Here is a 72,089-nt window from a genome sequence, read left to right on the forward strand (position 1 = left end):
GGTTCTATTACACGACTACTTGAAGCTCTACTACGACTTCTGGAAGAATTACAGCCAACTTCGACAAGTAAATCAAAGCTCTTCTGACCTTTACAGTAGCAACGAGATACAAAACACTGAAGCAGAATATCAGAATCAACTCGCACAAACTTGCTTCCATCATTAAAGGAAAATCTAACATGATGCGGTAATAAACGAGTCCACTTTTGGCAAATGGCTGTCTTCAAAGACTCCAAAGTTGTGTTGACATCAACGGGATGTGCTAAGAATTCACTGAAGTAGTGAATTACAGCTAGTGCACTACCAACAAGCATTTTCACCCTGCAGAACACAGAGAGAAAAAATCAAACATATCTATCCTGCATATTGCTTCACAAAAATTCTTACTCAAAATTAAAAGATCAAATCAACAACAACAAACAATCTACATTAACCATAATCAGATGAGAAATCAACAGGATATCAAAATCAATAACAGATAACAGATCAAAAATAAGAATGGAAAAACAAATCAAATAAAAAATCCAACAGAACAGAAGCAAAACCTAGTAAATTGGTATATCAACATCGGAACATGAAAACGAAACAAAAAAATTGAATCAAAAAGATCTACATTGATGCTAACAAATTCAAAACCTAGAAAAAATAAACAAAAATTCAAAAACAAGCTTAAAAGATCTAAAAAACGATTCGAAAAACTAAATTAAGCTTCGAAAACCTAAAATAATAGATCCTAATCTTACCGAAACTAAAACATAGAATCAAATCAAGATTAAACAAAAATCAGAATCAAGATTGGAATGAAAACGAACCTGAAGCTTTGCTGAGTAAATTGAATCTCGGTAATCAAGGACAAGTGAGGCTAAAGCTTGCTGAGTAAATTGAATCTCGGTAATCAAGGACAATTCTCGATAATCAATCTCTCGATCAGAACAAGTGAGGCTAAAGCTTGAATTATCTTTTGTGAGTAAATCGAATATCTCAATCAGCTCCTTCTCAGCTATCGATAGTTCAATGTCTCAGCTCTCGCTCGTATTCTATCTCCTTCTCAATCTCTCAGAAACTGAATCTCTGAATCTAAATCTTTGCGCCTAAATCTCTGAAACTGAAACTGAGGCTAAATTGGGAAATAAAAAAGAAAATAAACGAATTTTGAAAACTCTGGGCCTGCGAGTAATTTGTTGGCCGGTTTTGGATGCGCCCGTGAGATTTTGTGGGGGTGGGTTTCACAGTAGGGAAATATGTAAGAATGGGTCTCCCTGTAGTTTTCACTTTTGAGTTTTGTGAGCGTTTTGGTGAGGACACAACGTATAATTAGTTTAAAATTTTCTTAATTTAACGTGTTTGGAATTGGAAGTCGAACACCTACCATATTAGGATTCTTTTTTCCAAATTAATACTTATAAAAAGAAAGAACATATTTTATGAAAAGAATAAAAGGAAAAAATATATTTGTGTAAAAAGAAAAAGGAAAAAAAATAAAGGAAAAAAACATATTTGATGCTTTAATCCTGTATAAACTAATGGGTTGAATTTGATCTATAAGAATTGTTGATTTCATGATTCTTTTTTTATTATTAGAGATGTAATGCAGCTGAATGGATAGTTTTTGCAAAAATACTAGAATTAGGAATCAAGTATAGTCATGTCTAGAATATGAGAGGTGGAGACATCAAATGAATATCCTCATGTGTAGTCCAGAATTATGACTACTCTCCACTATATATTGTTTGCAAAATATGAGTTATGACTACTTTCCCAGGTCTAGTTTTCAAGTGCCATCTAGTTGTTTCAATTCCTTGCCGGAGTTCTGCACCGTGATTTCTTACTTTATGAACGTGGAATGATGAAAATAATATATACTGCTTAAACATAATATAACAATACCCATAGTTTCTGGCTTTCACAAACTCCTGACTTTATGCTGTTCTGATTGGCCCAATATCTAATAATCTCCTACAGAGTTATTTAGTAGCATATCAGCGTAACTGAGTTATGGATGTCTTAGCACACTGCAATGTGAATGCTTAAACCTTACGTTTTCCATCTTAACTTCAAGCTGACACTTTGGAAGGTCGGAATGTCGGATTTTTTGTTCTTTGTATACCAGATTATATCACATTGTTTTTTTTTGAAGGAGGCATCTCGTTCCATCTTTCTTGCAAATTTCGTGAGAATCAATATGCGTTCATTGTTTGTATTGCTGTTCTTTCATTCCCAGCATCATCGTGATCGAAGCAGGTTCTCCTGTTATCCCGTGAAGTTGTGTTTGCAAGCTTCTTGGCAGGCTCCCGCTTTATACATGTTATCTTAAAGCAATATTGCAAGTACAAGGGAAAATTTCATGAATTTTTGTTGTAGATAACTAAATTTAAAATTAGAACTAGAAAATTCTAAAATGACTAGAATTAGAATTAAGAAATTGTAAAATACGCCGGTGCACTAATGTTCTCGGAGTAGGAAGTACATAGTTGTGGAGCAATGGCTACTTTCAATTGTCAAATGAGTTTCATTCATATATGAGGATGGCAAGCATAGTCATGTCTAGAGACATCAAGTGAATATCGTCTGGTAAGTCCAGATTTTTGACTACTCTCCATTATCTACACCCCTGTCCTGAGAGATTTTGAAGTCTTCAAGTTTTCAAGTGCCACTTAGCACTCTTTCTGCATAATCCATATTATTCGCTAATTATGATTACTTTCCCACATCAAGTTTACAAGTGCTATCTAGTACTTTTTTTTAATTACTGGATCAACAAGTGAATTTGGTCTAGTGTGGTCTAGTAGTTTCAGTTCCGTGTCCGAGTTCCGCGCCATTTTTTGTTACTATATTGAACATGGAATGATGAAAAACAGTATATACTGCTTTAACATAATATTTCAACAGCCATAGCTTCAGCAATTCCTGCCTTCCCGATATCTAAAAATCGCCGTAAGAGTTATTGAGCAGCGTAATCGAGTTAAGAATGTCTTAGCACACTGCAATGCTAATGCTTAAACATTACATTTTTCATTTTAACTTCTAGCTGTCTTTCTTGCGAATTCGTGATGGTTCACAGCTGAGAACCGAAATGTTTTCAATGTTTGTATTGCTTTTCTTTCATTCCACTATTGCAATTGAAGCAGGTTCTCCTGTCATCCTGTGAAGTTGTGTTTGCAACTTTTTTGGCAGGCTCCCGCTTTATACATATTGTAGCTAACCTATGTCATCTTGTAATAAAAACTTTGATAATGTACAATGCTATAAAGATCTGCCTTTTGCTTTTGTGTACTCGCATTCATGGTTGTGTACACTTCTAACAAGTGCTCAATTTTGTAGATAAAAACTAAGCATTTCTGAAAAAAATACAGTAAAGGAGGAAGATTAATGAGGAAATGGCTTCTGCTTCCGTGTTCAGAGTTTAGGATAAGGTGTCAAGTATATCTGGCTCATAAGATGAAGCTGATAAAGATCCTTCCCAGGCAATGAGATGCACAGGATGATACCGGAAAGTTTGGAAAGGAAGTTTTTTATCCGTCTTCAGAAAGTTGTCTCTGACTACTGTTTGAAAGTTTTGCTTGAAAAAAAAAAGATTGAAAATCTCTTGGTGACATAAAATTGGTCATGAGTTCAGTGATGGGCATCCATTATGCTTGGAAGGCCTAGGAATTTGAACTTCAATTTTTGGAAGGCCTTATTGCAAACACCAGATATGTACAGGATTGAAATAAACAGACACTAGAGAGAAACAATGCTTCAAGGCAGAATCAATGTAGTTAATATCGGATATCGGTTTATCTCGGCCAGGACCGATACACTGGTACGACTTTATATCGGGGATATTATCGTTCAAATATCGGTATAATATCGGTTCCAAATTTAGAGACTATAATTTTATAGCTACCATCAATTTTATCAAAAAAACACAAGAGTAACTTCAATAACTTTAAAGTTCACTTCCTAAAATGATAAATAAACAAGTTCTAACTAGAAACAGGAGAGTAACTTCAACAACTTAAAAGTTTACTGCCTAAAATGGTAATTAAACAAGTTAAAAGTTCAAACCAAAAACAGGAGAGTAACTTCAACAACTTTAAAGTTTACTACCTAAAATGGTAATTAAACAAGGATATTACAGTCTTATTCAAAATCATACGAGCCATTATTGATATCATTATCTTCAGTAACTCCATTAGCTCCATCAAGTAGTCCATAATCTGTGTTTAGCATCAATTGATCAGTATCATATCCATCATACTCAGAGTCGGTTGGGTAAGTAGACTTACTTCAAGAACTACATGCACCTCTACTACTAACTGGCCGACTTTCTTCACCAAGAATATCTTGCAAATCATCCAAAGTGACATTATCACCTTCTACCGCCAAGTCTTCCAAGTTCTGTGGATCCAACCATTCATCATTTTCATCATGCTCATCAAGAAAAATAGGATCACGAAATATCCCCGATATATCGGCCGATACGGTTAATATCGGACGATATTATCGCCAAGATATCGTATCGCCGATACAATGCTTATCCTACCGCTCCAAGACCGATATCTGAAATATCCCCTAGCCGATACGGCCGATATTGACTACACTGGGAAGAACTCTTCCAAATGAGTCGGACTGATGAAATTCTAGCGAAAAACCCACTTGAGAAAAGCCCATATTGCCTAAATTTTGATGTACTCTTCTTGAGACTAGATCATATGTCGGATACAAAGATCTGACACAACCATATCCTCACTCACTCTCTCCTCTCACTTGGGTGGGTCTACACGCTTGATGTACCATCTGCTGGCAGGTTTTTTCTCCAATGGGATGTTCGCCAACGTCACCCAACCGATAAGTCATTTCAGGCTATGTAGTACGAAAAGAGTCAGGGTCTACACGCTTGATGTACCATCTGCTGGCAGGTTTGGTAACTCTCCAATCCATCAACAACGTTAGCACAGACAAACAAATTGGTCATTCCTGGTACATTAAAAATATCAATGCTTTTGCTTTTCAGCTTCCCACAGCCGTAGTCATTTATTGTAAAAAATGAACTGATGAGATAAAAAGGGACCTTGCTACAGCCAGGACAACAGAGCTTTTCCAATCTTGGGACACTGATGTGGCACAATCTTAATGGTGAAGAGAGAAATGACTCTAGCATCGGGATTGGTAATGGGGTGAAAATGAGAATGATCAAAGGTCTGGATTGATTGTCCTGGATCTGAACTATGTTAGTTGTCAAAGTTATGGAGTTTTCCGATAAAAACCTACCCAACCCCTGTAAATATCTCTTCTCGAATCTCCGTATCCATTCTACTTCTCCTTCTCTCTACTGCTCTGATTCTGTAACTCCATTAGCTGAGATCATGTCTTCTCTACCTCTCAAAAGAAAGATCTCCTTTTCCCCTTCAACACCTACTGGTTCTTCTCCAACTGATCAACAAGCCTCCTCATTGAGCAGCATATCACCTGGTACCTACACTCACTGTCTCTACGTTTCTGATGAATTTGAGACTACTCAACGAGAAGTCTTCAAAACATTTCCTGATCATAAACCACATTTCAAAACTCTAGAGAACTACTGTCCTAGCATTCGTGATGCAATGAAGGTAGCTTTAGAGTTGGAATTTGTTCATCTGGTTACTACTTTCTCTCAAGCTGTGGATCCAGTTGAGTTCCCAGATGACAACTTTGGAGGAGATGGGTTATGATGTGAAGAAGCTGTGGCAAAAGTTTGATGAGATGAGGACTATTGCAGTTGATGAAGTTGGTAACAGGAAATACAAAGAAGAACTTAAAGAAAAGAAGAAATGTTTGGATGTTAAAGCTGATATCTCTAGGGAGAGGTTGGAGAAGTTGAGAAAAGAGATGATGATGTTAGAAGCTATGTTGAACAGCCAAGATGAACAAAGTGAAGAGATTCAATCCAAGGTCAGGAAATGCACTTTGAAGGAGAAAGAGAACTTGGTGAGTTTCAAAACAGCTGCAGCTAAACCATGGTAAGTAGTAGTACTAGTAGCTAAAGGGAGGACTAGTTCTTGAACTTTAAGAGTAATAGTAGTTGGTAATAGGAGATTAGCAGCTTGAATCTCTGTTGTGAAAACACTTATTTCCTTTGAATGGAATCTAGTTTTTATTTTGTATCTGTAATTTGTATGTGATATAGCAGTAGACTAATCAACATGGCTCATCATCCATTCTAAAATCCAAACCGGTGACTACCCTTTTTGTTGTCCCCCTTTTCACTTTGATTCTCATTTGAGTATGAGGTCATTTTGTTCTGTTAACATTCTTCAATCAATTTTTGTAAAGATTTGGGTGTTTTTGATACTCCTATTAGCAATGATGTTACATGATAATCACATTGAAATTGGTTTCAAACAATACAGCGGGATATCCATTTTTCATCACAAACTTGTGGTGTTTTAAGTAGCCCATTTTGTTCACATTGACATTCATTACTTGAAACCCTTTGCTTTGTGATTATGAACTTAAATAAATAACTAGTTATTAGATTTGTTCATAGATTTGAGGTGATTTCCTCCCATCAACAATGTTGTTACATCATGATCATAAATTTGTTCACATTGACATTGGTCTCTTATTTTTTCTCAGCAAATAAATTTTTTACTGTTAATAGCCAAAATTGTTGATCTTTACTACCAAAATTTAGTCCAAAGGACAGTGAGTACTCCATGGGAGTCATTTTACAAACTTTATGGAATGTAAAATATGTATGATCAGGAACTTCCATGCTCACAAGAAAATTAGGCTTGGTACATGAGTCATCTTCAAGAATGAGTTGGTAGGAGGAGACTAGGAGCTTAAATCTCTGTTGTAAAATCACTTATTCCCTTTGAATGAAATTTAAGTTTGTTCTATCTTTCTCTATGTATGTGATAAAACCCAAGAACAGTAGAGTAGACTAATCAACATGGCTCATCCATTCTGAAATCCAAACTAGTAACTACCATTTTCTTTGTCCCCTTTTCACTTTGATTCTCATTTGCGTATCTGGTCCATTTATTTTGTTAAGATTTGGTTTCTACAATGCTGCATCTTAGATTCTTTTTTAGTTGATTTCCTCCTATTAGCAATGATGTTAAAGGATGATCACAAATTTGTTCACATTGACATTGATTAAAACCCTTTGCTTTGTGTTTTAAACTTACATAAATAACTAGTTATTAGATTTGTTAATAACTGTGAAAGGACAAATAGTCTCACATCGCTATAATCAGCTTAATTAACTTAAAATATAATATGGAAGGACCACTCCACTCATTTCCAATTGGTTTTGAGTTGGATGTCCGCAGGCTTTAACATGGTATCAGAGTTAGGTCCCATACGCGGGGTGTAGGCCGAATTAGTAGCCGTCGTGACCCGAGTGGGCACATGTACACCCGTGACCGAATGACTGGTCACTCGTATGACCTATACGTGGGATGGACCGTGACCGATGTCACCTTCACACCCAAGACCCACACGTGCGTAGGTCCACGTGTTAGGCCGAGTGACTGGCCTTACACGTGAGGGAGGGTGTGAAAGGACAAATAGTCTCACATCCCTAGTTTCCGCATAATGAACTTAAAATATAATATGGAAGGGCCGCTCCACTTATTTCCAATTTCTTTTGTTTGGACAAAATGTAAAACCAAATTTTGAATTTCCTTGTTAATTTTTGGACACACACCTCTAATGGCATTTCAAGTGGATGCTAGTTAACCACATTGTTTCTCTGAATTCAGTAGTACACAAGCATGTGTTGTTATCTGTGAGTAAGTAATATTTTTCAGTCATTCAAAATTTGAATTTGCAATTACCAGAATTGTGTTGCTGTTACTGACTATGATTTGTCTTGAGGCTTGAGCATTACCATTTTAAGCTTTCATCCTGGATATGAGCCAGAAGGCAAATTTTGAATACAGATAGAAAGTACTATAAATACCCATTTTTAACAACATCAAGTCCCCATCACCATCCATGTGAACCCTGAGTCTAACCATCCAAGGACATAGAAAAGATAGGCTTTAGGGTTTGAAATTTCGCATAGCCACTACCATTCGAGGCTTTTTCCTGCAAAAGGTGTCTTTTCAGCTCAATCATTCTAGGCTCTATCAAACAAACAATACAGAACAATGTACGAAATCTGAATTTTTAGACTCTAGCTACTACAGATAAAACAAAACAAATAAAAAACACCATTTCCCAACACACCTAGCTGGCTCTCTGCCTGAACCCGAAGCTAATAGACACTGCATTTTAATGGAAGCTTGTTGTATCTCTGAATATTCCACTGGTGGAAAATGGAAGTTAAACCACTGCCAGGACATGATGTAATATCACAAAAAACGACTGTGTTCATCAGCTCTAATTTAGAAGTGGTTTTTTCAAAAACGATTGTGTCTCACAAACGTGGAATTCTTTAAAAACACTTCTTCTCCTGGAAGTTACACTGTGGTACTGATGAACGCAGTAGTTTATTTCGATTATATTTAATAAAAAAAAGGATTTGATTCAGCTGATTCAGCTGAATCTAAACTGGAATCAGAAGTAACAGCAAAACTAAATTAAAAAGGAAATCAAATAAAAATTTATATTGAAAGATAGATTCAATGTACAAATTCAACCACTTAAAATCACCCAAATTTAAAATGTGAAAATTTCAATACTAAGAACAATGTTAAACCTGAGTCTCTTTGACAAACCTAACAACCAAAAAATTCAACAATTTATCTCATAGACTCATACATAGTTTAGCATTTAACCCGCAAGACTTTGCCATCTATACCAAGTAATATGATAGAATTAAAAAAAAAGATAGGTACCCAAGAGACTTGTGAAATTGGATAATGGTGTGAAGTTCCACTCTGCAGCTAACCACCACGACTCTATGTAGCTTGTCTTGCACCAAGCTTTGACTGTTGTAGCTGTAGTTATTCTTCACCAATGGCTACAACTACTCTTGTCCCTTTCTGGTTGATTCCATATAACATGCTTTGCATTATAATTCTTTGAGTGATCATTGAAAATAACCATCAACCAGACATTAGGCTACAGATCAAGATGCAGTTAGGTTGGATAACAGTTTAAAGCTGGGAGAAATTGATGTTGAAATTGACATGTAAAATGTCTGCAAGAGCGTGGCTTTGTTACATAAGAGACAGTAAGCATCCTTCCAGAGCTTACAAGCAGCAAGATATATTCAGAGATGAGTGAAGTATGTAAGCTACTATCTATTTTTATAAACATCATACACAAGTCGAGAATGAGTTAAGTATGTAAGCTAATACCTATTTTTTTTGGAGTGCTAAGTTTTATAATCAGAACTACAAGACTGTAGTATTTCTAGCTGCACCAAATCCATTGTTGTATCTGTTATATCTCCACCAATCAAAGAATGTCATTCACTGTGTTAATTTCAAAAAGACAACATTAGCACACCACTACTCGAACTTGGCTGAAAATGCAAATAACTCGTGCAATCCATTTCAAATCAAACTCTGAAGACGAGTCCTCCCATGGTCGATCAAATGACCTGTCCACACAAATGTAACATGAGTAGTTGATACTTCAAAAGAAAGCATTTATTATGGTCCAGACGTCTAGGACATCCTCTCTTCTATTGCATAAAGTTTAGAATACTCAAATTCTTACTTCTTTTGGGATTTCCTGCTGCTTTTCATAAAAATCAGACCCAAGTATTTTGTTCTAGCAAGAGTATTTTCACAAAATTGAAAGGGAAAACAGAAATTAAGAATAGGAAGGATTTTTGTACCATCTCCAAGCAAAATTAGCTTCAGTCGGAAAACTAATATCTGCACACATCGATTCCAAGTATCTACCCTGGTCACCAATCAAAGAAACTGCTCCTCCTAATTCAATATACATACATAAAAAAGAATTAGTGTCCTAAAAATATATCAGCCAAGACCCTAATTAGTAACTATCCTTAAATGTTAAATTTCATAAAAAGTTGAAATACAGATTATTATTTTTACCAACACTTTCAGAGTCATCAGGTAGGAGTAATAAACTTAAAGCCGAAACAACTGGTTGGATTACTTTGTCATTCATTCCAAGGAATTGATGAAGATACAAAATTGTCACTGCTAACCCCACAATGTTACTATGATCATCTTCTCACCCTTCAACATGATCATCGTCAATTCCCTTGTCATGTGTTTCCCTTAGGTTGTCCAATAGCGACTTAAGACTTTCTTCCTTTGTATACTCCTTTATACTTTTCGTTCTACTTTCCGGAGCGAAGGTATCGATTTTTCATGAAGTTCTAGATATCCTTCTTAGAATCATAGAAGCTTTCAAAAATTGATGTAATTGTGATAGTGGTAAATAAAGTATCGTTCGCTCGGACTTGTTGAGATTGATTTCAGACTTAAAAATAGAAAATATATATAAGAGTGTCACAATATCGAGAGGTACTAGAACTTAAGATTTCGCCACTAATCACATTCAATTGGTTAATATAATGATTCATAACAATTCTAGCTCTTTTGTTGACTCTTTCCTTTGCCAAAAGTATATTTTGTAAAATATTAATTGTAGATCACAAGCATGATGCATCAAAAGCTCTAGGTCTAAGCATACATCATTAAACGAAGTCACAACTAATTAATAAAAATCATACATCGATTAAAACAAACAATGCAAAAGTCATAAAGAATCGATTATAGTTACCAATCAATTGTGAAACATGGCTTCCTCCATTGTCCCAGTGATGGGGTTTAGCTCATAATGGTGAAAACACGCTCAAAATAATAATCCATGGCTCAATAGGTGTTTTATTGGGGAAAAATAATATTATAGCGGATTTGCAACAGCTGTGAAGGCGTTACAGAACCCGCTGTTACAATTGGAGAACTGTTACAAAGTAAAGATGACAGTCTTATTAAGGTTGTAATGTATTCTTCTTCTTCTTCTCCAACTTCGTTCGTACAGCTCACTCTGCAACTCTGATTTTTCCGGCTCTGTAGCCTCTGCTCGGTCCGCAAACTCCAGACCCCCTTCTGTTACTCAAAGCCAGGATATATATACACCACAATACCAATAAATCCCGAAAATATCTTCTCCTTTCCTCCACGGCAAGTCACCGGAGTTATAGTTTCTTCACGCCTCTTCTGAGTATAATCCAACGTCCCTAGAATCTCTATAGTTGTAAACTCTTCCCAGTATAGGATACGATCGAACGGAGTCTATTCTTTCCCTTGTCCCTACTTTCCAAATATTCAACCAAGTTCCCGTAAACAATTCCTCTCCCTGTTTTATCTCCAAAGTGACGCAGCTTTTTGATTTAAACCAAACTCTTCAAGATATACTCGAATCGCAGGGAAGATATTCTTTCCCTTTTCTGCCACGTAACTTCTATAACTAACTCCAAAATCCCGTAGCTTGCTTCTTCCCTGTAATAGCGATAGACTTCTTTTTTTTACGAATCTTAACCTACGACCATCCCTGTTTTGATGAACCAGGGTAGTACCATATCATTCCCATAAAGAAATACACAATAATCTCGGTCGAGTCCAACTTCAGAAGTTCACGCAGAAACCAAACAAATTCCCGCCATTTTCCATGCGTATGAAAGTTAGGGGTGGAGTGCCCATAACCAAAGCATGGGTTTAAATAGTAAGTGGGTGTCCCTTAGTAATTAAGGTGCCCCTTATCCAAAATGTGAGTCCGAATAGCAAGTGTCCTCTTGGTGCCTTTAACAACTTTTCGAGCCGAATTTCTCCGCACAAGTGTATTTCTCCAAAAACACCTACAAAGATATAAAAAAACATAATAAATACAAAATCGAGCACTAACGATACATGCAATTGAGATCATATTAGACACATAAATGCGTCTATCAAATACCCCCAAACTTATTGTTTGCTAGTCCTCGAGAAAATCAAATAAATAAAATCCTAACTCACTGTCGTAGGCATCGTCGGTTACATTTAGCGTATGCAACAAGACTTTAAACCCCTAGGTGTCCCTAGCGGCCGAGTTGTAGTCTTGGGAGGGCTTACAAGAGATATACCCACAAAACCTTTACTCCAGACCCTAGCTATCTACGCAGAACCTTGGAAGGCACTAAAGAATCTCCTTGGTTGGCATACTTATTGACTACATGAGGAAGTACCCTGATGCGAAATTCCAATTGTTGTACACGAGTTTGCACTCAAGCATACTAAAATTCATATAAAGTGACAGAGCTCTACTCAGATAGTTTCTGGACATCATAACCAGAGTCAACCAATCACATGGATAGATTAAGAAGATGAATGTAGAGAAAAACGTATATGATGTTGACTAAGGTGAACCTATCCTAATGGACTGAGATACTGGTCTGGACTAATATCAACACACTGGGATATACAAGGGAACCAGTGGTCGATAATCCTAACTCTAGGTCAACTCAGCTGGCATATACAAGGGTACCAGTGGTCGACTTTATTGTATTTATTCTGGTTGGTCTGGTGGTCTGGTTTTTTTTTTTTCTTCATCTCAGTCACTCTATTTCACCCTAGCAATGGTATAAAAAACAAAAAGAAGTGATCAGGATTCTTTCGATGTTTCCATCACGAGATATGGCGAAAGTACCGTTTTTTTTTTCTAACACCTGAGCTCTGTGCTTTTATGAATAGACTCTTCTAGATGTTTCCATCTAATCAGATTGGTTCCTCAACTCCTACAACCAAAATGCTTCCATCCACTTAGATTGGTTAGTGCCATCCTTAATAGGCATAAATTTCTAGGCTCTGGAGTTTATTTATTGCAACTAAAAAGTTTCTCCCATACCCCCAAACTTAAATCTAACATTGTCCTCAATGTTCTAAAGATAAAATTAAAAGCATGTACAAGGAGAAACTGTTACCATTTGAAGCAAAAGAGTTAAGGAAAGATATTACCGTGTTACTTGCATGAGATTGGGTTACCTCCCAAGAAGTGCTAAGTTTAATGTCTTCAGCCAGACTAAAGGATTAGTCACCTTATGAAATCATAAAGCAATAGCCGAAATATATGTGGGTCATCAAAACCAAATAAAGCTACCACCAATAAAACAAATCTGCAACCTGCCAAGAAAATGAACAAATAAAGCATACCCTTGTCTAGTATCCTGTTTAAGACAACTACATCTAGCTGTGGTTCAGGTTCTATAAAGGGGTCTAAATAAAATATTTTCATGGGATGCACCTCCTCATAAGTAAGATCCGAAATATCAGGTTGTAAAGTCTGCAAAAACTCAAATGATAATTTATAAGCACATAATAATAACCTGAATAATTGAGGATCCTTATAGTCAATCATCTTTGACTTACACTACTAACCACAATAAGAGTGGTGGTCTTCCTTAAACAAATGTGTCGACCCTAATTTCCTAAAGTAATTAGGTTTAGTCTCAAAACTTAATAACTGACACATTTCAAATTCAAATGTTCCCACAATTGGAAGAAAAATATTTGGTGGGAAAACAAAATCAATCTAGGTATCGTAGCCTGGATAAACCACATCAACCAGAGGTGGGTTTCTAACAACTGAACTTCCTTATGGACATCACTAGGTTCAGGAAAACGTGTATGAAGATAACCTTGTAAAATGGTTGAGGCACATATGTCAAGTCCCAAGTGAGGGACATTTCTAAGAGTTAAAGCACATGGAGAATGATAATCACCCCCAAACTTAGAGTTTTCAGTGTCTCTAGAAAGACTAGTTACAACTTCCCTAATTTCAAGGTCATCTGATTCCTGAAAATGGTCAATTGATTCTTCTAAGTCGGGTTCATCCTCACTCATCTCTATGAGTTCATTTTCTTTCTCTAAGACTAATGTTTCTAAATAGCTAGACTCTAAAAAAATATCCTCAGAAGAAACTCGTTCCTCTAAACCATTATCGGCTTCGTAATCAAAAGGAAATACCACATCATCTAAAGAAATGGTATCTCTAGTCAAATCCTCGTCCTTTTTAATAGGTGGATAATCATTAAAATTATCGGGAGTTGAACCAGAAATAACACTATCATCATAAAGTTCATTTGGAGTAATAAATTCCTGATCACTAATGTCGAATTCTTCATCAACACTATCCTCATCATAATCATCATTATAATAACATGAAAATGGTTGAACCTCATCTAAACATGTAGTGTTACCAATTTTAACCTCGTCATTATGCAAATAACTATCCTCATTTTCAAGGGTATTGTTGGAAACACTAAGATTATTTCGAGCAGTACCGTTCTGGGCCTCTAACAAAATATTTTCAATCGACTCACATGACTTCCTTATGGTATCGTGACTCGACTCACATGACTTCCTTATAGTATCGTGTAAAGAAGGTTCACTCATGGGTGCATTTTGTTTATTCATTTCTAACACAAACCTATTTGTATTCTCAGTTAATTGTTTGAGAGACTCTTCCAGAGGAATTACAGGTTCATATGGATCATAATAGGGACTAGTTTTCAACATTTTCATTATATTGTCCAAAGACGAGGAACTAGAACTATAATACTCTGTATTCTCTTGCTCGTATGATCGGTGCATGTGTGGATAGTAATTAGGCACACCATGGTTGAGCCATAAGTTTGATGTTCCCAACCACTATTCACACTACGGTCAAAGTAATGTCCATTTTGATAATCAGTCGGATATTCGTTGTATTGGCTATTGTAATACCAGTTCGACATTCTATTGCAGGGGTGTGAGTTGTCACACAAAATTAAACCCACTGACATGGGATTCGTGGGTGGTGTAGGATCATAATATCGCAGCAGTAATGTCTCAACACCACAGCGTCGCAGAACAATTTCAGAAACGATATAATAAATGACGTCAGCCAAAATCATGAGAAAGATGTGATGGTCCTGCGAACATTAAAGAGTTTGCGAGATTAACATTTGTAAGTTTGAGAAAATGTCGCAAGCCATATCCGAAAATAAAGGATCGCAAGCCATATCCGAAAATAAAGGACAGATTAGCTGTCATCCATTATGTAATTCCCTATAAATAGCCGTTCAGTTGTAAAGGAAAAGAGAGAGATCTTTTCTGAGTGAAAAGCAAGTAAATAGGAGAGACAAAATCTAGAGCAGTGGTTATTCTTGATTCCTTTATCTTTTCTTGTAAGATTGTTCAAAGATTCATCAATAAAATTAAGATTGTTAATCTAAAATGAGTTGAATGTTAATGAAATCTTATGAGAGGTGTAGTGTAGGATTTCCTGCAACTACATAATGGCGCTAGAAACAATGAGAGATTGAAGATTATTCTAGAAAAAATTGAAGATTAATATTGATATTTGTGAAGACTTAGAGTAATTGGTTAAGAATTTTATATAATCTCTTGCAATTCGTTAACGTTGAAGAAATGGCTAGAAGAAGAAATACATCAGAACAACCAACTACTGTTAGAAGAAGCAAGAGAATTGCTGGAAGGGAAAGAAGTGAAATGGGAGAATCTACTAGAATGAGAAATAATGGAGAAAATCAAATTCAACCACCAATTCAACAAACACTAGTACAAGGAAGGAATACAGATTATGATAGGATGAGTATACACACTTGGCAATCAAATTCAGCAGAAGAAGTAGATGAAGAGCAGCAAACCAGAAACAATAGACAAGTAGAGAGAAATCAAAAAGAAGATGAAGGAATAATTCATGGAGATGAGGAAATTGGAGCGTTAGAAAAGTTGAGACGAAGAATACATGAAGAAAGAAGAGCTGAGGCAGAAGAACGTGCAAATATAACAAGGCAAAATCACGAATTGAGGATGGAAAATATGAGACTACAGAGTAGAAGATCGAGAAGTACTACAAAATCATATTCAAGATCGACTAGAAGAGAGATGAGGCGAAACTCACCCACAATTAATGCTGGAAATAATATTCGAGAAGTAATATCAAATCCTAATAAAGAACATCGGAAAGATAGAGAAAGGACTGATGATCGTTACGTTCCACAAAATGAAACTTTTGATGATAGGCAAAATGATAGAAATCAAGAGAATGGACAACATCGGGGACGAAATAATCAAGATGACGAAGGGAATCGAGAGGAAGGAAGGAGAATTTTACATAAGAGAGAAGCTCAAAGAAATCAACAAACGATTGAAGAAGAAATTTAAAGACTTTATGCTGAACAAGCACGTTTAATTTGCGAACGTGAAAGATTGAGAGCGGAAATGGAAGAACAAGAGCTTCAGGAGACAATTCTCCAGAACAATCACGACAATCGAGAAAGAAGGCGTACACAAAACCGGAATAACGGTAATATCAATGAAGAGTATGATAGAGTTCAGAGGATGTCTGAAAGACAGTGAATGAAATTTATAAGAAATGAACAAAATCATGGAGGGGAAAATGAGAGACATCATCATATGCGAATTCAAGATAGAGATGAGGAAGAGAATCGCAGAAGAAGACGAGATGAGGATGATGAAGAAGAAATGAAAAATTTCGTGAGAGAAGAAAGACATGGACGTAGAAGAAGGGAGGCGAAATCAAAAAGACCAATGGATCAAAATTCAGGTGTAAATAGACAAATCTTAAAAGAATTAGAAGAAATGAGAGGAATGCTAAACAATAGAGGAGAAGTAGGAAGAAGACAATTAGATGAAGCTATATAAGAAGCTGCGAAAACTCCATTTACAAGGGAAGTACAACTAGGAGGAATACCTCCGAAATGCAATTTGCCCGCATTAACCAGCATTTTTGATGGAACAACTTGTGCAATTCAACACATTAAAACCTACGTGAGGTGCATGTTGCAATGGGAAAATCATGATGTCGTATTATGAAAGTATTTTGCATCCATCTTAACAGTGGAGGCGTTAAAATGGTTCGAAGCTATACCAAAGAATACATTAACATCATTCAATCATTTGCACACTACATTCCTGGGGGGCATATATAAGTAATAATTCTTCGCGACCCGGTATTGAAGACGTGTTTGGATTAAAACAAAGGATTGGCGAAAGTTTGAAGTACCTAACTAAAAGATGAAGGACTATGTGTAGCGAAATGGCTGGCCGTGTGGATGAGAGATATCTTATCTTATCATTTATCAATGCTATGTTTGCAACCAACCTATTGTATATCCAAATTTTCAGAGTCAAGAATACGATCACAATGACCGAATTGCGAGAACTTCAGGAAGAATATATTGCTCTAGAGGAAAGGAAAAATGAAATGGAATCATACCCAGTTGCGAACACCAGTTCACAAACAGCGAATGCAAGATTATTACCCAAACTAATAAACACAGTGGCGAGCACTTCGCAAGTACAACAAGAGAAGGTGACGGGAAAAAATCAACAGAAACTGGTGGCTATGGGAAGCCGATATCAAGAGGAGTATGAAAGAGAAAGAAATTTCTACAATCGTGGTGGAAATAACAAGATTCAAAGGCTCGATCAGCCGCAAGAAACTTATGGAGGTCAAAAACAAAACTATAATAGAGGACGGGGAGGTCACAAGGTAGTATGGGAAGAAATCAAGATGCCACCTCTAAATACAAGTGTGGAGAAAATATGTGAAGCTATAATTTTGATGGAGAATATACCAACACCATGGAACATGGGAACGGCACCACCTCCAAACCACAGAAGTCATGAGTTCTATTCTTATCATCATTTTCATGGACATACTACAAATGATTGCAGAAATGTAAAAAGAATTATTCTGAGAATGATAGATCAAGGAAAACTAAACCACTTTTTGGTAGGGAACTCACAATCTCAACCATTTCCACCACCACCAGAGCATCACAAAGTAAACACGATGAAAAAGAAGGAAACATTCTTCATAGAAGTTGGTGCAAAAGCAAAGAATCTATTCTGTCACTCTATCGTACATTCATACAAGACGATTGAAGATTTTCATGACAATGTTTTGAGTAGAATGTTCGAAAGAGATAATGATGGAAGAGAAATCATGAATATTGCGAAAATCTCGCCACTAGAGGAATGGCAGAAACATATTATTTATTATTCATTCAGATTGGAATTTGCGTCCACTAATAACGAAACGGAATATGAAGCTGTGATACATGCCTTAAAATTCGCAATAGAAATGAAACTAGAAAATGCCAGGATCACTAGTGATTCGCAGCTATTTATTCGCCAAATAAAGGGAGAATATACTACAAATGAACCATCCTTGAAGAAATACAAGAAGCTCGTTGAAGAATTGTCAGCAAAAATCCCAAAAATAAAATGGAGGAACATTTCAAGAAAGGATAACAGACTCGCAGACGCTTTTGCTTTCATCTCAAGTATGATGACAGATCCAACTGCGAGATGCATAAAAATACAAACACTCCTGTCACCATCAATCAATAAAAAAAAAGAAGAAGTAGACGTGATGATAATAGACGGTGAAGAAGAAGAATAAACGAACAATATCGCAGATTGGAGAACGGAACTTCATGCATATTTGGCGAAAGGAGAAACACCGAGAAATAGATTAGAAACACACAAGTTAAAAAGCCGCGCAACGAATTATGAATTAAGAGATGGGCTGCTATACCGAAGATCCTTTAATGGACCATCACTCAGATGTTTAAAATGAGAGGAAGGAGAAAAAGTGCTAAAAATGTTACATAGTGGGGATGCTGGCAATCATAGCGGAGGAAGATCTTCGGCACATAGAGCAAAAATTCAAGGCTATTACTGGCCATACATGCACGAAGATGCAAAACAAATATCAAGGCGTTGCGAAGATTGTCAGCGACATGGAAAGAAAATACATGCACCCGGAGCACCATTGTCATCTTCAACCAGTGTGTGCCCTTTTGGAAAGTGGGGCTTAGATATTGTGGGGCCATTTTAACCAGGTTCTGGACAAAGAAGATACTTAATAGTCGCAACAGATTATTTCACAAAATGGACAGAAGTGAAGGAAGTACAGTATATTCGCGACAAAGATATCTTTACATTCATATTCGAAAATATTATTTGCAGATTCGGAATTCCTGCGCAGTTGGTATCTGATAATGGGAAACAGTTTGAAGGACAGAACATAGAAATGTTACTTAATGCATTTAAGATAAAATGTGGAAAGTCTACTCCTTTGTATCCACAAGCTAATGGGCAGGTAGAAGCAACAAACAAAACAGTCGCAGATATATTAAAGAAGAAATTGGAAGGACATCACAGAGCATGGTGCGAACAAGTACATAATGCAGTATGGGCATATAATACAACTAGAAGAGAAGCTACTGGAATGTCACCTTTTTGTTTAACATACGGAGTTGAAGCGGTGTTACCAACAAAAGTTGTTATTCCGACAACAAAGAGATAAGCTTGGGAGAAAAATCTTAGTGCGGGTTTGATCTTAAACAAACTTGATGAATTAGAAGAAATAAGAGAAAAAGATTTACAACATATGGAGAATTATCAGCGAAGGTTAGCCCGAGAATATAATAAACGTGTCAAAATACGCGAATTTCAACCAGGAGATTTAGTTTTGCGAGAGACACCAATATATCAGCGAGAAAATGGTGGAAAATTAGCGAAAAAATGGGATGGACCTTACATCATTAAGGAGATAGTTGGAACATGAGCTTATAGATTAATGGATCCAGAAGGTAGGGATGTTGGTCATAGACTTGACAGACCATGGAACAGGTTGTACTTAAAAAAGATATTATCCGTAAGAAGCTTTGAGAAGTTATGGATTCTGAAAGAATAATTGCAAGATTATTTATATCAAAACAAGATCATGATGTGCGAAACTTTCGCAGAGATAATCACAGAACAATGACATAAAAGAAAGGGGCGAACCTTTATGGCATACACCCTAGTTCGCGAATAAAATTTCGCAAGAGGAAAATGTAAGACCTAAAGTACGTCATATAAGGGGGTACCTGTTGCATGGCTCAGGGAAAAGCTACACCGCCACCGGAACCTGAGTCATGGATATTTGGGGTCAATAAAGCCCATCCGGGAGAGGCACCTTGGATTCTCAGCTTAAGCATATGACTTAGGTTGGGAGACTAAGGTAATAAGGATTCTCCCAAGGAGTGCAGATCTGATCAAGGCGCCGAGGTACACGGTTGAGTCAAGAGTGCCAGGGGCGTTTGAAGCGCACCTTGCCATTCTTGACAAGTCTTGGCGTATACTGCACTCGGCCTGAAGAAAACCCCACTTAGGGTGCAGTTTCGTAACCATAATCCCTATAGGTAAAAGGGATAAGAGGATGCGAAAACAACTGTTTGTTGTTAAGACCGGATGGGAGGATCTAACCTTGTATGGTAGAAGTACGCCTCCTTGAAGGGGCAACCAGGGGGGAGATAAGGGTGGCACCCTCCATTAGGGAGATGATAAGTGTCTTAAGACGCAAATGTCATGAGGCTTTTTATTCGCAAGGGTATTAAGTCTTGTCATATTTGTGCAACAATCCTGAAGAGGCAATAATACAAAAGAAAAAGATAAGACGAGATCAATGGGTTTTCGCATGAAAGTGTTAAGACGTCCTGCGATTTCGTCGCAAGACGGCAATGTCGTGGGGCTTTATTTTTGCAAGAATATTTAGGCATGTCATATTGTCGCAACATTCCTGAAGAGGCCATAATACAAAAGAAAAAGTTAAGGCAAGATCAATGGGTTTTTTCATGAAAATGCAAGGACGTCCTGCGATTTTGTCGCAATGACAAGAGGTGGCATAATAAGACCTTTAATTAGGAAGGAAAAATAAGACCACATGACAAAACAAAATATTTATAGGCATTCATAACAAATTCTTTTTTCTCAAGAAAGATAATGAGAGGCAAGTATGAGAATCAATAAACAAGAAGCATTATCTTTCTCACCAGCAAAATACTAAAAGGGAAAGTTGATTCCAAAGTTGGTCGAATTATATTATTCGCAAAAAGTAATAACGATAAGACAATTCAAGAAGATAGAACTATATAAGAAGCTCATGCTTCAATATTAATTCCAGTAGAAGGAGATAATAGACGTTCTTCGCCAATGTTCTCATTATCGCAAGCTTCTCCTTCATTTCGATTCTGATCTTCGCCTTGAATAGCACCTTGATTATCGCCAGCAATTAATTCTTTATAAGAGATTTCTTTTTCATTCTCATTTTGATTAACACCAGCAGATGCTTCCTAATAAGGAATTTCTTCTTCATCTTCCAAGAGAGTATCCTCTGCACCATTTTCTTAATCATAATCACTATCAGCAGGACGAGGAACTTCATCATCATCTACTTCCAAAGGTTCGATTGATGTAGGAGGAAGAGATTTAGACAATAAGATATCATTTACAAGAACTTCATCTCGTAGATGAACTTGACGAAGAAGTGCTCTCTGATGATTCCTATCTTGAATATCCTTAAAATAAGCAAGATAATCAAGTCTTCTTTCTGCTCGGTCGCGAGAACCAGTAAGGACAGAAACAAGTAATGCATTTTCTTTGCGAATTTTGGCATACTTAGCCTCCAAAGCAGAAATGGAGGAATGAAGGTTCTTCTCAGACTCGAAAGGTAAAATACAAAGTTTCAATAAGATGAAAAACTCAAAAAGATATGACAAAGAAAAGATACTTAAGGCAGCCAAACTATTATGACTACCTTCCTTTTGCGAAATAAGATGTTGAATCAAATTCAGACAACTATTCTCCCAACGGCCCATCGCATCATCAAATTTATCTCCAACTAAACCTTTAAGTCGAGACTGAAGAATTTTCTCTTTAGAAATAAGAAAGGCATTTTTCTTCGCAAGAGAAGAATAAGATTCTTCTAATTTGGAATATTGTTCTTTGAGTTGATTCTCCTTTACACTTAAAGTTATTCTACCTTGAATGAGTGTATCTCTTTCAGCAATAGATGACTCTGTTACTTCTTTAAGTTCATTTCTCAAAGAGCGAAGAGATTTTTCTTGGTCATCACATACTTTTTGAAGAATGCTAAGTTGTTGCGAAGATATAGCCATCTTGTTTAAACAAGATCGCTTCTCTTGAGATAAGGTTTTATTTTCATCTGATAAAGTTTTCATCCCTAAATTAGCTTTATTTAAAGAATAAAAAAGGCGAGATATTTCATTACTTAATAAATCTTGCCTCTGAACTAATTGGGTATTTTCATTGGTAAGATTATTTATATGATCAAGAGAATATGAATAAAGGTTATCTAATTGGTTATATTGATCCATCAAAATCTCTTTATCAACACGGGCTTCTTCAACAGCAGATTCAAATTGATATCTTTCCATTGTTCGTTTCTGGTTTAAGGCTTAACATGCGAAAAAGGGATTTCAAGGATAATTAAATATGGGAAGGAAAGAACCATTAGAAAGGCAAATTGAAGACACAGATAAGAAAATCATACCTCTCAATTCATCATTCTTCTTGCAAAGGTTGTCACGATCCAACAAAACATTCTGAAGCTTTTGATTTTCGAGGCGAAGAGCATTACACTCTTTTTCCAAAGCTGTTTGCGAAGCAGCTCTGTCAGAACCGAAATACTTAGTCAGAATTTCGCAAATACTAGACTTAACAGGATTAATAGAAGACTTCTTGCCATCATCCAGGACTTCGGACAAAACTTTGAAAGCAATATTTATTCCTTCCACTGTTTCTTTCGAAAAGGGAAGAGGCTCAGGTAGAGAATTGGCAATGATAGAAGGTTGAGAAACATTATTAATATGAAGATAAGAAGTCTCATTCATAGAAGGATCAATAATGGGGGTTTCAATCATTGAAATTTCAGTTGAAGAAATGAAGTCTGAGGAAGCTTTTTCGCGATTTGGAGATGATGGTTTATCTTGCGAAGATGTCGCAGGAGATTTAGAAGAGATAAGTAAGTGGAATGGAACAGAGGTTTCAACAGTTTTAAGGTGGCGAGATTTCTTGAGAGGTTTATTGACATCCTTCTCACCCTGCGAATTACAATCCAGATAAGAAACAGAGGAAACAATATTGTTATTAGAAAAGAATAGTGTTTCTTACTACCTTCTGATTCGCAGACTTTCTTTTATGCACAACAATCTTATGCTGCGGTTTGGGAATATTAGGGTTCTGAACCGTAAATTTAGTGTTGGAAGCGCTTTTGCTGAAATAATAAGAGTATGTGAATCACATAAACATCAACAAATAAGAAAGTAAGCAAGATCAATTTCAGCAAAACCCATAAGGAAGAAAAAAGAAAACAAACCTTGATGAATCCATGAAAAACACTAGCAGGAAGATTATTTCGAAGAAAATTACGAATGATGAAGATCTACAGAGGAAATAGTATGAAGATGAAGAAGAACTTAAAAAGATTGAAAGAAGAAAGAAGAAAAGTTGCAATAACAGAATTTGCAGAAGAACGATGAAGTTGCAGAGAAAATAAAAACAAAGAAAAAGAGAGTGAGAAAGAATATATATAGAGGGAATTTTTCCTCGAGAAGATAAACACGATTAATACGGAAAGATATAAGCAGTTAAAAAGCAACGGTTACAAAAGACGTGTCAAAGAAACAGATGGGAAAAAGGATATGTGTGATAAATGCAGAATATGAAATGATGGGTAACTGTGGCATTTCTCACATCATTCTCTACTTCGCAGAGAATATATGAGAAGAGGCAAGATGTAGCATCATAATCTCGCAGCAGTAATGTCTCAACACCACAGCGTCGCAGAAAAATTTCAGAAACGATATAATAAACGACGTCAGCCAAAATCATGAGAAAGATGTGATGGTCCTGCGAACATTAGAGAGTTTGCGAGATTAACATTTGTAAGGTTGCGAGAACGTCGCAAGCCATATCCGAAAATAAAGGATAGATTAGCTGTCATCCACTATGTATTTCCTTATGAATAGTCGTTCAGTTGTAAAGGGGAGAGAGAGATCTTTTTGAGTAAGAAACAAGTAAATAGGAGAGAGAAAATTTAGAGCAGTGGTTATTCTTGGATTCCTTTATCTTTTCTTGTAAGATTGTTCAAAGATTCATCAATAAAATTAAGATTGTTAATTTAAAATGAGTTGAGTGTTAATGAAATGATATGAGGGGTGTAGTGTAGGATTTTCTGCAACTACAGGTGGATAGAGTCTAACCTCCCGTACCAGACGGGCGATGAACCGTTGAAGTCGACTCATGCCACCGACTCCGATGCCAGTGTACGAACCCGAGGGGCCGAGACAGTATCGTAACTGTCGTCCTTCCCTGCAAACAGTTGATATTTAATTTTTGACCCTTCCTTAGGGTTTAAAAATAATGTCCAAGAATGTCCAAAAAGTCCAAAAATAAAAATGTCCAAAAAGGAAAAGAAAAATTACAAAAATAACACCCTATTTATAGTTTCTAAAAATAAAACAAAATAACTATATACAAAATCTTATTCTTCACTCCTTTCGGATTCCTCTTTTCTTTACTTCTTTGGCGATGCTTTCCTTTTATAACACTTTTTCTTCCGTTGTAGCTTCGCTCCAAATCTGAAAAGAATCCAAAAATACCAAAACGCGTAAAAAAGAACAAAAAATAATAAAAAGAAAAATAAAAAGAAACCTAAAACAAATCTAAATACAAGTCCCCGTCGGCGGCGCCAAAATTGATGTAATTGTGATAGTGGTAAATAAAGTATCGTTCGCTCGGACTTGTTGAGATTGATTTCAGACTTAAAAATAGAAAATATATATAAGAGTGTCACAATATCGAGAGGTACTGGGACTTAGGATTTCTCCACTAATCACATTCAATTGGTTAATATAATGATTCATAACAATTCTAGCTCTTTTGTTGACTCTTTCCTTTGCCAAAAGTAGATTTTGTAAAATATTAATTGTAGATCACAAGCATGATGCATCAAAATCTCTAGGTCTAAGCATACATCATCAAACGAAGTCACAACTAATTAATAAAAATCATACATCGATTAAAAAAAATAATGCAAAAGTCATAAAGAATCGATTATAGTTACCAATCAATTGTGAAACATGGCTTCCTCCATTGTCCCAGTGATGGGGTTTAGCTCATAATGTTGAAAACACGCTCAAAATAATAATCCATGGCTCAATAGGTGTTTTATTGGAGAAAAATAATATTATAGCGGATTCGCAACAGCTGTGAAGGCGTTACAGAACCCGTTGTTACAATTGGAGAACTGTTAAAAAGTAAAGATGACAGTCTTATTAAGGTTGTAATCTATTCTTCTTCTTCTTATCCAACTCCGTTCGTACAGCTCACTCTGCAACTCTGATTTTTCCGGCTATGTAGTCTCTGCTCGGTCCCCAAACTCCAGACCCCCTTCTGTTACTCAAAGCCAGGATATATATACACCACAATACCAATAAATCCCGAAAATCTCTTCTCCTTTCCTCCACGGCAAGTCACCGGAGTTATAGTTTCTTCACGCCTCTTCCGAGTATAATCCAACGTCCTTAGAATCTCTATAGTTGTAAACTCTTCCCAGTATAGGATATGATCGAACGGAGTCTATTCTTTCCCTTGTCCGTACTTTCCAAATATTCAACCAAGTTCCCGTAAACAATTCCTCTCCCTGTTTTATCTCCAAAGTGACACAGCTTTTTGATTTAAACCAAACTCTTCAAGATATACTCGAATCGCAGGGAAGATATTCTTTCCCTTTTCTGTCACGTAACTTCTGTAACTAACTCCAAAATCCCGTAGCTTGCTTCTTCCCTGTAATAGCGATAAACTTTTTTTTTACGAATCTTAACCTACTACCATCCCTGTTTTGATGAACCAGGGTAGTACCATATCATTCCCATAAAGAAATACACAATAATCTCGGTCGAGTCCAACTTCAGAAGTTCACGCAGAAACCAAACAAATTCCCGCCATTTTCCGTGCGTATGAAAGTTAGGGGTGGAGTGCCCATAACCAAAGAGAGGTTTAAATAGTAAGTGGGTGTCCCTTAGTAATTAAGGTGCCCCTTATCCAAAATGTGAGCCTGAATAGCAAGTGTCTTCTTGGTGCCTTTAACAACTTTTCGAGCCGAATTTCTCCGCACAAGTGTATTTCTCCAAAAACACCTACAAAGATATAAAAAACCATAATAAATACAAAATCGAGCACTAACGATACATGCAATTGAGATCATATTAGATACATAAGCCACGCATAGTAAAAGTGTTGAAAGTAAAGTATTTTTAGATTGTTGTTCCCCAGAAAAGGTTGTCGATCGGACAAACCTTGTGAGTTTTGATATATCCTGTAATTCAACATCAAATTCAATTTCACAGTTGAAAGTTCTTCCTTTTGAAAGCTATACATTAGTTATCAACAAATGACAATGATTCAGCACATAAGGCAAAAACTAAAGGAACTTTGTAGATGACAGTGCATAAAGAGAAAAGAGATGATACCCTGCGGTTGACAATAGGCGGGGCACTTGTAAGTATGGCCTTCAGCATAAGGTCAGCAGTAAAACCAAATCCTTTGTCATGTCCATCATCAATGGCTTGGTACAGTTGAAATAAGCTGTCATACGACAACTTAAATCGTGGCTGATTTTGCAAGTTTAAATGTGGAGTAACCAGCAGAGTTGTCACCACTATTTGAAAAATCAAATGAATCAACGGTGCATTTTGCTTTATCAGCACTAAATTTTCAAAAATAAATTTGTACAGATGAGATGAAAGCTCTGATAACTGTTCAAGGTGGTAGTTCTGCAGCACTTTAGTAATCGTACTTTGCGAAATAATATCATTGACGACCTGTGTTCCAACAATAAATTAAAATTATAGTTTGGCACGATGATATATAACGATACGGTTATAATGGAAACAAATCAATGAGACACTACTCTGTTCTATCAACATATTACATCCCTGCGAGAGAACTTACCCCACTCATTTCAAACAACTATGTGCCGCCAATGCATAATCAGGGATAGGCTAGAAAATACTATGCCCTTATCATCGTACGACTAATTGAACCTCGTAGTGACTAGTAGCACTAAGCTCAAGGGTTCACCATGTTCACAAAGAAAAGAAAAGACACGGTTAAATGACATAAGGCAGACATGGTGTGATACTTGAATCCAACAAAATAAATAAAACGAATTAGTGCAAGCCCTTTACCAGTTACGCTGTAAGCTGCAGCCACTTGTTATTCCCCTTCAACTTCTTGGTCTCTTGCACATCATCACGTAAATGAATTCAAATCCCTGACCATCATATCCTCATAAAACTGAAAACATATGTAAGCAAAACCGCATATGAGCACCTCTTCTCCTAGTAACCATGTCATGAAGAGTTCGAACTCAGAGTCTAATAAATCCTATACAGTCTAGGTGATCATATAAGAGAAAATATTGAAGCATTATAAGTGAATCATAACTCAATACAGAACCTACAGTAGGTGCACACTAAGGACAACAAAAAACATTGGTCTCCTTCGACGCTGTGAAGAACTTGGCCATGACATTTAAACAAACATGTAGTGTCTCTAAAGAATTAAAATGAGAAAAAATTAAAACTCTATAAAGCTAAACAACCTAATACCATTAATGATCTTCACCAAGTTAGGACATACAACTAAAAAAAAAATTCCAAAATAAAACATAAAACGAAAAACATTCAAAATTGATAAAGAGAAATTGAGATTACTACAAATACAAACACAAATTAAAAATTAAAATAAACCTAAATCTCTTGCAAAGCTTCAACACGTTTATAAACATATGTTAAAAGGGGATCAATAAATTCAGGTTATCCTCTTTAGGACATGACATTAGCTTATCCTGCGGAAAAAAAACAATAAAATCACGAAATATAATCAAAATCCTTTAATCAAATCTACAACAAGTACTACCTTACGAGTACCAACAAGATTTGTTCGATCATGAGCACTCAAAGCTTCAATAAAACAAAGTATACCAAGGTTTTCAAATACTAAAAACAGACTCAAACCATCAAATAAAGTGAAGGGTTTTTGAGATTATCATTACCAGCAGTAAGAGAAGATTCAATTTCAGATTTAGGGTTTTATTTCTTACACTAGGAGAAGAGATCTTCAACCCACTTGAATAATTGATGACTTTTTTTGCAGGGAAAAATACATAAGGAAACATCATTCTGCAAAATCGAGAGAAGATGAAGAGAAATTAAATCATTAATGATACTAAAATTCTATCATATTTAGCAAACAAGGACAAGATTGATAATATCTGATGATTTCAGGAGCAGAAAATGAATCTAAGGTTACAAGGTTTTCTTTAGATTTCTATTGATACATGCGTTTTGATTGTGAGATAGGGGTTACGACGGAGATGAAATCGAGTCTTTTTTCTAACTGATAACGAAGCTTTTAGGTTTACTAACATCGAGTCTTTTTCTTCTGAAATTTCAATTTGGAGATGGATAATTTAATCGATTGAACTAAAACGATAAATAGAGATGATAATTGCCTTTCGATTCAGTTTCTGGAGATGAGTCTTCGTTTTAGTTGATGATCTTCATCGCCTCTTTTTCACCAATACACAACAATTCTTCATAAACTAATATAAAGTTGATGTTGTTATGATAGAGAAGAAGAGTTCGCAAAACCTAAAATAAAGTTTTGATTCACAAACAGATCGTTATGATGGAAAAGGAAGAGAAACATGGAATAATTTATAGAAAGAAGTGAAGGAAGAGGCTAGATGCAGATGAGATAAAGGGAGAAGGTTGATTTATTTTTCTCTTTCCGTAGATAACTCTAACCCTCACAGTTGTTCTTGAGTATCTGCTTTTTTACAAAAACACCCCTCTATAAAACCACTGTGACAGAAACAAGTTTAAGTTTTTCACTTTTTTTTTCCAATAAAACAATTGTGTGTCACATCACTATAAGTAACTACATCCTAACGGCAGTTGTTTTTGTGAAGCCTAGGAACTGGTTAAAAACCCATTTTCCACTAGTTTTCCATCAACTAGCAGGAATGATAAATCATAACAATGACAAGAAATTTTAAGAGACAAAATGTAAATGAAACAAAAACAAGATGGATAACTTAAATGGTTGTTTGTGATTAAGATTGATCAAATAACTAGTACATGATTCATTGATCAAGATTATATATCAATCTTATGATCATCACAACTAAACCGACAAAACATGAACCCTAAAACGAAACTAAACTAGGAAGGGAAATTTTCATGCAACCAAAAGATAAAACAACAGAAAGTAAAAGCAACATCAAACAACCACCGCCTTCTTCTACTAGAACAGTACCGACCAGATAGACTAAGCATCAGTTACAAGGATGACATTCTTCTCCTCAACCTTCTTAGGAATAGAGACCTTAAGAAGACCATTCTCCATCTCAGATTTCAGTTCCTGTAAGTTGAGGTCGTCATAATCCAGATCGAGATCGAAAATTACACCAGTAGTATTGTTCATATCATCTTCATTAACATCTGGACCAACACTAACAACATCTCCAGCAGGCTTTTCATCTTCATCTTCTTTACCCAGAAGACTAGTGATAACAAGAGCGGTACCCTCGACAGTGACTTTGATATCATCCTTTCCAAACCCAGGCAAGTTGATCTTCAACTCAATACCTTCTTTCAGCTCTTTAGCACTCCACCTATTCATCATCACATCTTTTTATTCTTCTTTGTCATACAGCTCCATCTCCTCCATACCAGAATCATAGAAATCTGCATAAAAAATCATAAAAAAACACCACAAGTTAGAAAACAAACACATCCTGAAACCAAAACTTGGATCTAACGGCTGAAAATACTGAAAATAAACTACATATCTGAACTAAGAAGATGAAGATCATCAGTAGTGAAAGCAGGACGAAGAGAACCACAAATGTAAGACGACCCTTTTTTTGTTTTTCATCATGTTAAGTGGGGAAGAACATTTGGAGACTAAAGAAGCTGAACGTTTGGGGTTAGGGTTCTTAAGATGAGAGACCAAAGAAGCTGGACGTTTGAGGTTAGGTTTTTTAAGAAGACCAAGCTTATTTTTCAAAGTGTTTGAGGAGACAACAGTAGGAACAACATGTTTCTTTGGCATGGCCATGATGATGGAAGCCGTTGAAGTGTGGTAGTAGATCTTAAAAACTCGTAAGGAAACCCTAGCTAGAATATACTCTTCAAAGGTGGTGGTGGTATATCTATAGAAACGGAAGTGATGATGACGACTGGAGTGACAGTATGAAATGTTGACTCGATTAGTAGTTAATATTACTGTTAACTTAAGTAATAAATGGTATTAAGAGTTTGGATGTGTATGTAAATAATTGCCTAATTGGATTTAAAACAAGACACAAAATTAAACATGGCTAATCAACATGGCTCACCCATCTAAAATAAAAAATAGTAACTACCATTTTTATCCCATTTAAATATGTTAAGATTTCTTGAATCAATTTCTCTACAGATTTGGGTGTTGGATTCAAGATAGAAGTAAATTATTTTTCTTAAAAAAATGATGGTAAAAATGTTTAAATGGTAAATCGTAAAAATTGATAGACGTAAATAGTTACAATTTTTCTTAAAGTATAATACTATAAAAGAAATGCTTAAGAAGATGAATCATATAATACTGGAAAATTGAAATTGTCATGGTACAAAAATTGTTTCTGAGTAGAATCATAAACCATTTGATCATCACGTGTTATTTGTGTAAGCAGATAAAAAGTGATCAATTAGGATTAATATAACAGGCCTCGACACCTTGGGGTTTTATCACTTTTCAAATTAATATAATTTTATTCAGTCCAATTTTAGATAAAGAGTATTACATTAACTAATTGGAAGCCTAAGAAGCTAAGCTCCAACAACGTACTACTATATTAATTGAACAGGTTGTCGTGCTAGCCTGCCAACGAGCCTCATGGGTAACCTAGCCAAGGGAGCCGAAGCAGGGGGGGTAACTCTACCTTCCATGTTAATTCCTGCAATATTACGCCATTGGGGGCTCGAACCTGGGACCTCCTGGAGCGCATGAAACTTTAGGAAACGAGATGACCAGCTGAGCTAGTTTGTATTTTAATTGTTAGAACTAACCAATTTTCTATTTCAGAAAGCTAGATTTTAGGCTAGATTAGATATGTTTAATATATTCGTTTCATTTTTCAGGATTACAATTAAGAAAGTTAATGTGAAAAACTAGTATTGATAAATAGTTAGCTAATTGTTATGGCTAGCCAACATGATGATTTTTGTTACGTGCACACCTCTTTAAAGAGTGTGCATAAAATTGAACTCGAGTGTGTTAACCAGAAAGAAGAAAGACGCGTGAAAACCAAGAAAGGAAAGAAATATTCCCGAGAATATATTTCTTTATTGTCGAGTTCTGACGAGATTATCTGGAGTTATTAGAGGACATTCTTAGTCCTATGGTGCATAAAAAGGTTGCTTGGGAAAACACACAGTTTTTAAAAACAACTAAACACATAGATTAATAGACTAACGAAAATAACATAACACAATTCCAACACACATAAGTTCAAGATATAAGTTTTTACCCCGTATTTGTCCATATGTTAAAAAATATAAGTTTCGAAAACAAAGAAACCATTCATTTATTATCAACATCCCCACCGTGTCCACGGTCACGACTATATCCACGACCACCTCGTCCTCGTGTAGTTGGTAGTTCTTCGACGGCATCTTCATCGCCACTATCATGTTGGGAGGTGTTTGGTTGCCCATGTGAGCTATTTTTCGAAATGACTTTCTTCTCTGACGGTTCCCCAAACTTTTCATAAGCTTTTACATCTTTCAAGGCTTATATACTGCAATTGAAAATGCAGGGGTACCTAGTACACCACCAACTTTTTTCATTCGGCAACCTATATAGACATCCTTGACAATATGTATATAGAGTTTTTGTCTCAACCTCTACTCAATAAGTATGTATATAGACACAGAGTTCGTGAACCTGAGTGTTAAGCAGAATACTTGGACGATCTCAAAAATCAATATCCAAGATCAATCTAGTCGTATCCAAATAATCCAATCGGAATTCTGCCAAATAATTAAACTTGTATGAATCTACCCAAAGGTAATTCATACAAGTAAAGTTTGAAATGATGTTTCATAGTTTGTTGAATATTGTTTTTCTATTGGATCCAAAGGGTTAAATATGAATTGTAGTTTACTATACCTGAAGTGTTAGTCTTAAACTTGTCAGGATTCTTGTATATCGCAATTCTACCCAAAGGTGAACATGCGGTGATACTAAGTTTTGTTACGAGTTTAAGAGGTTTATGTTTGCTTTGTTACTTAGCAATTTTGATATTCTAGTATCATGGTTTACCCAAAGGTGAATCCCCGATGTTGATGAATCCATGCTAATGTTTGTTTGTGTAGTAAAAGTATAGGCAAAATTGTAATATGGTAGAGTTATGAAGAACAACGGGAGTATGATAACATTGTTTTGTTTATCATCTTAAGTAAGTACTTGTTCTTGACGTTTAACTTTTTTAAGGAACGGAAGATAAGTATGAGATCATTATAGAAAATCCCTTTCGATAACTATTTTGGGCACATATAAAGATCTCTTTGGAGACGCAAACTAATTTTTTTTTTAGAGATTAATCCAATAAAGAGATGAATAAAGGGTCTCGGTGGAGACACATTTCATTTTGCAACAAAGGTTTTCTCTTCGGAGATATATCTCTTATTACTTGTTTCGACGGAGACGTTACTCAGATTTGAGCCAGTTATATGTTTCGGCAGATATACCTCAATTGAGCTAGATGAATCTCTTCGGAGATGTTAAATGTCTTGTCGGACATACCTCAATTGAGCCAGTTGTATACTTTATATGTTTCGACGGAAACATGCCTCTTGATTGAGCCAGTTGTATACTTTATTTTTTTCGACGGAAACATGCCTCTTAAATAAGCCAGTTATATATTTTATATGTTTCGACAGAGACGAATCTCAATATATTATTATAAGGAAATCTTATAAAGTTGTGATAAGAGTATACAAAGTTGAATTGAGAACTTATAAAGATCGATTCAAGTTGAACTTTTCTGGTTTGAAAATAAAGTTTAAAGTGTGGTTTGTTTTGGCATAAGGTAAAGCCGTTTAAGAAGCTTTTTACTTGAGAATAAAATGACCTGTCTAGTTTTCTGACTATAGAAATGGCGTATGCGTCTTCTAAACAGTGTATAGGTCTGTATGGTCGAATTCTAGATTACCTTTTTAGACTCGAGCTAGCTGCTTTCCGTAAAGGTTTGTTGCTAACCAAAGTGGGAGAATGTTAGACTTTATGTTGGTTTAGCAACAAATGTTAGTTGGTTTAAGGTAATTTTGTTTTGTTTAATCTTGATTAGTGCTAAGTTTGATTACACTTCAGTTGCTTAGTTGTCCTATGACTCACCTAGTGAGGTGTCAACCAACTAACGATAGAAATGGTTGATTGACACATAGGTGTAACTAAGCTCTCTGCTAGCCTCTTATATGTATATGATTTTTCTGATTAATCCACCTAAGAAATAAGAGGAAATAGAAGTAGAAGCTAAGTAATATACTTGTTTCTGTTTTGATATGTTTTTACTTCCTTTTTGTTAACATGTACTCCCTCCGTCCCACCATTAAGTGACCTATTTGGTTTTTAATTTTGTCCCACCATTAAATGACCTATATCACTAAACAAGGAGATATTTCTAAAATTATCCTTTTAATTGATTATAAGAAATATAAGAAATATGCATAATTTGATAGGCATGTTTATATTCGTTACGTAGGTGTTTTAAAGTGCTTTTCAATGGTATAAAGTTTGTGAACATCCATGGTGTAGTTTGAGAGATCAATCATTTCAAAATTTCATTAATTATTATCTATAAGGGTATAATTGTAAAAATTGCTTAAAAATCTCTTTTCCCTTGTTTGCTTTAAAATTTGTGCAAACTTCAACTAGGTCACTTAATAATGGGACGGAGGGAGTATTATTGTGTACCATGTTCTTGATATGTATCATGTTGTTTTTCTAATGTCAAAGATTGTGTTCAGCTAATAAAGTGGTTACTTATTGTTCTTGATAGTTTTTTTCAGATGTTGTAGAGTGTGTTCAAACTAGGGTTAATGAGTGTTTCAGTATATGAGTTATACATAATCATGTTTAAACATAAAGTATGTTGATTATGAAGCTGAAATTCCAACATTTACCACCTAAATTTTTCTCTCTACCGAGAGAAATCACGGGATTTTCTCCCGATAAGTCAACAATTATTGGTCTCATCAGGACAACATCTATGTTAGACTCCAATTTTTGTATCTTCCGAATCCATTTAACGGGCTTTCATGTTCTCATCCATCCATGATCCGATTTAGGATATAAAATAGCATTCTTTTTCATGTGAAAACAAGTTTTATGAATCGATTCCTCCTCAATTTTTACGAGATGGCTTTAGATATCTTATCCATGACAAACTGCCTTCAATTTTGGTTATCAACAATGTAAACATTTTTTATTTACTATTGGTCATCAACAAAACCTTTTCCGGAAGATATTGCTTGTATAACTTCAATCTTGTCTCCTATTTATCTTTCCAAAATCTCGCAAAAACTCCCCAAGAGGCTCTTTTCATTAATGCCTAAACTCCCCAAGAGGCTCTTTTCATTAATGCCTTTATGCACACAAATTGTAACAACCCTACTTTCCACATAACCCGATGATTAAATGGAAAGTATGTCGTTAACTTTCTGCAACAAGGTACATAATCACAGAAAACTAGGAACACGGTTCCGTTACAATTGTATATGCAAAAATGAATTTTATTTCTTAACAAAAATAATGAAGGTGTCTAAAGAGTAGAACCAATATATTAGACTTCAATAATACAATCCACCTTTCAATACGGAACTAACAAAAAATATATATATATATATATATAATGAAGTCTACCCAAAGTAAGAATCCCCACTGCCTCACAACTAGATAACAGAGAAATTAAAAAAAATAAAAGAAGTGTAGATGTCCATCCTCAGTTAGATATCTTCTGAATATCCACCGATACTGGAAACAATTAAACTCCTTCACGATCCCTAACAACACCTGAAAAAAAGTATAATCAACGTGAGTTAAACTCCAAGCAAGTCCACTAAGTCTACGGGCCAGGACAGAACCAAGAGTTAAACCAAGATACCATAAATAATTATTCTCATAAAAAAACATATATAAAGCTTTTGTAAGCTAAAAAGACGAGCTATAGCATTTTATCTATTCGTCCAAATTATATGGATTCTTAATCAAGCACTGTACTCCCACTAAGGTGCCCACTTTATACATGTAGGTTTTCTGTTTCACTAAGAGATCATAGATGAGAACTAATCACTCCCACCATACCAGAGACCAACTCAAAACAACATCCATTTCTGCGACGTACGCACCGGAACGGTATAACAGGACCAACCCCATATATCATTCCTTTACACATCGAATCAACTGCCCGATTTAGAGCACACATCATAAATGATATAACAGGACTAACCACATACACCACTTAAGATTCGATGAAAACTTTCCCAGGCCTAACCCATATCCTGGAACCATGAACCAAGACCTTTGTAAAGCTGACATTTTCACTTGCCCAACTGCTTAAGATACGCAAGTAATATCTAGGTCCTATGAATGCTCTCCTACCCTTATATCACGTATTTAAGGAGTAGTTTAGGCAAATTATCATTTGCCGAGCTAACACTTACACTCTCTCGCTGCATTACTAGGTTCCATCGCAAATACACCTCAACAGACTTTCATCCAAGCTACTGCTCCCGCCCATTTACACGAATGCGCAACATTTAAATAGTTAGGATATTTCTAATCTACTTGACTACCAAACAAACAAGACAAAATAGCAAAAACACCAAACAATATTTTACCTTACTCATACTACTGTGTCTATGAGCCAAAAAGACGGTAACATTCATAAATCAAACTTAACCAACCTAGGAATAGTCAGGTAACATTCATAAATTCCAATTACCTAAAGTATAAGCTATGGATTTTTTTTCCACTCCCTATGACACGTACTAGAGCATGAGACTTAAAATTCCTAAAGTAACAATTTCATTTTCATGGAAGTCTGTAGACAGTATGGTGTCAGATTGGTCTAACCCTATACACATCCATTAATCAATTAACTAACAGCATATGGCCCAAGTGTCCAAAACAATTAGATTTGACTACCAATCCCATTTCCTATAACAGCGAGCATGAGTTCAAGATATCTGAAAAGGCTTCAGTAGACAACAAAGGGTACGATAACATATTACAACATCACCGTTACCATAAGCGCATAAACGATACAATTACCACTAATCCACAAGTACTATACGGGGATATGAAACTTAAACTATCACGGAGTCTTGATAATCACAACAGATCCCAATTTAAATCTATGGTTCCCCTAACACAAAGACAAAGCAAAACTTGCCTCAAATCCAGTAGTAGTCTCGACCGTCACCAATTGAGCTTATTAACTTGAACCCTAAACTGAAATCACACGCCAGGAAAACATCATTAAAAACCTATTGATATTCATAGGGAAAAATAAGATTACCAAATCCATCCAGGCTAATCAAAGATTACAATACACTACTGACCTTTTTATCGCGCGCAGCTTTCTCGCCCGTATCCCCTATTCTCTTCAGCCGCCTAGGATTCTAATCTCTTTTCTTCCTGAGAGTGAAAAAGAGGGTTAACAAGACTAATAATCCTTTCCAATTTATCCCGCCTGGATTTTCTTAACCTAGATTTACTAGTTCAAACTTTTATAAGGACTTTAATTCATGATAAGGGCACCCGCCCACATAATAGCTATAGATGGATTATTTCCATAAATTCATCCCAGTCCCATTATAAAATAAATATAATTAGAATTATTACGGATGGGTATTACACAAATAGAATTGCTTTTACTTTTTCTTGCGCCATGTTTAACAATTTTTAAATAGTAGGAATTACCAATGTGTACCATTATAGTGTTCTTAGTTAGTGGCAGGTCCACCCATTAAAGCCCCAGTAATCAGAGGTCCATAATTAAAAGAAAACATGAAAATTGACCAAATTTTTTTAGCCCAGGTCCTGCACACGTGCGAGATCAGGTATACGTAATATAACAATACTACAAATAACCTTTCCTATTTAATATGTTATAAGCATGAGAAATATTTTTCACATTTCATATTCATTTTCTTCTTCTCTTTCCTCTCACCATTGTTGCAGATGAAGATGAAGATTTGTTTTTGTTCTTTCTCGTTTCTACCGAATCAGATGATGAAGATTTTCCATTGTAATGTTTCTTTTAAAGTTTTGGCGATCTAATTATTGTTGTGCTTGATTATGTTTTCGATCTCCATGGTTGATTTGTCGACTATATATTAGATCTAGATGAATATCACATTTTTTGTTCATTTCGTTGCTAGATTCGATTATGCCACTTCCATTTTAGATGTTTTAGACGTGTTTCAGTTCTTTTTTGTATATGAATCAACAGTACGTATATCCCGTACTGATAGAAACTTAGTTTATTTTTGAGAAGAAGAAGAAGAAGCATCGTTATGATTTACGACGAGAAGATTGTTTGTGTTTCCAGGTATGTATATTAACAATGATTTTCGGTTTCCATTCTATTTTTTCATAGATTCGTTACTAGTTTTTCACATGCAGCTGAAGTTTAGATTATGAATCAGCAGTACATATATGATGTACTGAAAAATTATGCTTTAATTTTGTTATTTTTGTAGTTTTTGATATTTTTTTTCTTCGATCTAGAAGTATATATATGGAATATTGAAGAAAAAAAGTGTTTCGATTCTGGTTTTTAGAGATTCATTACTTGGTTTTCACATGCAACTGATTTTAGTTTCATTTTGGTTGTTTTTGATATGCTTTTAAGTTGTTTTTGTGTATTAATCATCGGTACGTATATGATATACTGGTGGATTTTGATGGAACAAGTTCAGATCTAAATAAACAATCATGTTTTGTGTTTATTTCATTAGTAGATCTGATACTTTTATGGTTTGTTTTTCAGTTTTCTTTTGTTATTATCAATTTTTGATAAACATCACTGTCCAGAGTTCGTCCTAAATTTTATACTTCTCTTGCTGTTTTAAAAGTTTGTGTGGATATAGTTGATGAAAAGAATGTACACAGTTGGGTTTTGCTTAGATTTGTTTATAGACCTTCTTTGATTCATATGTGTAGTATTTGAATTTTATGTTTGTTAGTGATGTTGTGAAGTGTTTGATGAACAAGTGTTCTTGAAATGCATTAGAAGCGTTGGGTATCTTTAGAGAGATGAGAATTGAAGGAGTTAAATTGGAATTGCATGACTGTATCTTACTCATTGCTGGTGCTCCACTTGGTGAAGAATTGAAGGGGATTTTGATTCATGTGTATGTGATCTTCCTCTTATGTGGTCTTCCTCTTTTCTGTATTTCCTTTTAAGATTCATGATACAATTTGTATCTTATCTATCACGGACAGGTGAAGGTGGGAACCCGTTCTGCGTTACTCAACTTTGGATCACCAGTGGATGCATCTCAGCTATATAAATTACTCCATGCCCTTCATCCACATCCTCATTAGAAGAAAAATTAGCAGGCAGAGGTGCACCTGGAACATGTATGTTGCTCGGATTTTGTTTCTTTTGTCATACATACCAAAATAAATAGAATAGTAACTTGGTGCATCTTCTCGATGTTGTTTACTGCTCTGGAACTGTTATCCTCAACTGGATAGATAGACCTCACCCTGTGTAGTTTCTTAAATGCCAAATGGCCTAATGTAGGCTCATGGGCATGCGGATAAGTAAAATGTTAGCCTAATATTTACAGTTAGATAATGTGATTTTGTTAATTGATACTATTTTTTGAAAGATTTATCGTTCTCCCAAAATCATGTAGACCTCTGAGGCAGAACAATTCTTTTTTCTACCACAAGTTTCCTGACTACCTGCTGCTGTGCGATATTGCTGTCTCACTGGAATACCCATTTCTTGCTTCATGTTACAAACAGACACCACCTGATACACAACTGTTTTTTTCACCCTTAGTCACTATGTGGAAATGATAATCTATAGAGTCACAAGACTCATAAATTGTTATTATCAATTATTTTTCAGTTTTCTTTTGTGTATTACCTATCAGTACATATATGACGTTTTCTAATTTACTTATCATTGATTCTTACAGATTTGTACTCTACCTGGAAGCAGTGCAGCAAATATGTACTCGAATTTGTAAGCATTCAGATATATAATCGGATTTGTAAGCAGTACGACAGATATGTACTCAGATTTCTAAGAAGTGCGACAGATATGTACTCAAATTTGTAAGCAGTGTAGCAAATATGTACTCGAACTTTTAAGCAGTGTACCAGATATGTACTCAAATTTGTAAGCAGTGTAGACACACACGTTTGGTAGTAATGGGCATTATGGACATTTCCATGTTTTAATTAATTTTGGACCTCCGGATAAAAAAAAAATCCGGTTGGACCCTACTATAAATAACTATATGGGCCTAGGACCAAACAAGAAATTTTCCTTTTAAATATTCCCCTCTGTCATTATTTCCAACTCTAATCGGATATGAATAAGAACCCATCCCATCTAGTCCATATGTTATTATTCTCCTTTATTTTTTCCTCCATCAACTTTTTCAAAATATCTCTGATCCAACACCCAATTCTCTTGAGAAGAGTATTCAGTATCTCTTTCCTTACTTTCCTTTCTCCTATGCTCGAATCCGAGCTTGATCTTCAGAATGTTGAAGGTTTTCCACTCCACATGCATCATCTTCTATGAATCTCCCATGACCGAGTTGACTCGAAAGGGACCGATTTGTAGACACTAGAGCTGTTAAAGTTGTACAACCACTTCAATTTACAAAATAGTGAAATGAGTCATTGTCCTTAGTGATCCTTTGGTACTAAGATAAATTCTCATCAGGACCAACGGTAAAACATAAACAATCTTATTTTCTCCAACATATGCTATAGTTACTTTAAAAAAAAATTGGGTTTAATGCCCAAAGGTTATATTAAAGTTTAAACCTCAAAGAGATCTATTACCTACAAGCCCAGGTAGCTAGGAAAAGAAAGAGAAAAATTCTCCACCCCGATGCTAACGAGTTTCGAACTCAGGTTGCTGGTATCATCAGCCAACAACTTTACCACTGTACCACAGCGACATATGCCATATGCTATAGTATACTATCGTTCTTTACCCGGCTCAGGGTGGAAAATGAATATAACTGTTATTGGCTTGCTAATTAGACTTGCATGAACGTGTGTATAAGTCATGCAACAAGCTATTTGAGCGAAACTAAAGTAAACACATTTAAGTTTGGTATCCTTTGAGTTTAAGCTGGTATCCTACAAATGGCGGTAAGCAAAAATAATGTTTCTTTTTTGACAAATAGATAGATTGTATGCTTGATTTTCGGTTTTTTTCAAATAATAGATAATCCTTGATCATAGATATGAGGTATTAATCCTTGATTTTTACAATGTTTTGTTCTTTGTTTTACATGAAGTTCAGCAGGATTATTATTTATTTATTTTTACTAAAAAAATAAATCAATAAATTAGATTTTGACTTAAATTAGATTAATAATTGTATGAATAATTGTATGAAAAAGGATAATAATACTAATGTGTTCTTTGTTTTACTTGAAGTTCATCGTGATTCTTTTTTTATATAGAGTATAAAGAGTTTAATAATTATATGGAAAAGGATAATAATACTAATGCATGATTACTGTTCTTTGTTTTACATGAAGTTCATCAGGATTTTTCTTTTTTTTTGTATAGAGTAAACAGAGTATAAAGAGTTCAATAATTGTATGAAAAAGGATAATAATACTAATGCTTGATTACTAATCTTTGTTTTACAGGCAATTCATCAGGAATCAAGATTATACCAAGTCGTCTCCCCCCGGCAAGGATTATTAGGTTTACAAATCCAATCTTTTAACAACTGATGAGGCGGTTATCGAAGTGGAAGCACATGCTGATGCAAGGGCTGAAGCAGCTGGACAAAAAGAATCCAAGTGAAAAAGCGGGGGTCTAACAACACCATCCAATATTTCTCTTAACAATCTGTATGGACTAACTCCGAAATACTTTGCTAGAGAATCAACTAGACAGTCAGACTCAATCTAGATAAAAGTATCTCAAGGAGTTAATATCTCTCTCTTGATTTGATTTTTACTCAAGCTAAAAACAATAGCGAGTCTTTATCAAATACAAGGAATAACTTGGACGGTACCAAAGACCAATGTCCAAGGATCAATCAATATCAATCAACAACCAAAGGTCGGATTTCCAATTGATGATCACGAAAGCACAACCTGTATTATTTCAATTATATAACAAATATAATGCGGAAAAGAAATAACACAGACACCAGAAGTTTTGTTAACGAGGAAACCGCAAATGCAGAAAAATCCCGGGACCTAGTCCAGATTGAATACACACTGTATTAAGCCGCTACAGACACTAGCCTACTCCAAGCTAACTTTGGACTGGACTATAGTTGAACCCCAATCAGTCTCCCACCGATCCAAGGTACAGTTGTACTCCTACGCCTCTGATCCCAACAGGATACTGTGCACTTGATTCCCTTAGTTGATCTCACCCACAACCAAGAGTTGTTGCAACCCAAAATCGAAGACTTGATAATAAACAAATCTGTCTCACACAGAAAAGTCAATCAAAGGATAAATCTGTCTCCCACAGAAAAACCCTAGGTTTTGTTCCGTATTAAAATATGAAAATCATGGTGAACAGGAACCAATTGATAATCCGGTCTTATATTCCCGAAGAAAAACCTAGATTAATCAATCACCTCTCTACAATCCTTTCTGACTACACAAGAGGTTTGTCGAGGAATCACAAACAGTGAGACGAAGATGTTTGTGACTTCTTTATCTTGCCTATCGTAGAACTCTCACGATCTCAAACCAATCAATAGATTGTACTCGTACGATAGAAGATGCAAGATCAGATCACACAACTACGATAAAAGTAGTATCGGTCTGGCTTCACAATCCCAATGAAGTCTTTAAGTCGTTAACCTGGTTTTAGAGAAGAAAACCAAAGGTTAAAGGAGAATCGACTCTAGCGAGCGCACTAGTATCACACAGATGTGTGGGGATTAGTTTTGCACAATGCTAGATGTATCTTTTATATAGCCTTCAAATTAGGGTTTTGCCTTAGTTACAAAGCAATCCATATTCACTGTTAGATGAAAACCTGATTTAGATTCAGAATAATATTTCTCAACCGTTAGATCGAAAACTTAGCTTGTCACACACACACTTGGGTATACGTTTACTGGGTTTGAGAAAACCATGCCCAAACGTGTACGTGTATGTTGGTTTAACATAGTAACCCAAAAGGTTAACCATATGAGCATTTCATATTAACCTTGTTCTTCTTCACCATAACTAGTTCAATTAACTCAAATGAACTAGTTAAATAGTTGTTCAATTGCTATGAGATCTTATGTAACTACACAAGAAACAATTGAAACAAATATAATTCGATTCGATTGAATCGGCTCATGAACTTTATAGCCACGGTTTGCATAAAGCATTCCTTAGTAATTTATGTTTCATGTTCAGAGCACTTCTTTAGATCATAACCACTTAAGATCACAAACAAGTTCGCGGACTTAAGACAACCGGCAGAGTTTTCCAAACTAAGCAGAAAATCTCGGCAAAGAGACTTTCGCCAGTTCGCGGACTGAGTTCGCGGACTTGGAAAAGCCAATTCCTCCGGTTTCTCTCAATCAACAAAGTTCGAAAACTTCGGATTAAGGAATACATGGTTATGTAATCTAAACTCTCATTCCAATCATTGAAACATTCTCAGAGGATGTTATATAGCCGTTATTCACAGACCGTTTCACGTTAGAGCAATTCTCAAAGTAATTGAAACTTTTCATGACTTTCGTCACTAGGTGAAGATAAACTTGATCAAAGCGAAACGCTTTACCAACACATGATTTTGAGATATAGATAGGCGAGATATACTCGGCTCGAAATATCAAATGTGTATGATCCAGTCTATATAGCATACGACTTTTGTCTCATAAGAAGTAGGAGATAGAAGAGATAGACTTTTGAGTGATAGATAAGTTAAAGTCTCCACATACCTTTTTGTTGATGAAGTTCCACGGTTCCTTGAGTAGATATTCGTCGTTGTATGATGAATCGCCATGAAAACCTTGAGCTCAAATACACTTTTCTATCCTAGTCCGAGACTTAGCTATGTAGGCTAGAAATCAAGACTCATAGTTTTGATCACTAACATTGACAAACATGCTTGAGATAGCAACGCATGCGAGGTCGACCGAGCTATGCTCTAACAATCTCCCCCTTTATTAATTTTAGTGACAAAACTATTAATACATATGGAATACAAAAAAGATAAACTTTAGTGGCTCCTATTCCATAGTCTAATCTTCAACGTTCCTTGAAATCTTCGTCCTTCCAAGTACTCCAATGATCCTAAAGGTCGTAAGTTTAGCACCACCGTTGTTGAATATCCGTAGATATAACAATGAGAGAAATCGAGATTCTCGATCATTATTACACAGTGTCATAGTATCATTATGTAACATCAAAGTTCAATTGCATCACGACTTTAAAAATAATACTACGGTGATATGTATCACTCCCCCTTAGTCAATACTCCATCTCGATCATGGAAACCACTCCTCCTTACACAATGATCCGAAAACCATATGTATTTGTAGTGGGAACTACATTATTTCTCCCCCTTTTTGTCAATAAAATTGGCAAAGGTAAAAGAACGGGATCATAATGAAACTTCCACAAGAGACATTTCATAGACTAAAAGAAAAATACATACCAACTTAATTTAGATGCAATCATAAATCCGAAGCTAAATGCATTCATCAAGGAGTTTTAAGATACAAGATAACCCCTATAAAATTCCACATCCGCACACCCCGAAAGATATTACCATTAAGCACAAGTTCAAAAGAACTCTCCCCCATTTGATGTCATTCCCGAGAGAACAACAAGAGCGACCTTAATTTCTAAAAAAAGAAGGATTTTTAATTGGACACCAAAAACCATAGGAAAATGATTTTCTATATCCAAAACTCAATCAAATTAATCACAAGTAAACCCATGATTAATTTAATTGGAATACGCAACTAAATCAAACCACAAAAGTGATCAATTTAATTGATTGTGCTCAACATAAGTAAACTTACGGAGCTACGACTAAGGTAATCATACGGAGACGACTAACTTAATTGTTTACATACTCAACATAAGGAAAAACCTTACGGAATATACGACTACATTAACCAATAGAACATGATTAGTATAGCCGTTTATATACTCAACACAAGAACTTGTGGAATATATGAAGACTCAACTAGACTAATTACAAGAGAACTTTTAATTAATCTAATTGGAATGCAAACAACCAAACTAATCACAAAAGTAATCAATTTAATTGTCAAAAGATTTGCTCGACAAAAGAAGACTTTCGGAGCAAATAACTAAATAACCAACCAAGATGATTAATTTAGTTCATAATGCTCAACATATAGCATCTTATGGAACAACCAACAAGGCCAATATTAATCGACATAGTTGTAAGGTGCTCAACATAAGATACACAATGGAGCCTTCACGGTAAAACATAAAAAAATGGATCAACGAAGATCAATACCGTGGATAACATACAAGGATCTATTTTGTTTTCCATTATAACGACATAATAGACTTTATCCTTGTCAAACAAAAGATTTTATCCTATTTTCCATCAAATACATGACTGCATAGACATAACTTTTGTAATTGTCAAAAGTCCATTCGTCCTTTCATTAATACGAATACCAATTCATGAACGACTTTACTTTTGACAGCATATGGGACCTTCAAGTTCACGGATGCAAACAATACATATCCCATAAAAAAATTGCAATATCACAAAATCATAAAGATCAATACTGCAATAACATCATCCTCCAAATATTTTAAGAATTTAAAAAACAATAAACCTAACAAATAACATAAGAAGATGAAAACAAAAATAGCTATGTGTAGTCACAATCATCGTTATTCAAAGCACTGGTTATTCTTCCAACTAATCCAAAAAGAAGGCATACTGGGCAACAAACTAGTACCAAGATCAGACGAAAAATTAAATCATGTCTGCAACCAGGGATTGAACAAGAACGAGTTCCTCAGTTGCCTTCCTTAGTTCGCCTTTTAGGTAGTCTAGATTTCGTGTTACGATACCAAGTCGTTCGCCTACGACCTTAAAGTCTCCAAGAAGATTTCCTACCAGTTGTGAAAAAATCTGAACTGGCAGTTTGTCTTCGTTTTCATGATCAAGAGCATGAAAGCATGAGATTTCAATAGGACATAGCTCAACATCATCAACCTTGTTACTTACCTACATTGTGCATCAAAAAGACTTTCAGAAAATCTTTTTGCACCTCTGGAACACATTATATATAATGAATTCCATCAAACCCTAGGAAACATGACGTTCGTGAGGGTTGGTCCGTATACTAGAGAAACGGGCCTATGATAGACCAAAGAAGCCCAAAAAGTAAAAGAAATAAATGTTGAGGAGAAAACGGAATAATGTAACATCGAATGCAGTACAATCCTGACAGCTTTCTCAAGATAAAAATCCTGAGAATCATGAGCATCCCTTTTTAACAAGAGAAACATTAAAAAGAGATGCAACATGAACATGTCAGGGTGTAATAAGATGATCATCTTGCTCATCATTATTCACTTCTTCTTTTTCCTTTTCATCGGTATTTAACAAACTACCTGGTTTGGTTGAAGAAGCATTATCAAGAGAAGATTTAGAAGTACCTGGGTTAACAGCATTCCATGTTTTCTTGATATTCCATCTCAGTCAGTTTATGTTGATCTTCATATCAGAGACTCGATTGTTGACATGTAAGAAGTCTGAATTGGAAGTCGATTCACAGTCCTTTTTGGAAAATATAGAGGAACTTAGCTCGTTTTTCTTTCTCATGTTCCTTTTTCTCCTTCCAGACTGATTTACAACACCTTTCACATTTTTGCTGTTTTCCTTCCACCAATGTAGGCATCCTTCGGTTTGAATACATAATAAGGACAAGCCTTATCACAGTGTATCCCTTGAGGCCGAACAGGGTTGATTCCAATCTGTGATATAGGTTTAACAACTTCTTTAGACATCCATGTAAGAATGTTGTGAAGTTTTTCATTCCTTATCCGAAGTCGACACCTTCGCTCAGAGTATCCTTTGTTTCCGCAGTAATAGCAGTTAAAGGACTTACGATCAGTAGTTCTCTTTTGAGCAGATTTAGTAGAATCCTTGTTTTTGCAATCTGACACAGGTTCTTCACATGGAGAAATATTAACAGCTTTAACAAACTTAATCTTACCACTGTTAGGAGCGACTATTCCTTTATATCCCAGACCACGTTTATCATGGTGTTCTTTACAGGCTCCCATCATAGAAGACAGTTTTGTAGAGCTAGAACCGAACCTATTTAGATTCTCTTCCAGTGATTTTACCTTATTAAGAGCAGCAGTGAGTTTGGTTTCCAAGGATTTCTCTTTGGTAAGAAGACTGCGTTCTTTCTCATTGAGACATTTCTGTTGAGATTCACATCTTGCTTCAGTTTCGGCAAGCCTCTTTTTTAACATACAGAGGTTACAAAGAAGACTATCACATTCAGACTTTTTGGAGCGAACCTCTTCTTCATGATCTTTAACGGTAGATTGTAACAGTTTGTATCCGCCATCATAACCTTTGAAGAGTTTTCTCAACTTTCTGTTTTCTTGACAGAGAGGACCCATGTACTTTCTCAAGCAAGCAGTTGTCCTTGTTTCTTTCAATTCACGATTAAACAACTTGATGTATTGAGAAACTTCATCATCAAGACTCCGTCCTTCTTCAGAATCACTATCATCCGAGAGATCATCCAACTGTTCATCAAGAGATTTTCTATAGTTGAATGCAGATTCGGCTGAAGGAGACGAGAAGGAGTTTTCCTCAGTGGTTTCAAATCTTTGAAACTTATCTGAGCAACCATGAACTGATGTTGCGTTGTCAGAGATAGTACTCTTGTCCATAGAGTCAGATCCCTACAAACACGGACTTGTTAGGTCTTAAACGTGTTTGCCTGCTCTGATACCAATTGAATAAGCGGGGGTCTAACAACACCACCCAATATTTCGCTTAGCAATCTGTATGGACTAACTCCGAAATACTTTGCTAGAGAATCAACTAGACAGTCAGACTCAATCTAGATAAAAGTATCTCAAAGAGTTAATATCTCTCTCTTGATTTGATTTTTACTCAAGCTAAAAACAATAGCGAGTCTTTATCAAATACAAGGAATAACTTGGACGGTACCAAAGAGCAATGTCCAAGGATCAATCAATACCAATCAATAACCAAAGGTCGGATTTCCAATTGATGATCACGAACGCACAACCTGTATTATTTCAATTATATAACAAATATAATACGAAAAAGAAATAACACAGACACCAGAAGTTTTGTTAACGAGGAAACCGCAAATGCAGAAAAACCCCGGGACCTAGTCCAGATTGAATACACACTGAATTAAGCCGCTACAAACACTATCCTACTCCAAGCTAACTTCAGACTGGACTATAGTTGAACCCCAATCAGTCTCCCACCAATCCAAGGTACAGTTGTACTCCTACGCCTCTGATCCCAGCAGGATACTGCGCACTTGATCCCCTTAGCTGATCTCACCCACAACCAAGAATTGTTGCAACCCAAAATCGCAGACTTGATAATAAACAAATCTGTCTCACACAGAAAAGTCTACCAAAGGATAAATCTGTCTCCCACAGGAAAAACCCTAGGTTTTGTTCCGTCTTAAGATATAAAAATCAAGGTGAACAGGAACCAATTGATAATCCGGTCTTATATTCCCGAAGAACAACCTATATTAATCAATCACCTCTCTACAATCCTTCCTGACTACACAAGAGGTTTGTCGAGGAATCACAAATAGTGAGACGAAGATGTTTGTGACTTCTTTATCTTGCCTATCGGAGAACTCTCACGATCTCAAGCCAATCAATATATTGTACTCGTACGATAGAAGATGCAAGATCAGATCACACAACTACGATAAAAGTAGTATCGGTCTGGCTTCACAATCCCAATAAAGTCTTTAAGTCGTTAACCTGGTTTTAGAGAAGAAAACCAAAGTTTAAAGGAGAATCGACTCTAGCGAGCGCACTAGTATCACACATACGTGTGGGGATTAGTTTTGCACAATGCTAGATGTCTCCTTTATATAGCCTTCAAATTAGGGTTTTTCCTTAGTTACAAAGCAATCCATATTCACCGTTAGATGAAAACCTGATTTAGATTCAAGATAATATTTCTCAACCGTTAGATCGAAAACTTAGCTTGTCACACACACTTGGGTAGACGTTTACTGGGTTTGAGAAAACCATGCCCAAACGTGTACGTGATAGTAACCCAAAAGGTTAACCATATGAGCATTTCATATTAACCTTGTTCTTCTTCACCATAACTAGTTCAATTGACTCAAATGAACTAGATAAAGAGTTGTTCAATTGCTATGAGATCTTATGTAACTACACAAGACACAATTGAAACAAAGATGATTCGATTTGATTGAATCGGCTCATGAACTTTATAGCCACGATTTGCATAAGGCATTTCTTAGTAATTTAAGTTTCATGTTCATATCACATCTTTATATCATAACCACTTAAGCTCACAAACAAGTTCAAGGACTTAATACAACCGGAAGAGTTTTCCAAACTCAGCAGAAAATCTCGGCAAAGAGACTTTCGCCAATTCGCGGACTAGGTTCGCGGACTAACACGCAAACGAGTTTTTGGAAAATACCAGTAGAAATTCTCGGTACGAGAACTTCCGTCAGTTCACGGACTTGGTAAAGCCAATTCCTCCGGTTTCTCTCAATCAACAAAGTTCGAAAACTTCGGATTAAGGAATACATGGTTATGTAATCTAAACTCTCATTCCAATCATTGAGACATTCTCAGAGGACGTTATATAGCCGTTATTCATAGACCGTTTCACGTCAGAGCAATTATCAAAGTAATTGAAACTTTTCATGACTTTCGTCACTAGGTGAAGATAAACTTGATCAAAGCGAAACGCTTTACCAACACATGATTTAGAGATATAGATAGGCGAGATATACTCGGCTCGAAATATCAAATGTGTATGATCCAGTCTATATAGCATACGACTTTTGTCTCATAAGAAGTAGGGGATAGAAGAGATAGACTTTTGAGTGATAGATAAGTTCAAGTATCTACATACCTTTTTGTTGATGAAGTTCCACGGTTCCTTGAGTAGATCTTCGTCGTTGTATGATGAATCGCCATGAAGTCCTTGAGCTCAACTACACTTTTCTATCCTAGTCCGAGACTTAGCTACGTAGGCTAGAAATTAAGACTCATAGTTTTGATCACTAACATTGACAAACATACTTGAGATAGCAACATGCGAGGTCAACCGAGCTATGCTCTAACACCAAGGCCTTGGTTTCTCCAGAATTCTTATTCCTTGGACCAGCTCATGACCAACAGACAAGGGCTCAACATCAAGGTGTGAAGCCAAGCCACATAACTAGTTTATTTTCAAGGCCAAGTACTACAAATTGGAGGACAACAAAAGTAGTCAGAACTCGTTCTAACGTTGAAGTATTTCAAGCAAGAGGGTGATTGGACAGGTGATGTCTGATGCCTATACCTCTAAAGTTTTTATTGAGGATATTATCTGCATATGTGAGTTGTTGCTCGCCTCTAGGGCTATAGGAGGAGCTGGTGACTCAAATGTTTCAATTGTCCAAACGCATTCTGACTATAGAGGTGCAACTTCTGATATACTCCTCCCGACAAACCAAATTCCCCTTGCCTATATTGATTACATCTTTGTAGCCGTGATTCCTAGAGATGGAAATCTCTTACTTATGGAGGAGCTTTGCAGGCTCCTCCATCTTATCCTACCTCAAACCACACCAATCCCTTTCCCATTACCAACCTCTGTTGATGGGGAAAATATTCTAGAAATGAATTGGAAGTACACTATCCATAGGCCACATGCACCTGCAAGTGTTCCTGAAAACTCCACCATTCCTACTAATAGCACTACCACCCTTTGCAACCGAGGAATTTTTATTAGATACCATCAAGCTCATTTTCTTGATATAACAATCTTCAAATGTAAGTGTTTCAAATTTCAGCTTCTCAGAATTCCACCCCTTAAGATCTCTCTTAAGGTGGCAAAAGAAGTTTTTGCAAGTCTGATGGACTTGGAGGTCCACAAGCAAGTTCAACCTATTACTTCGTATGTCGTTTTGATGCACAACCTCTTGAGAACTCCCAAGAACGTTGAAGTCCTCGTCGAAAAGGAAATTCTTCAGCTGGACTGCACTGATTATGAGTATGTCGTTACCCTATTTGAAGATTTAGTCAAGCTCAGGGGTCAATACCTTACCAGATATCAGTATGCTGATCTTTGTCAACAACTTAACTTGACCTTTCACTGGGCGCTTCGCGAGAGCATTCTCTGCAGTCGCCAAGTCGAAGGTGACCCACTACTCAGCTTGGGTTTCGACAATTGTCTTACTCCTGGGACTGTACAAGTTTGCTACTGAGTTGTGAAACTGGCTGGATCTGTGTTAATGGCAAGATACTAGTTATTGCGAAGGATACTGAAAACATGATTTTGAGGGGTGGTATCTAGATGTAGTCTTTATAGTTTCTTTTTATCTATAAACAGTATTGGTTTGCTATATCTATTAGTCTTTATAGTTTCTTTTATCTATAAGAAAACATGATTTTGAGGGGTGGTATCTAGATGTAGTCTTTATAGTTTCTTTTATCTATAAACAGTATTGGTTTGCTTTTTTTATATCTATTAGTCTTTATAGTTTTTTTTTTATAAGCAGAGGAGAAAACAATAAATAAAATCAAACATCTTATTTATAAATGGGGGGAAAACCAAGAATGGTTTAGATACAATACATTCAGATAGCTGATTACTCGCTGGACGGTGATAAAACATAGTAGGTAAAGAAAGTTGTAAATCTTCACAAGATTGAATGAGAAAATCTCATTTTCTAAGTTTGCGACATTAGCACAACATGACACCCGACATGATGATGTGTTTGGGTATCCCATTCTCCACCAAGGTTTAATGAAGGAACCTAAATTTAACTGAACTAAAATCGCATTCCAAGGCCAATTGGACTCAATTTAGCAAGTAGCGGGGTCTATGCCAGAACAACTGACAAATCTCAATAAACAAAAGTAAAATTATGTCGGGGTGAATCCATTAACACTTTTATTCTCATATATCTCATATTTTAGACACAATTTTTGAATAAAACCTATAAAAAAGCAAAAAAAAACGTATCAAAAGAAAATTTATAATGAGAAACACAAGAAAATATTTGTTTAAACGACAAAAAAATACACAAATCGAATCTACACTACAAAATAACCTCTAATTAATGTTATAAAAAAACACTACGCCAAAAAGCTATGAGGACGATTTTGATTGCATATAAACTGACAACCCTGTGGGGCTAAGGCAGCAATCCAAGCCCTTGGTCATACTTAGAGTATGAAACTCTTCTTCTTTTTATCACTATTGTGTTAGAAGAGGACTTTGCATAATCATATTTGGCGAAGTGATCTATCATCCTTTTCAAATCATTAATCGAATCTACACTACAAAATATTTGTGTATTTTTATACTTCTCCATGTTTATATACTTCTCATATCATTATCTAGACTCGAATATATATGACTAACAAATATTCTTTTTCTTTTGTTTTGTTTTCATATTTTACAGATTTTAACAAAGAGTTAAGCTGGTACAAACAAATGGCAGTAAGTAATAGATACTATATGTAAGTAGTACTTTAAAATGATCTATTTTTTTTGGCAAAAGTTATGTTTTATTAACATATGGAGGTAGTAATAGATATTGTATGCTTTATTTTAGCAAAAGTTAGGTTTTTCCAAATCATTGATCAATAAGATATTAATTTAAAAAGACTACTATTGATATACTATGATACTGGAGATGATACCTAACATTTGTACAAACATAAAAATAAAAGAAATCATCCAGTGTAGATATCCATGTCAACTATTACCACGAACACGGTGGATGATCACGGATCACCTTCTCCGATGCTAAGAACAAAATGAATTTTTCTTTTTGAAGCAACAAAAGGAAATTACATAAAACCTTGTATATTTTTCTATTCTTTAAGGAACAATAAGATGAAAATGATAAACTTGTTTTGACTATGAATTGATGGTGGCATTCTCTAATGAAAAAAGCATTTTTCAACATTAATACAAATTACATGGTATTATTAAGTATTTTTTGTAATTAGCATTACTTATCGGGTTCAAGGCACTAATTCAAACGTTAAGCTGCTGGTAATTTAGGTACACCAACATTTTGATGTAGGTATAAGGTTAACTAATTAATTAATGCTCACAGTTATTATTATCTTAAAGTAAAGAAGAAGAAAGTGGAATGGAGAGTGGGGGAATTCAGTTCCCTTTTCGTTCCTTTTTCATTTTCTACTAAAACAAATGAGTACATATATATATAGATGAGGTACTAAACTGGATAACCATTATCTATTGGATAAGCATCCGTATACATGCGACACATCAACCGTGTATGTGTCTTGCTGTTGTGATTTTGTGCGGGTCCCACAAGAAACGTGGAAACCGGTGGGTCATCCACTTAGCACAATGTTCACATAGCACTCCCCCTTGGATGATCCACCGTTTTAGGATTGTAGCATCGTTGTCGGTAAAATTTCATGGGACAAAAACCGAACAAAAATTCATTGCCTCGTCAGAACCTGAGTTCGGAGTGAGGTTGATGACTGCCATGAGATACACATTATATAACACTCCCCCTTGGATGACCACCGTTTTGAATTGTTATTTCATCAAAATCTTTCCAGAAAAATTCAGTAGCCAAAACTTTTTTCAGAATTGGTAGCTTCAAAGTGATGATGGTAATCACACATTTTCTCCCGTCGCGGAAATCGTGTCAGGAAAACCTGAACTTGGAATGAGATTAGTCACCGTCATGAAATGCTTCCTCTGTCAAAGTTGCGTCAGGAAAACCATTTAGGACAAAACCTGAGCTTAGAATGATAGTAGTCGCCGCCACAAGTTTTTGTTTGACAAAAATGCATCAGGAAAACCACTTGGGTCAAAACCTGAACGCCCGCACCAGGAAAACCACTTGGGGAAAAACCTGAGTGCCCAAAGTTCATAATAATGCTGACGTCAGTGCTAATGTTGCCTCGTTAAAAACCTCGTCTGGAAAACCACGTAGGACAAAACCATACCAAGGAAAAGAGTACAACGGACGTCGCCCGGTAATGGTGCTGAACACATGTATGCTGCCTCGTTAAAACTTTGATAAGGAAAACCCATCAGGACAAAACCTTAGCGAAAGAAAAAGAGTACAACGTGTTTTAGTCCAGACAAAGATTCTACGAGTTTACTCCCCCTGAAGCATGACTTCTTAAGGCGGCTGGTGGTGCAAACATTATATAGCTTTCAGAAAACTGCTTTACCATTTTCAGTTCATGGAGGATTTACTTCAAGTCGTTCGCAGGGTGCACAATCGCCATTGTACACCTCGTATTTAAATCCTCTGTCTATTGCGCACCAAATTCAGTTTGCCTCTTTGACTTCAGGCATAACAGTGAAAGGACTTTTGTAAACTCATATATACTGTAAAATCAATTTCCGCCTTTAAAAGTGTAACCTGCAAAACAAAAGTTAGAACAACACAAGATAATGGATGCATTATATCCATGTATGGTACTTCTGGACCATAAATTTAACGTACGTATCAGATAGATCGATCACTTCCCAGTAATGGTGCTAATTTTAGTAGCACAATAAGTATTACCAGTATCAAAAGTTAGATACTCTAGTCTGTGCTAACATATTCTCGAACTTCTGGCCGAGAAATATTTCAATTTCGACAAGATCTCACAGTTTAGTTTAAGCGTGGATTTTAGCGCTATTAAGTGCTCGTTAAGAGGCCAAGGATGATACCATCAACTTATCCGGACTTTAGTCATTTTTCAACAACTCAAAACACACAAAGGATTGTTCACAAAATTCTCCTCTTCTAACTGGTGATTATGACTTGATTTCAAGCCTCACATAGTTCATAAAGTCAGGTGGCTGCCTGAGTTGGAAACTCGAATCCTTCAGGGATTTATTACATTTACTAGTCATAACAAGATGCAACATGAGTCCTTCATGGAGTACCACGCTAAAGTGCATCTATATTAGGAGAATACTGTTTGTTTTACAGAATCAATCCTGGGGGGTTCAGCAGGAAAAACCCTTAAATCACACCTTGAGCGATTATATTACTCTCTCTGCGCTTCATCTCAAACACCAACCTGTAATATTCAGGCCTCATGATTTTACAGTGTGAGTCGGATCCGAACATTGCGCTTTTTCGAGAGATTCCATCCTCTACCTTAGTTTGAAGGGAACAAGTCATATGCCTAACAATCACAATGTTGATGTTCCTCTGCAGAGGGGTACATAACCACCATTGTAAATAGATAATCGACAATCATATACAATCTAACACATTCTCTAGTACATGCACACTTAATAAAAGTTTCACAGACTGGTACCAGCGCCACTTCAGGGGCATTATCATCTCCTCATTTTCAATGAGGGGTTTCAAACTTAGAGAATGCGGATCATATTTTGATAGTCTCCACGAGCACTATATGTAGTCTCTCTTCAAGAGTACTACATATTAGAAAAGTGATTGGACTCTCTTTTGAGAGGCATATATATGAGGCAGTTATTCAGGCCTCAAGCGTGTTTGAATACACGACTTGGTCATTGCGAGATGCATGATTTAACCTGTTGTGACAACTTCTTGTGTCTGCATCCTCAAGAAAGTGACAAACAAAAGTTTCCAAGAGCTACTGCAGTTATTTGTTTTAATCATGAGTAATCTACAACACCTCAATTACATCCAATATCTTGGTGTGAGAAAACAAATGAGATGTTTCACGCCAATTCTAGTGGCAGCCGAACTTTCTTTGATCAGGATAAAAACTTAATCAGATAACCTATTTAAATGTCGACATTGCTTACTGCAACCTTTAGGTGGTGCATGTCATCTCCATGACTTCAAGGGAAAGCCCTTAAATTTGTCGACACAATACTTGCCATCTTCAGGTGGCAGTCTTTCTCCCCTGGTTAGGGAGGGAAAACCTTTTAGGTTATCATAATTTGCACCATCCTTTTATGGTGACGTTTCTCCCCCTGACTAAAGTGGGAGAACCTTAAAAGTTATCAACCCTACTCTTCCCGAACTTCTGGTGGCGGGTTGTCATGCCAACTTCTGGTGGCATTTTAGTTTTCCTGATCATGGCGGAAACATTACTATCTCATTTCTGGAAACTTCTGGTTCCATAATTGCCTGATTTTCAAAGGCAATTCTGCTCATGATAGTTTTTAGGTTTTAATTAAACCACGCAATAAGTGTCCCAAAACAGCCGCAGGCTCGACAAGAGATGAGACATTTCACGCCGTTTCTTTTTGGCGGCTTACTTCCTCCCCCTAACGGAGGGAATACAGTCTCATCTTCAATAAGACATTACCAGGACATGGTTTTAAATGTCTTATGAACTGAAACCAACATATAAAATTAGGTGACACTATAGACAAAAGAAGAAATATAAGGTTGCTTCCAAAACATTATTGATGGTAAACAGTTGGTCGAGAAATAAACTAATGATGCTTAAACAAAGAACTCAACTAGACCATGTCAAGTACGCACATGTGCTAACTATATGCTCGATACTACACCAACTGAAGGCAAAACATCAAAAGACTATCAATTTACCACCAAAATAAGTGGACCTACTTAGAAAGTCCAAACTGGATAGGCAACCACATGATTCACGCAAATGGTTCTACAAAACCAACACTACGTGTCAATATAAAAAAGAGACCATCCAATAGATGCGTCTATCAATGTAGTAAATTGTTGAAATAATTGTCCATACTGCAGGGTGAATAAGTCCTGCATATGACACCTTGAATCCTTTTTAGGGATTAAATTTGGTGTTTCAGCAACGGGTTACCATAATGTTAATGTTAATGGAATTTAATAATTAATTGTCTCTGGGACCAAACAACACAATTTACATCCTCATGTAATAGAAGCTTCAGGTTCTGTAAAGGATGTACATGAGCATTTTTAATTGTCTAATCATCTTGGTAGAACTTTGGTGTCCATACAGACCATTCCTAGGCATGAAAAATCGAGGTCATTAAACTTCTGGCTAATGGCACTGTGAGATTCTACTGATAGAATTTTCATATGGCACACCCATAAAAGAGAGAGCCTCAAACTTCTCTTAACGTGCTTCTAGCACAAAAACAAATGAAGTAACAAAATATTCCATAAAAATGCTCATTTATTATTTCAAGGTGGTAATACCAAATATTTCCAAAATTCAACAGATTCTTCTGGAACCTGATAGAATATAAGGCAAATACTACACCACCATATAAAATGATACACGCTCTTCTGCAGATGTCCATCATACTATTCGAACCTGAAATGATATTTTTCACATTTCCAGAAACCTCGACAGGGTTATAAAATGGTTCGAAAATTCGTGTTTGTTGTTTCGTCTAAATTTGAGACAAGTATCTTCATCGTCCATATCTATACTGGATTGATTACTTCTGGAATCCATATCCTTTGGCAAAGATAAGACGAGAGAAAAATAGTAGAGTCACCAACAAAAACATTTGGTAACCATGGGCTACTTTGGGAACCCAAAATTTTATGGCTATTCCTCGAACCCATAGATCATTTTTGGAGCCTAATATGGATTACTACAGGAAACTACAAATTGTATGTTGGACTGCTTCTGGAGTCGGCAACGTCCCATGGATTGCTTCGGGAATCCATCGGATTTCCAAAACAAGTAAATAAAATAAACAAAACTCAAAAACAAAGAAAACATAAGTACAAATACGATACCAACATAATAAATCTCCATTTTCGTCCCTCGGGGGTCGACGAAATATTAATTTACAAGTTTGCAAAAGGATACATGCTTTATAGGAAAATTCCTCAATATCAGTCACAGGTCACTTCAGGGACCGCTGATAGAAACCGGCTAGCACTTTATAATGGGTCACTTCTGGGACCAAACGGCTAGCAGACCGTGCCTTTTGCATCCATACTATGCTAGACGAAATTCCAGCTTCTGGTGGAATTATTTCAAAATCTCTGGAGATTATTTAGAGCAAGAGAAATTAAATTTATGTTATCCTCTAGGGATACAACAATTTCTCGCTTCGCTGGTATTAAAACCGTAAGTACCATAACAAAAATAATATAGCGGAAAATTATTAAAGTTTACGGAGTCGCGGTTCTCACCATCCTGCACTTACACAAAAACATTCGTACAAGTTTGCAATACTTGTAGAACAACTTGCCTCCATTAATAGTGTTACTACCCTGATCAATAGAAGTAACAGAGTCAGTACTACTATCCACATATATAATCAAAAACACAAATTCAACTCAAAACACAAATATAAATTGTGAAGTTGATTATATGGCTTTGTGGGTATCATCCCCGACAGCTTGGCATAAACATCGTCGAACACTGGTTTATCAATTGGCGGCATCGAGCTATTCGTGCTGATAACGTTTTGTAATTAGCATTACTTATCGGGTTCAAGGCACTAATTCAAACGTTAAGCTGCTGGTAATTTAGGTACACCAACATTTTGATGTAGGTATAAGGTTAACTAATTAATTAATGCTCACAGTTATTATTATCTTAAAGTAAAGAAGAAGAAAGTGGAATGGAGAGTGTGGGAATTCAGTTCCTTTTTCGTTCCTTTTTCATTTTCTACTAAAACAGATGAGTACATATATATATAGATGAGGTACTAAACTGGATAACCATTATCTACTGGATAAGCATCCGTATACATGCGACACATCAACCGTGTATGTGTCTTGGTGTTGTGATTTTGTGCGGGTCCCACAAGAAACGTGGAAACCGGTGGGTCATCCACTTAGCACAATGTTCACATGGCAGTATTGACAATGCAGCGAATGTTTCCGTCAAGCATCATAGTCATATCCCGTTGATTTTGACATTTCATACAACACTCTATTGCTACTAGCTTGTCCAAAATATGATACAACAGTAGGTTGTAGAGGCAGATTAAACAAATCAAGCTTCTACCATATCGTTCAACGATGAGTCATGAGGTAAAGTATATAGTAGTTGTGTTGCACTACGCCCATGCGTTGCACTATCTATACCAACATTTTATTTTCTTTTTTATAATTAGTGTTGGTAGTAATTCCTAACCTATGTAGTCGATTTCGGTCATTTCGGCTGAAATTTCGGCGAAATTTCGGATTTCGGTCCAAGAAGACACGATTTTGTTAATTTCGGTCGGACGAAATCTTTGCGGAAATTTCTGCCGGAACGCGTTTTTCGGTCGGAATTGATTTGTCTTGGCCGGATTTTTTTTTCTTTTTAAATTGAGTGGACTAGTCTCACGTACAAAAATTAAAAAGATTAATTCACTCGCTAGTATTATTGGTTGTTGCTGTGTTTGAATTTCTTGAGCTAAAATTATTATTTGGTGTTGATGATGAGGAAGGTGAAAAACCAGATTTACTAATACTATATTTTCTTTTAAGTGATTATCAATACGAGGATATAAAATATGAAACCGAGATTTTACCGAGATTTTAAAACGGAATTTCCCCGAGAAAAAATTGTACCAGTATCTCGGTGTCGACCGAGACAATCCGAAATCCGAAATTAACTACCTCGTTACTAACCCTAGAAATACGCTTTTTCATAAGGATATCAAAATAATAATCAAATCTCTAAACGGTATAAATGTGATCCTCTATTATTTTTCTTGGGGTTTGCTTTTTTAGTTTTATTTTCTAGTTTTGACTAGTTTCTTGTAATCAAGCCTTACTTCTCTCTTCTTTCTCTTTTATCGGGAGGTTCAATCCTTTTGTACCTAATTTTTTTGTATTGTCTAATCCGAGTTATATGTACTCACCGAAATGTATGGGAATGCATCGATTTTAGTTTTCCGCGAGGTTTATGTTTGAGAAAGTATAATTTCCTCGAACAACTAGCTAGATCAGTGCCTATGGTCAAAATGGTCCCTTTGATGAGGCAATGTTTGTTCTCAAAGTGGATCGGCTCCTAATACATACTCTGGTGGGCCGGTGGTTAATGGACTAATCAATTAGTATCAACACCAAATCTCAATCGCTTAACAACATAGCTAGGAGCTGTTAAATTTCTATACTCTGTGATCAACTTCTGAAAACTATAGTTGGACCACCGATGGGAGTCTTTATAAGTGGCAACTAAATGCAATCCTATCAGTCATTATACTTGTACAAGAAAATTAAAAAATATATATATATATATAATAATTTCTGGAATTTGAAAAACAAATTAAGTAAATTCATAAAATTGACCAAAGAATTCAATCAACACGGCCAAATAAAAAAATTACCAGTAAAAGTTATTCGAACTATTAGAGCGATCTGAATCAAAGACTTATTAATTTGAATTTTAACCCTAAAAAACGGGTCAAGCGCAGGCGAAAAAAAGATGGTTCTTGAATTGATTACGGGTCTGCCCATTTTAAAGACTCGTAATCAATTTGGTACGAATATAAACGTCTTGTTGTAGTCGTTGCTAAATGTGTAAAGAATAAATATTCTTGAATAATGACGCGTATGGTCGTTGATAAATGTGTTAGTAAGGTTCGAATTAATCGTCACTATATGTAAAAAGAGAAAAATCTTTCAGTCGGTTGAATCCCCTCACATGTTGTGATCTAGTTTATTTTAGTTTGCTCAAATAGCTTGTTACATGACTCTTACACAAGTTCATGTAAGTCTAATTAGCAAGCCAATAACATCAATATTCATTTTCCACCATAAGCTGGGGAGAACGATATTAACTATAACATCTGTTGGAGAAAATAAAACTTTTTATGTTTTATTGTTGCTCTTGATGAGAATTGATCTTAGCAACTAAGGGTCACTAAGGACCATAACTCATTTCACTATATTTTACAAATGAAAGTGGTTGTACAACTTTAACAACTCGAGTGTCTACAAATCGGTCCATCCGAGTCAACTCGGTCATGGGAGATTCACAGAAGATGATGTACGTGGAGTGGAAAACCTTCGAAATTCGGAAATAAAGTGTTAGAGCATTGCTCGGTCGAACTCGTATGCGTTGCTATCTCAAGCATGTTTGTCAATATTAGTGATCAAAACTATAAGTCTTGATTTCTAGCCTACATAGCTAAAGGTCTCGGATTAGGATAGAAAGTGTAGTTGAGTTCAAGATTCCATGGAAATCATCATACAAGACGAAGGACTACTCAAGGAACTGGTGGATCTTCACCAACTAAAAGGTATGTGGAGACTTGAACTTATCTTTCACTCAAAACTCTATTTACTATATCTCTTACTCTTGAGACAAAAGTCGTTTTCATATATAGACTTTCATTATACACATTTGCTATTTCGAGCCGAGTTTATCTCGCCTATCTATTTCTCGAAATATGTGTTAGTAAGATTTCGCTTTAGCGGAATTCATCTTTACCAAGTGACGAAAGTCATGTTATGTTTCAATCACTTTGAAAATTGCTCTGACGAAAAATGGTCTGTGAATAACGGCTATATAATGTTCTCTGAGAATGTTTCAATGATTGAAATGTGAGTTTATATTACATAACTATTGATGGATATAAACATTGTTGTGGAAACACATATATGCTAAGTCCTATTCCTTGAACCAAAGCTTGCTAAACTTTGTTGATCAAGAGAAGTTGGAAGTGGCGTGAGCCAAGTCCGCGAACTTGCGGAACTTCTCGGCCCGATATTTTCTGCTAGAGTTCGTGTATTCCTTCCATGATCTTAATTCCGCGAACCCAGTCCGCGAACTTGAGCAGGTTATATCTAAAGTCGGTTTTTCTTGAACTAATGTTTAAATAAACTAAGGAATGCTTTCGCAAACCGTGGATATAAAGTTCATGAACCAATTCGAGTGAATCAAACCGATTTTGCTTCAATTGTGTCTTGTGTAGTTACCTAAGATTTCCTTGCAATTGAACAACTCTTTAACTAGTTCATTTGAGTCATTTGAACTAGTTATGGTGAAGAAGAATAAGGTTGATATGAGAGTAATCATATGGCTAACCATTTGGTTGACTTGTTGAACCAACAAATGTTAATGTTTGAGTACGGTTCATAAACCCAAAATTGGACATTTCATTTGTGTGTGACAAGCTAAGTTTTCGATCTAACGGTTGAGAAATATTAGCTTGAATCTAATCAGGTTTTCATCTGACGGTGGGTATTGAATGTTTTGTTACTAAGCTAACATTGATTGCAAACCCTTATTTGAAAGTGTATATACGGGAGAACTCATGCAACTGGGAAACCTAATCCCCAACATTCTGTGTGATACTAGTTGTGCTAAGCTAGAGTCGATTATCCTTTAACCTTTGGTTTCTTCTTCTAAACCAGGTTAATGACTTAAAAACTTCATTGGGATTGTGAAGCCAGACCGATACTACTTTTCTTGTAGTTGTGTGATCTAATCTTGCATCTTCTATCGTACGAGTACAATTGAAATAATTGGCTTGAGATTTTATATCTCCGATAGACAAGATAGAAAAGTAATCACAAACAAACTTTGTCTCATCGTTTGTCATTCCACAATATATTTTTCGCTGCGTCGATTAAGATTATTGTGAGGTGATTGATAATACTAAGATGTTCTTCGGGAATATAAGTCTGGTATTATTGATTGGTTCCTGTTCACCTTGATTTATCAAAATACGGAACAAAACTCGTAGGTATATTCGTGGGAGATGGATTTATCTATTATCGTAGACTTTTCTGTGTGATACAGATTTTTATTAAAGTCCTCGACTTTGGGTCGTAGCAACTCTTAGTTGTGGGTGAGATCAACTAAGGGATTCAAGTGCGCAGTATCCTGCTAGGATCAGAGGCGTAGGAGCGTAATTGTACCTTGGATCAGTGTGAGATTGATTGGGGTTCAACTACAGTTCATACCGAAGTTAGTTTGGAGTAGGCTGGTGTCTGTAGCGGCTTAATACAATGTGTGTTGAATCTGGACTAGGTCCCTGGGTTTTTCTGCATTTGCGGTTTCTTCGTTAACAAAATTCTGGTGTCTGTGTTATTTCTATTCCGCACTATATATGTTTATATAATTGAAATAATACAGGTTGTGCGTTGTTCAATCAATTAGAATATCCGACCCTTTTGGTTGTTGATTTAAATTGATTGACACTTGGATATTGGTCTTTGGTACCATCCAAGTTATCTCTCTTTGATAAAGACTCGCAGATTTCTATTTTCTTGAGTAAAGATCAAATCGAGAGATTGAGATATAAACTCTTTGATATACTTTTCATTGATTGAGTCTAACTGTCTAGTTGATTCTCATAAAAGTATATTGGAGTTTGTCCATACAGATTGCTAAGAGAAATATTGGGTGTGGTTTTTAGACCCCCGCTTTTTCAATTGGTATCAGAGCAGGCAAACACGTTCAAGACCTTACAAGTCTGTGTTTGTAGTGATCCGACTCTATGGACAGAGGTGTTATCTCAATTAACGTACCACCAGTCTTCGATGGCTCAAATTACTTATGGTGGAAAATTGGTATGTGAGCTTTTCTTCAAGCGCGTGATTTTCAACCATGGGTATATGTTGTTAATGGGTATGATCCTCCCGTTGTGGCAGTTGGAGATGTAAACGTTCCCGAACCTATTGGTGAATACAGCCCTGCTGAGATACTTGCTGCAAAGCAAAAATCTGAAGGTTTAAATGCGATCATACATGCCATTACCCCAAATCTTCAGCACCATGTGACTAATTGCACTAAGTCACAAGAAGCTTGGGATATCTTGGAAACCGTATTCGAAGGTAACTCCAGTGAAAAGGAAGTTAGGCTTTAAAACCTTAATTCCGATTGGGAAAACCTTCATATGGCATATGAAGAAACATTTGATGAGTTTAATCACAAAGTGTCTGAAATTGTTAATGCATCTTTTGCATTGGGTAAGACTATTCTTGAAAAGGACATTGTGATGAAAATTCTCAGATCGCTGCCATCTAGATACGATTCTAAGAAGCATGCCATCTTTGAGAGAAATAATCTTTATAATCTCTCCAGAAATATGCTGGTTGGGAAGCTTAAGGTCTTTGATCACGAACATTCATCCAAAACCAAGGATGTTGCGTTCAAAGCACAAAAGGACACTAAATTACTTGATAAGAGTAAAAAATGTGTATATCTCTGAAGATGATCAATCTGAGACAGACTCATCAGATGAAGATCTTGACAAGTCAGTCTCGATGATCACAAGACAGTTTAGGGATCTTCTGTTGAAGAGAAGTAAACGGTTCTCCGGAGATAAGCCTAAAACATCAGTTAAACCTCATAATCGTATTCCTCCTAAAAACAGGGAAACAAATGAGACTGATGATGAGGATATGGCTCAGTGCTTTAAGTGTAAAGGATTTGGTCATTTTGCAAACGAGTGTCCAAATCGTAGAAAACACACTGGGAACAAAGGTCTTCCGGCAACTCTTGATGAAATGTCTGACAACTATGATTCTAATAAAGACGAGAAATCAAGTGTTGCACTTCTTGGTGAAAATATTAATTTTGATAATTGTAGCAATACATACATCAATCTTGATATTCTTTCAGAAGATAATCCAACTAATCTATAAGATAAAGTTGATCCATTCTTTGGAAACTCTGTCAATGTTTCAGGTTCCACTATGTGCCTAGCTGCGTGCACATCTCAAAAGCCTGACTTTTATCCTAGATTGACGTGTTCGTACTGTTCTCAAAGGGGTCATGAACTTTCAAGGTGTTACAAGTACAAACACCAACTGAGGCACGTCAACAAACTTCATTTAGCAAGGAAGCTTAAACTTGCTCAGAAGACCGCTGAGGTATGTAGGATCTTATGTTCGTCTAAGAAGTTAGTTTCCAAGGATAAACCAAGAACATTAGAGAAGAAAGTATGGTCAAGTCGTTTTGATAGACAGAAGTATGAGGATTCCTCTCAAGAGGAAAATGGTGGACAAATTGTTGTTCACCGCAACACAACTTGATTGTGTTGATTTGGAAATCTTGTCTCATGTGCCTGATCAAAAGAGACAATGATTTTGTACCTCACAGGCTTTAGGAAAAGTTTTTTTTTCTTTTTTTTTTTAGATTTTTTTTTGTGTCTATCAAACAAAAAGAGAGGGTTATGATCGTCAATTCTACTCTTTATAGGGTTGAGAGTTGGACGTGTACGAACCTGTTAAAGGTTTCGAAACCCTACATTCCTTTTCCTTCCTTGAAACTCCTTTTTATCTCAGGACTACTTGTTGAGATTGTGATTTCCTCTCACAAACCCATACACCTATGGAATATCCAAGTTCCCTGTTTTCTGATGGAAAGGATGTTAATATGATTGTTAAGCCATCAATCATGAAGGAAAAAGAAAAATCTCCGTGAGATCCAATATTGAAAAGAATAAGAAGGAATGTGAGGAAGCCAAGAGCGGTTCCTTCAAACTCTCAGAAGTTTTCTGATGTTCTTGAAGTGTTGAAAGAGATGCGAAAGGAGATTCAACAAATAAAGGCTTTTGTGTATAAGACTCATGAGATTCAGAAGGCCCTGGTTCGACATCATCAGCCAAGAAGGTTTATTGATATAAACTCCTACCTTAATGAACCTTATGTCCCAATGGCTGTTGACGACAAGGAGTTCGGGGACGATAAAAAATTCTTCAAAGGTCTTAATGCCTAGTAAATCCTCTATTTTTCTTGTTTTTAGAAGAATAACTAGAGGTTGGAATAGCCATTATTGTGTTTACACATATCTATGTCCAACATTTTCATCTTCATGTTTTTAGATTTATTGGTTTAAATTCTAAACTTATTTGGAAAATGATTTTTGCAGTATTAATCTATATGGTTTTATATATTGCAATATTGTTAAGGGATATGTGTGTTTGCATCCGTGAACTTGATTGTCCCATACTTTGTCAAAAGTAAAGTCCTTTATGATCGATATTCATGTATTGGTTAAAGAATGAATGGACTTTTGACAATTACAAAGGTTAAGCCTATATTGTCAATCTTTGATGGAAGATAGGTTAAAATCTTTTGTTTGCAAGGATTATGTCTATTAAATGTCGTTATGCAAATAGTGATGGAAAATAGAATGTATCCTTGTGTATTCCGCAGTAATTGATCTTCCCTGATCCATATTTTATGTATTACTGTGAGGCTCTGTAAAGTGTCTTATGTTGAGCATTAAACAACCAAGTTGATTATTTTTTGATTAGCTATGGTGTTGTTCCGTAAGGTACTTTATGTCGAGCATTTTCAACAAAATTAATCATCTTGTTTGGTTATTTAGTTATGACTCCATAAGCCTTCTTATGTTTGAGCATTCATGACTGGGTTGATTTTTTTCATGATTAACTTAGTCATTGCTCCATAGACTCTCTTATGTGAGTATGACCAATTAAATTGATTACTTTTGTGATTAGTTTGATTGTGTATTTCGATTAGATTAATTATGGGTTTACTTGTGATTAATCTAATTAAACGCGCTTAAGTCTCCATAAGTTTACTTGTGTTGAGCATTTTCGGTTAAATTAATCATGAACATCTTTTGGTTAATTTAATATTTTGGAGTCAAATTCATACTTGTATGTGATTTGTTATGTCCAAAGAAATCCTTATTTTCTCTTTCGAAATTAAGGTCACTCTTGTTGTTCCCTTGGGAATGACATATTATGGGGGAGAGTTCTTTTTGAACTTGCGCTTAAGTGCCAAATCTTTGTGGGGAGTGCGGCTGTGGAATATTATAGGGGTTATCTTGTATCTTTAAAAACTCCTTGATGAATGCATTTAGCTTCGGCTTTATGATTTCATCTAAAGAACAAGTTGATATTTTTGCTTTCTTTTGGTCATGAAATGTCTCTTTCGGAAATTTCATTAGGATCACGTTCTTGTACCTTTGCCAATTTTATTGACAAAAAGGGGGAGAATTAATATGTAGTTCACACTACAAATACATATGGGGGAGTGGTTTCCATGTGAGATGGAGTATTGACTAATGGGGAGTGATACATATCACCATAGTATTGTTGTTGAAGTTGTGATACAATTGAACTTTGATGCTGTATAATGATACTATGACACTGTAGAACAATGATTGAGAACTATTGTTTTCTTGTTGTTATAGCTACGGATTTTCAACAACGATGATGCTACACTTACAACCTTTGGGATCATTGGGTACTTGGAAGTGACGAAGATTTCGAGTAATGTTGAAGATTAGGCATGTGGAATAGTAGCTACAAAAGTTAATTTATTTATTTTTGTATTCCATATGTATTAATAGTTTTGCCACTAAAATTGACAAAGGGGGAGATTGTTAGAGCATTGCTCGGTCTAACTCGCATGCGTTGCTATCTCAAGCATGTTTGTCAATATTAGTGATCAAAACTATAAGTCTTGATTTCTAGCCTACATAGCTAAAGGTCTCGGATTAGGATAGAAAGTGTAGTTGAGCTCAAGACTCCATGGAAATCATCATACAAGACGAAGGACTACTCAAGGAACCGTTGGATCTTCATCGACTAAAAGGTATGTGGAGACTTGAACTTATCTGTCACTCAAAAGTCTATTTACTCTATCTCATACTCTTGAGACAAAAGTTGTTTTGATATATAGACTTTCATTATACACACTTGATATTTCGAGCCGAGTTTATCTCGCCTATCTATTTCTCGAAACATATGTTGGTAAGATTTCGCTTTAGCCGAATTCATCTTTACCAAGTGACGAAAGTCATGTCATGTTTCAATCACTTTTAAAATTTCTCTGACGAAAAATGGTTTGTGAATAACGGCTATATAACGTTCTCTGAGAATGTTTCAATGATTGAAATGAGAGTTTACATTACATAACCATTGATGGATATAAGCATTATTGTGGAAACACATATATGCATAAGTCATATTCTTTGAGCCAAAGTTTGCTAAAATTTGTTGATCAAGAGAAGTTGGAAGTGGTGTGAGCCAAGTCCGCGAACTCGGTCCGCGAACTTGCGGAACTTCTCGGCCCGAGATTTTCTGCTGGAGTTCGTGTACTCCTTCCATGATCTTAAGTCCGCGAACCCAGTCCGCGAACTTGAGCAGGTTATATCTAAAGTCGGTTATTCTTGAACTAATGTTTAAATAAACTAAGGAATACTTTTGCAAATCGTGGCTATAAAGTTCATGAACCTATTCGAGTGAATCAAACCGATTTTGCTTCAATTGTGTCTTGTGTACTTACATAAGATTTCCTTGCAATTGAACAACTCTCTAACTAGTCCATTTAAGTCATTTGAACTAGTTATGGTGAAGAAGAATAAGGTTGATATGAGAGTAATCATATGGCTAACCATTTGGTTGACTTGTTGAACCAACAAATGTTAATGTTTGGGTACGGTTCATAAACCCAAAATTGGACATTTCATTTGTGTGTGACAAGCTAAGTTTTAGATCTAACAGTTGAGAAATATTAGCTTGAATCTAATCAGGTTTTCATCTAACGGTGAATATTGAATGCTTTGTTACTAAGCTAACATTGATTGGAAACCCTGATTTGAAAGTGTATATAAGGAAGAACTCTAGCAACTGGGAAACCTAATCCCCACACATTCTGTGTGATACTAGTTGTGCTAAGATAGAGTCGATTCTCCTTTAACCTTTGGTTTCTTCTGCTAAACCAGGTTAACGACTTAAAGACTTCATTGGGATTGTGAAGCCAGACCGATACTACTTTTCTTGTAGTTGTGTGATCTAATCTTGCATATTCTATCGTACGAGTACAATTGAAATAATTGGCTTGAGATTTTATATCTCCGATAGGCAAGATAGAAAAGTAATCCCAAACAAAATTCGTCTCATCGTTTGTGATTCCACAATATCTTTTTTCGTTGCGTCGATTAAATTATTGTGAGGTGATTGATAATACTAAGATGTTCTTCGGGAATATAAGTCTGGTATTATTGATTGGTTCCTATTCACCTTGATTTATCAAAAGACGGAACAAAACTCGTAGGTATATTTGTGGGAGATGGATTTATCTATTATCGTAGACTTTTCTGTGTGATACAGATTTGTTTATTAAAGACTTCGACTTTGGGTCGTAGCAACTCTGAGTTGTGGGTGAGATCAGCTAAGGGAATCAAGTTCGCAGTATCCCGCTGGGATCATAGGCATAGGAACATAATTGTACCTTGGATCAGTGTGAGATTGATTGGGGTTCCACTACAGTCCAGACCGAAGTTAGTTTGGACCAGGCTAGTGTCTGTAGCGGCTTAATACAGTGTGTGTTGAATCTGTACTAGGTCCCGGGTTTTTTTTTGCATTTGCGGTTTCCTCGTTAACAAAATTCCGGTGTCTGTGTTATTTCTATTCCACATTATATTTGTTTATATAATTGAAATAATACAGGTTGTGCGTTGTTCAATCAATTAGAATATCCGACCCTTTCGGTCGTTGATTTAAATTGATTGACACTTGGATATTGGTCTTTGGTACCATCCAAGTTATCTCTCTTTGATAAAGACTCGTATATTTCTATTTGCTTGAGTAAATATCAAATCGAGAGATTGAGATATAAACTCTTTGATATACTTTTCATTTATTGAGTCTAACTGTCTAGTTGATTCTCATAAAAGTATATTGGAGTTTGTCCATACAGATTGCTAAGCGAAATATTGGGTGTGGTTGTTAGACCCCCGCTTTTTCATAAAGACGTAATTTGAGCAGATGAGAAAGGAAAGTAAGGAAAGAGATCTTGGATACTCTTCTCCAGAGAAATAGGGTACTAGATCAGAGATATTTTGGAAAAGCTAATGGAGAAAAAAATAAAGGAGAATAAGAACATATGGACTAGATGGTACGGGTTCTTCTTCATATTCGATTAAAGTTTGAAACAATGATAGAGAGGAATATCTAAAAATTGCTAGACATAGCGCAAGAAAAAGTAAAAATAATTATATTTGTGTCCATAAAGGCATTAATAAAAAGAGTCTCTTTGGAAATTTTGAGGAAACTACGGGCCAAGCAATCAGAATCAAAGACTTATGAAATTGAAAGTACGGGCCAAGTGCAGGCGAAAAAAAGAGAGTTCGTGGGTTGATTACGGGTCTTCCCATTTTAAATACTTGTAATCAACTTGGTACGAATATAAACGTCCTGTTATAGTCGTTGCTAAATGTGTAAATAATAAATATTCTTGAATAATGACGTGTATGGTCATTGATAAATGTGTTAGCTAGGAACGAGTTAATCGTCACTATATATAAAAAGAGAAAAAATCTTTCAGTCGATTGAATTCCCTCCCATGTTGTGATCTAGTTTACTTTAGTTTGCTCAAATAACTTGTTACATGACTCCTACGTACACGTTCATGTAAGTCTAATTAGCAAGCCAATAACAACAATATTCATTTTCCACCCTAAGCTGGGGAAAAGAACTTTACTAACTATAACATCTGTTGGAGAAAATAAAACTTTTTATGTTTTATTGTTGGTCTTGATGAGAATTGATCTTAGCACCTAAGGATCACTAAAGACAATAACTCATTTCACTATTTTATAAATGAAAGTGGTTGTACAACTTTAACAGCTCGAGTGTCTACAAATCGGTCCATCCGAGTCAACTCGGTCATGGGAGATTCACAGAAGATGATATATGTGGAGTGGAAAACCTTCGAAATTCGGAAAATCAAGTTCGGAAATAAAGACGTAATTTGAGCAGAGGAGAAAGGAAAGTAAGGAAAGAGATCCTGGATACTCTTCTCCAGAGAAATAGGGTGCTAGATCAAAGATATTTTCGAAAAGCTGCTGGAGAAAAAAACAAAGGAGAATAAGAACATATGGACTAGATGGTATGGGTTCTTCTTCATACTCTATTAAAGTTAGAAACAATGATAGAGAGGAATATCTAAAAATTGCTAGACATAGCGCAAGAAAAAGTAAAAATAATTATTTTTGTGTCAATAAAGGCATTAATAAAAAGAGCCTCTTTGGGAATTTTAATGAAACTACTGGCCAAGCGATCATAATCGAAAACTTATGAAATTGAAACTACGGGATAAGCGTAGGCGAAAAAAAAAAGTTTGTGGATTGATAACGGGTCTGCCCATTTTAAAGACTCGTAATCAATTTGGTATGTTATTAACTTCCTGTTGTAGTCATTGCTAAATATGTTGGGAACAAATATTTTTGAATAATGACGCGTGTAGTTGTTAATAAATGTGTTAGCTAAGAAAGAATTAATCGTCACTATATATGAAAAAATAAAAAATCTTCTTGTCGGTTGAATCCCCTCCGTACGTTGTGATCTAGTTTACTTTAGTTTCAAACAAATAGCTTGTTACATGACTTATACACACATTCATATAAGTCTAATTAGCAAGCCAATACAACTATTTTCATTTTCCACCCTAAGTTGGGGAAAAGAACGATACTAACTATAACATATGTTGGAGAAAATAAGACTTTTTATGTTTTATTGTTGGTCTTGATGAGAATTGATGTTAGTACCTAAGGTTCACTAAGGACATTGACTCATTTCATTATTTGGTAAATGAAAGTGGTTGTACAACTTTAACAGCTCGAGTGTCTGCAAATCGGTCTTTCCGAGTCAACTCGGTCATGGGAGATTCACAGTAAATGATGCATGTGGAGTGGAAAACCTTCGAAATTCGAAAAATCAAGTTCGGAAATAAAGACGTAATTTGAGTAGAGGAGAAAAGAAAGTAAGGAAAGAGATCCTGGATACTCTTCTCAAGAGAAATAGGGTGCTAGATCAGAGATATTTTGGAAAAGCTGATGGAGAAAAAAACAAAGGAGAATAAGAACATATGGACGAGATGGTATGGGTTCTTTTTCATATCCGATTAAAGTTAGAAACAATGATAGAGAGGAATATCTAAAAATTGCTTGACATGGCGCAAGAAAAAGTGAAAATAATTATATTTGTGTCCATAAAGGCATTAATAAAAAGAACCTCTTTAGGAATTTTGAGTAAAGTACGGGCCAAGCGAATCATAATCGAAGACTTACGAAATTGAAACTACGGGCCAAACGCAGGCGAAAAAAAAAGAGTTCGTGGATTGATTAGGTCTGCCCAGTTTAAAGACTCGTAATCAATTTGGTACGATATAAACGTCCAATTGTAGTCATTTCTAAATATGTTGGGAACAAATATTTTTGAATAATGACTTGTGTAGTCGTTAATAAATGTGTTAGCTACGAACGAATTAATCGTCACTATATATGAAAAAATAAAAAATCTTCCTGTCGGTTGAATCCCCTCTGCACGCTGTGATCTAGTTTAATTTAGTTTCTCTCAAATAGCTTGTTACATGACTCATACACACGTTCATGTAAGTCTAATTAGCATCCAATAACAACTATTTTCATTTTCCACCCTAAGTTGGGGAAAAGAACGATACTAACTATAGCATCTGTTGGAGAAAATAAGACTTTTTGTGTTTTATTGCTGGTCTTGATGAGAATTGATCTTAGTACCTAAGGTTCACTAAGGACATTGACTCATTTCATTATTTGGTAAATGAAAGTGGTTGTACAACTTTAACAGCTCGAGTGTCTACAGATCGGTCCTTCCAAGTCAACTCGGTCATGGGAGATTCACAGTAAATGATGCATGTGGAGTGGAAAACCTTCGAAATTTGGAAAATCAATTTCGGAAATAAAGACGTAATTTGAGCAGAGGAGAAAGGAAATTAAGGAAAGAGATCCTGGATACTCTTTTCAAGAGAAATAGGGTGCTAGATCAGAGATATTTTGGAAAAACTGATGGAGAAAAAAACAAAGGTGAATAAGAACATATAGACTAGATGGGATGAGTTCTTATTCGTATCCGATTAAGGTTAGAGAC

At 35.8% G+C, this 72,089-nt stretch overlaps 2 protein-coding genes and 2 long non-coding RNA genes across 6 annotated transcripts; 1 reads left to right on the forward strand and 3 right to left on the reverse strand.

Annotated features, from left to right (window-relative positions):
• Nucleotides 1-24,957: 24,957 nt before the first annotated feature.
• LOC113275054 lies at nt 24,958-28,008 on the reverse strand. Of its 3 annotated transcripts, none has more exons than XM_026524489.1 (6): nt 27,928-28,008; nt 27,011-27,119; nt 26,775-26,885; nt 26,294-26,644; nt 26,120-26,193; nt 24,958-25,960 (listed from the first exon to the last, which is right to left on the reverse strand). In XM_026524489.1, exons 3-6 carry the CDS (start codon nt 26,781-26,783, stop codon nt 25,843-25,845), a joined length of 552 nt encoding a protein of 183 aa, XP_026380274.1. In that variant the 5' UTR covers nt 26,784-26,885; nt 27,011-27,119; nt 27,928-28,008; the 3' UTR covers nt 24,958-25,842. The 3 variants fall into 3 exon arrangements, with proteins under 3 accessions (XP_026380274.1, XP_026380275.1, XP_026380273.1); XM_026524490.1 differs by having other exon boundaries at nt 27,880-28,008; XM_026524488.1 differs by having other exon boundaries at nt 26,775-27,119.
• A 1,148-nt stretch (nt 28,009-29,156) lies between these two features.
• Nucleotides 29,157-29,510, reverse strand: LOC113272274 (heat shock 22 kDa protein, mitochondrial-like). Its single transcript, XM_026522136.1, has one exon. It carries the CDS (start codon nt 29,508-29,510, stop codon nt 29,157-29,159), a length of 354 nt encoding a protein of 117 aa, XP_026377921.1.
• Nucleotides 29,511-34,683: 5,173 nt separating this feature from the next.
• On the reverse strand, nt 34,684-36,314 carry LOC113273690. The gene is made up of 2 exons (XR_003322550.1): nt 35,594-36,314; nt 34,684-34,943 (listed from the first exon to the last, which is right to left on the reverse strand). It is a non-coding gene; the product is annotated as an uncharacterized LOC113273690 (long non-coding RNA).
• A 1,128-nt stretch (nt 36,315-37,442) lies between these two features.
• Nucleotides 37,443-39,121, forward strand: LOC113273691. Its single transcript, XR_003322551.1, has 4 exons — nt 37,443-37,485; nt 38,170-38,290; nt 38,382-38,519; nt 39,089-39,121. It is a non-coding gene; the product is annotated as an uncharacterized LOC113273691 (long non-coding RNA).
• The last annotated feature ends 32,968 nt before the right edge of the window (nt 39,122-72,089 follow it).

The sequence above is a fragment of the Papaver somniferum genome, chromosome 4 (genome assembly GCF_003573695.1).
Source record: "Papaver somniferum cultivar HN1 chromosome 4, ASM357369v1, whole genome shotgun sequence".
In the NCBI taxonomy this organism is placed as follows: domain Eukaryota; kingdom Viridiplantae; phylum Streptophyta; class Magnoliopsida; order Ranunculales; family Papaveraceae; genus Papaver; species Papaver somniferum.

Excerpts from the sequence above, each read along its gene's own strand:
- LOC113275054 (XM_026524489.1), bottom strand. Across the intron at positions 26,194-26,293 it reads CGCCTATTGTCAACCGCAGG|CTTTCAAAAGGAAGAACTTT; the intron begins GTATCATCTCTT and ends ACTAATGTATAG. Across the intron at positions 25,961-26,119 it reads GATATATCAAAACTCACAAG|GTGTTTTTGGAGAAATACAC; the intron begins GTTTGTCCGATC and ends ATATCTTTGTAG.
- LOC113272274 (XM_026522136.1), bottom strand. The coding sequence starts at position 29,510 with ATGAATAGGTGGAGTGCTAAAGAGCTGAAAGAAGGTATTGAGTTGAAG.